This window comes from Suncus etruscus, chromosome 12 (assembly GCF_024139225.1).
Source record: "Suncus etruscus isolate mSunEtr1 chromosome 12, mSunEtr1.pri.cur, whole genome shotgun sequence".
Classification (NCBI taxonomy): Eukaryota; Metazoa; Chordata; class Mammalia; order Eulipotyphla; family Soricidae; genus Suncus; species Suncus etruscus.
The window spans coordinates 97,462,595-97,523,542 of NC_064859.1; the positions used below are offsets into that span (position 1 = coordinate 97,462,595).

At 41.8% G+C, this 60,948-nt stretch overlaps 1 protein-coding gene and 1 non-coding gene across 2 annotated transcripts; both read right to left on the minus strand.

Moving 5' to 3' along the window:
• Positions 1 to 30,968: 30,968 nt before the first annotated feature.
• On the minus strand, positions 30,969 to 59,003 carry SRD5A2 (steroid 5 alpha-reductase 2). The gene is made up of 5 exons (XM_049784215.1): positions 58,598 to 59,003; positions 40,023 to 40,186; positions 36,614 to 36,715; positions 33,919 to 34,069; positions 30,969 to 31,389 (listed from the first exon to the last, which is right to left on the minus strand). The coding sequence occupies exons 1-5, from the start codon at positions 58,891 to 58,893 to the stop codon at positions 31,323 to 31,325; spliced, it is 780 nt and encodes a 259-aa protein (XP_049640172.1). The 5' UTR covers positions 58,894 to 59,003; the 3' UTR covers positions 30,969 to 31,322.
• Positions 47,038 to 47,201, minus strand: LOC126025439 (U1 spliceosomal RNA). Its single transcript, XR_007501444.1, has one exon. It is a non-coding gene; the product is annotated as a U1 spliceosomal RNA (small nuclear RNA).
• Positions 59,004 to 60,948: the final 1,945 nt, after the last annotated feature.

Sequence of the window (60,948 nt, forward strand, 5' to 3'; positions counted from 1 at the left end):
CTTTTCTAAAGTTAGTATCCTGTCACTAACTTTTTTGCTTTAAGGCCTGTGTATTTTTATGCAGCTGTAAAAAAATAATGAAATCATGCAATTGGCTGCAACCTGGATCGAATGATCATCATGTTGAGTAAAGTCAATCATTAAGGACAAACACAGGATGATCTCACTTATCTATGATATATAGAATAACTGGATGAGGAAATGTAATGTAGTAAGAGTGTAGGGAGGAAAAAGAGAAAGAAAGAAATTGATGGGTGAGAAAATGATATAAAACAAGGAAGAGAAGTAATGGGGAACATTGCTTGAGGGATGTGGGTGCATTGGGAATGTGGGGGGAAGGTATCACTGTAAACCCAAAGCACAGACTCAACAACACAGAAACATGAGATCCAATCTACCATCAACAAGCTGTTTTTGCTTTCGTTTTTTTTTTTTATTGTGTTTTGTGTGAGGGTCACACCCAGTTAGGTCAGAATTTACACCTTGCTCTGTTCTGTACTCAGGAGTTCTGTACTCAGGAGTGATTCCTAGCAGTGAAAAGGGGTCCCCAGGGGATGCTAAGGATTGAACCCAGATCAATCACAGGCCCTACCTACATTACTATCTCTCCAGCCCCCAAACTTTGCAATGTGCCTGTCAAGGTAGCACACTAGTAGGGGTCAGGTTGTAAGGAATGCAAGAATAATGATGGAGGGAAGTTAATACTGCTGATGAGATTGGTGCTAGGACATAATATGCCTAAACTTCAACTAGCAATAGCTTTGCATATCACAGTTCTTTAGTTAAATTTAAAAAAAATTAATTAGGAGCCAGAGCAATAGCACAGTGGTAGGGCATTTGCCTTGCACATGGCCAACACAGGACAAACCCCTGTTTGATTCTTGGAATCCCATATGGTCCCCTGTGACTATCAGGAAAGATTTTTTAAGCACAGAGCCAGGAGTAACCCCTGAATTCCACTGGGTATGATGTCCCCCCAAAAAATTTAATTGGGGCCTGGAGAGATAGCACAGCAGCGTTTGCCTTGCAAGCAACCGATCCAGGACCAAAGGTGGTTGGTTCGAATCCTGGTGTCCCATATGGTCCCCCGTGCCTGCCAGGAGCTATTTCTGAGCAGACAGCCAGGAGTAACCTCTGAGCATCGCCGGGTGTGACCCCCCAAAAAAATTTTTAATTGAAGTATCTGCATATTTTGTCTTTTTCTATTCTTTTAAGTTTCACATCTCTAAGTTTTCAATATATCATTTCAAATGTACATAGCTGAACTTTATGTTATTGTTTTTTAAACCAATCTGTTTTAACTAATACATTTTAGCAATTTATATTTGGATGTTTTAATATTTGGATTTGCTTTTATAATTTTACCTTGCACTTTCTTTTCTAGGATTTTTTAATTCTCTTTTATTTTTTTTTAAATGATGCATCTCTGGCATGTTTGTTTTCTTAGTCTATATCTTTGTTGTTGCTTTTTGTTTTTCTTTTTACTAGAAAATGTCACCACATTCTATTTCAGTCTTATTAGAGCCATTCTAGAATGTTACCTGTTACAGGTAAACTTTGTTGCATTCTTAAATGTTCTCTTCTGAAATTTTAAAACTTCCTTTATTATTTTTATTTTTTTGTTGTTTTTTTGTTTTTGGTCCACACCCGGCGGTGCTCAGGGGTTACTCCTGACTGTCTGCTCAGAAATAGCTCCTGGCAGGCACGGGGGACCATATGGGACACTGGGTTTCGAACCAACCACCTTTGTCCTGGATCGGCTGCTTGCAAGGCAAACACCACTGTGCTATCTCTCTGGGCCCACCTTTATTATTTTTAAATATATATCTGTTGATCCCAAAGAGAGACAGAACAACATACCTATTGAACGAGGGGAAAAGTGTTTTAGGTCTAATATATAAACACTGTGAGCAAATGACAAATATTTACTAAACAGTAAATAATCAAGCCTCCGTGTCTTCATAAAGTAAACACAAAAATGTTGACTTGTTGAAGGAAAAAAAAATATTGTGTCTATTTCAGTTGAAAGGGACTTTGGTAATCAAATCCAAGCCTTTTCCTTTGATTTGTGGGAACATAAACTCCAACAAGTAAAAACACTGTGCTCCAAATGTGAAGCTGATGAGATCGTCTTATATTCTACAACTCTTCCTGGGTTAATAGGTGGGGAAAGTCTGAATAAAAAAATAAAAATATAAACTAAGAACCCTGAAAGTCAAACAATTGCTGACATCAACTTCTGCACCCCAGCCAGTGGAATAAACTCACTAACAGCCATTTGTGTTAAAAGGCCAGACAGAGACAATGGGTGGAGAGAAATGGACACACCAGTGGAGGGTGTGGTACTGGAATGTGTCATACATGAAACACTATTGTTAACACTATTGTAAATCAGGTGGCTAAATTTAAAAAAAAATATTTTCAGAAAGGCAATTAGTTGAGTGTTTTCTATTCACCACTATGTGTCTACACTGCCAGAAGCTGTGACTCTCCATCATCAGCAAAATCCAAACTAGTTTTCAGGGCAGGAAGTGGATCAAAGAGCTTATGTGCACAGTAAGTACTTTTGATTTATGGTACCTTCATGAAACTACCAAATCACAATAAAGGATCCTCTAATTAATCACAAAGTTCACAAGATAGAATTGGAAAGAATTAAACTTCCAAAGTCCATAGAGAAAAAAAAAAAATCAATGACTTTCTCCTTTTCAGGGACACCTTTATAGATGGGAATATGTAAATAGTGCATTCCAGAGTCAGGTTTTGCAGAATACTAGCTCAAAGAAATGCCCAAGGCTCTCTGGGAACTAGCCAAGGACTCTCACAAGTTGTGCTTTATTCAGGCATGCATGTAAATTGCTGGGTCACCCCGAGTGACAGTACTTGGCGTGTTTGTTGTAGCCAGGATTCCCTCGCTCATTCCCACAGAGTCTGTGAGTCCTGTCTCGGAATGCTTGTTGGAAAGCATGACTTAAAGAAATGCATGGTATTAATGTGCAAATAGAATCTCTTTCTTGCTATGTTCTCTGATATGGTAAAATTTACATAACAAGCATATTTCCACTTGCTGTATTTAAAAGCCCAGCTAGATGGCATGAAGACATACCTTTTATGCAGTCAATACCTCTGTCTGTCTCCAGAACCCCCCTTTTTTTTTTCAAATCAAAAATCTGGGCATGAAATTGAAACCTACCCCACCACCACCACATTCTCTGCAACCCACATTCTATCTTCTGCTGTAAGTATGTTATGACTCTTCCCATCTCATATAAATGGAATCATTCTGAATGTGGATGTCTTCACTTGGCATCATATCTTTCAGGCTTGTCTATATCTGAGCAGGTCAGGATCTTCTTCCATTTTTTTTTTCACGTATGACCCTCTTCAGTGCACACAGACCACTGGCTAGAGCCAGGCAATGGTTCAAGGCCACATCTTCCAATTTTAAAGAAGATGTAGGATGTTTGGTAAATGAACCCCCAGATTTTGCTTATTCAAAAATTCATCAAGGGACACTAGGCTACTGTGATTGACACACTAAGCTTTACTTACTGCAAGTGGAATCTGAGTCTATTCATGCATAAAAAAAATAGTTAGTAGAAACTTTTCTTTACCTCAGACATCTTTTCTGATGAATAAGAATTTATAACTCAGACTAAGGTTCTTAAAATCTTTGGACAGGGTACAGAGGGTTAATTACTGTCTTGCATGCAGCAGACCACCGTTCAACACCCCCTGAACCCTACCAGGTATGATTCCTGAGCACAGAAGCAGAAGTAAGCCCTGAGTAATGCCTGGTGTGGCAAAAAAAAATTAAAAAAAAATTAAAAAATAGTGTTTTCATTGTACTCCATTCTATTCAGTGTTACAGCTACAAAGAACCATCAGGAAAGCATAAGTAGCTGTCTGATTTTTCCTTCTTTTCTCCTTTTCTGTAACAAGAAGTTGAACTTAAACTTCTATAGCATGGTGCTCAGTTCAATGGGATGACCTCAGAAACCCTCGTGAGGCACCAGACAAAAAGTGAGGTAACTTGACCTTGAGGATCTGCTTTTTTTTTCTAGCTGGAAGAAAATATTACCCTCTCAAGGGAAAGGGCCTCCATCAAGTATTAAAACCCTGCAATTAGCTTCTTTATTGAAGTGAAATTATTGCTCTCCATCAAAGGTCTTTGCAGGCTTAAGGAACAAAGAAGAGGTGCCATGCGATTTAAAGCCAAAGTTGTATGAATTGGCAGGACCTGTTAGGAAGAATAAGAAGAAAATACAGGAAGGCTTTAAGAAATGAACAGGACACCATAGGGGCCAACCAGACAGCACCATGAGGAAGGAGAAATTTGGAAACCCAAGAGGGAAAGCTTCCCTTTCCAGCTTTCAGAAAATAAAGTCATCCCACTCCAAGAAGACAAGAGAAGATGAAGAAATAGAACCATCTTTCCAGTGCCCAGGTGTATAGGTGGGCATTGCCCTCTTTTGCACTTGACCTCTTTCCTAGGATGAACAGCAGTTCAATCCCCCTTCGTCCCATGTGGTCCACTAAGCCAGGAGCGATTTCTGAGTGCATAGCCAGAAGTAACCCCTAGCATCACTGAGTGTGGCCCAAAAACAAAAAAAAAAAAAAAAAAAAAAAGGAAAGGGAGGGTCATCTGGGTGGGTTGGAGAGGAAGAGGGACCTGGAATCAGTGTAATAAGTGTAGTCAGGAGTTTCAAGGCTGGACTTAAAGGAAAGAGGTCAAGTGCAAATGAGGGCAATTTCTAACTCAGACTAAGGTTCTTACAATCTTTGGACAGGGTATAGAGGGTAAATTACTTGTCTTGCATGCATCAGACCAACGTTCAACATCCCCTGAACCCTTCTGAGCACAGAAGATGAAGTAAGCCCTGAGTAATGCCTAGTGTGGCAAACAAAAACAAAAACAAAACAAAACAAAACAAAAAACCAGCAGCCATATGCAAGGCAAATGCCCTACTGCTGTGCCACTGCTCCAGCCCCTGATTTTTTGTTTTGTTTTGTTTTGGGGGAGGGTAACCTCACACATTTTTCTAAAGATACTCAGAATCAAACTGTATTTAAGACCAAGTTCTGTTGTAGGAATTATTTCTTGAGATTGAGTCTGTTGGCAGATTGTGGCAAGTGCTAAAATCTAGGTTTGCACTGGAATCTCCATGCCCTGTGCCTTCGTCAACACTTCTCAGTCTTCTCATGGGAGCCCAGATAGATCTAGGCATTGCTGATTGAGCACCTACTCTACACCTAAGGCAATATTTCAGAGCATGAAATAGACAAGTCAACTCATATTTTTGACACACATACATAATAGATTGTCTTAGAAGAGGTGTCATGTTAAAACCAAGTATGAAAACTTTCAAAACAAATTATATTCTTTGGTTGTAAATGCAATTAGATAAGTAGCTACACAAACAACTATCATGACAATGATAGAGAAATAAATAGAAATAGAAAGAAATAGAATTGAAGACAGGCAGGGGATGAGGAAAGAAGAAAATGGGGGGCCATGGTGGTAGAAAAGTTGCACTGGTAAGGGAGATGTGAGTTTTATGGTTGAAACCCAACTTCAAACATAATTGTAAACTTGGTGTTTAAATAAAAAAATTATATATAAATATTTGAGCAAAAAATAAAGTCTACTCTTTGGGCAATAGACTATGGGACTAATATCACACATCTCTAAGAGAATTTTCTGAATGATTAACCTGAACAGTCCAATCTTTCATCCTTAAAGTCTGAATCATTGCAAGGAAAATCCACCTTGACTTGCAGGTAATATGGTGAGAGCAAAGAGAAATAAATATTTCTCAGGTGTTACTCAGCCTCCGCACTCAGACTTCCTCAGGGGCCGAAGAGATAGCACAGAGGTGGAGTGTTTGCCTTGCATGCCGCCGACCCAGGATGGGGCAGGTTCGATTTCCAGCATCCCATATGGTTCCCCAGCCTGCCAGGGGTGATTTCTGAGTGCAGAGCCAGGAGTAACCTCTGAGCACTGCTGGGTATTGACCCAAATATAGAAATGAGAGAAAAGAAAGGAAAGAAAGAAAGAAAGAAAGAAAGAAAGAAAGAAAGAAAGAAAGAAAGAAAGAAAGAAAGAAAGAAAGAAAGAAAGAAAGAAAGAAAGAAAGAAAGAAAGAAAGAAAGAAAGAAAGAAAGAAAGAAAGAAAGAAAGAAGAAAGAAAGAAAGAAAGAAAGAAAGAAAGGAGAAGGGAAGGAAAGGAGGAAGAAGAAGGAAGGAAGGAAGGAGGAGGAAGGAAGGAAGGAAGAAGGAAGGAAGGAAGGGAAGGAAGGAGAGGAAGGAAGGAAGGAAGGAAGGAAGGAAGGAAGGAAGGAGAAAGAAAGAAAGAAAGAAAGAAAGAAAGAAAGAAAGAAAGAAAGAAAGAAGAAGAAAGAAAGAAAGAAAGAAAGAAAGAAAGAAGAAAGAAAGAAAGAAGAAAGAAAGAAAGGAAAGAAAGGAAGGAGAAGGAAGGAAGGGAAGGAGGAAGGAAGGAAGGAAGGAAGAAGGAAGGAAGGAAGAAAGAAAGAAAGAAAGAAAGAAAGGAAGGAAGAGGAGGAAGAAAGGGAAGGAGAGAGAGGAAGAAGAGGAAGGAAGAGGAAGGAAGGAAGGAAGAAGGAAGGAAGGAAAGGAAGGAAGGAAGGAAGGAAGGAAAGGAAGGAAGGAAGGAAAAGGAAAGAAAGAAGGAAAGAAAGAAAGAAAGAAAGAAAGAAAGAAAGAAAGAAAGAAAAAGAAAGAAAGAAAGAAAGAAAGAAAGAAAGAAAGAAAGAAAGAAAGAAAGAAAGAAAGGAAAGAAAGAAAGAAGGAAGGAAGGAAGGAAGGAAGGAAGGAAGGAAGGAAGGAAGGAAGGAAGGAAGGAAGGAAGGAAGAAGGAAGGAAGGAAGGAAAGAAGGAAGGAAAGGAAGGAAGGAAGGAAAGAAAGAAAGAAAGAAAGAGAAAGAAAGAAAGAAGAAAAGAAAGAAAGAAAGAAAGAAAGAAAGAAAGAAAGAAAGAAAGAAAGAAAGAAAGAAAGAAAGAAAGAAAGAAAGAAAGAAAGAAAGAAAGAAAGAAAGAAAGAAAGAAAGAAAGAAAGAAAGAAAGAAAGAAAGAAAGAAAGAAAGAAAGAAAGAAAGAAAGAAAGAAAGAGTTCAAAAAAAGAACAGAACAGACTTTCTGGGTGAAGAATCCTTAGGGACTGACCTCTGAACCTGTGTCCTTGTTGGTCAGCCTCCCTGTCTTCATCCCATCTGGTCTCTTCATCTAGTGCTTCTCCATATACATCTACCATCTATGAAATGCCTCCTATCTTCTGGGAGCTTCCATGTAATTCTACTAGATTCAGTTTTTATATTACATGTAATTCCAAGAAGACAGAATACATAATTGTATAATTTACAGTAGACTCAAGTGATTAGATTATAATAAGTATCAATGTAATAAAGACTGGCAGGTTGGCAGAGGCCAGAAATAGCAAAGGGCAAAATGATTCTAAAGGAAAAGACATGAAACTCAAAAAAATAAAGGGATATTTTAAAAACAAATTGAATTCTTTCCAAATGGATCCCAGACAGAAGCTGGAGAGATAGTACAGAGGGTAAGGTATTGGCCTTGTACATGCCCTATTTCTCAGATTCAATCCTTGACACTTGTGTGGTCTCCCAAGACCCACCAGGAGTAATGTTTGAACACAGAGCCAGGAGGAGTAAGCCCTGAGAATCACTAGGTATGGACCAAAAATAAAAATCCAAAAATAATAATAAACAAAAGAAGTATTTGGGGTGTAAAGTCATATTTAAAGTCATTAGCACACTAATGACTGTTTGTACTGATAAGTAAAAGCTATTTAAAATCAAATGGGGCTGGAGAGATAGTACAGCTCTTAGGGCATTTGCCTTGCACTAGGCTGACATATGTTTGATCCTTGGCACTCTATATGTTCCTCCAAGTCTGCCAGAAATAATCATTGGCCACTGCCAGGTGTGATACAAAAAAAAAAAAAAGGAAAGTTAAATATGTACTTTTAAAAGATTTAAATTAAAATATTTAACACCATCAAAGTCATGCTCAACTTTGGGAGAAAATGAATTTAAAGAAAATGGATGTTTATTGAGTATGCAGCTGTATCCTGGAATTATGATGTCTTTTGAATACATGACTTTATTTTACTTAATATAAATAAGTACTCATAAGTACTATTTCAGGTATGCATTTTGGGAAGCTTTTCTCTAATTCCTTTGAAATTGGAGAAGTCTGGCCTTTGAGATGTAAGATGAAGAATCCGCCATTTAGAGGATAGAATTGGGTGAGACAACATAAGGGAAGAAAAAGTTCTAGAAAGTTCAAGCACTGTGCAGGGAATAGCTACTCAGAAGCTTTGCTTAGTCTGGGCCAGGAGGAAAGGCCTTCCTTGTGTGGGTCTTCCTGTACACCTGTCCCCCACATCCTGAATAACTCCTAATCAACTGATTTTTCACTCAACCGTACAACAGTTGGCAAAATAGCTAGTATCTGATCTTTCTGTCAAGCCTTTCTCACTGAAAATTATTAAATGATCATTCATAAATCCTCATCTTGAAAGCTTTGAAGCATTAGTCAGCAGGCAAGCCCCATCAGTCCTAGGATATTGGGTCCTAAGACTATAAACCCAGCCTAGACCTCAGTACATTTAGCCAAGTGAATGCCCTATTATATTTCAGGCTTCTTTATAATGAGTCAACTGGCCTTTCCCAGGCAACACCCCTTCTACCTTCCTAGGGCCCCACTCTTCAGAGTAGCAAATAGACAACTTTGAGGATATGAAGTAAGAAGAGATTTGATTTGGAGAATTAGGTCTTTTCAAAACCCATAGTAAAAGGCTTAAAGATCAGGTCTCATACTGGTCTTGGAGTAATCTTCAAACTCTAGAATTATTGCTCCGTGGAACCACTCCTCTGAAACAGTCAGCTGTGTGCTGGGAAGCAATCACCATTCTAGTACCTGCCTCTTGATCTTGGAACTGAAGCCTGACAACCAAACTCTTGTCAATATTTATGTTATACTATGGACACATGCTTTCTCAAGAGCCCTGATAGAGGCTGGAGCCCAGAACCATCTGTAAGAAAATGCCTATGTTTCTATATTTTTGTTTGTTTGTTTGTTTGTTTGTTTGTTTTCAAAAAATAGCCTCCCTTTCCATCAAGACCAAACAGGTGCAAGACTACTAAGTAGTAGGTTAGATACAGAGGGGACCACATATTCTAGCCGCCCTGGGGGTGAGGGAAGAGGAAATGGGAGGTAGGACAAAAACGGAGGTGTAGGGAGGACAATTTGGTGATGGGAATCCCCCCTGATTTTATGTAAATATGTACCTAAAATATTATTGTCAACAATATGTAAGCCACTATGATCAAAATAAAAATTATATTAAAAAATAGCCTCCCTTTCACCTTTAAAGGTACATCTTTCACCCAAGAGAACAGCATCAATGATAACTGATATTTGAAGTCAGAAATAGACAGCCTAACTACCTGCCCTATTGACCATGATACAAAATTGTTTTTTATTTTTAAAATAGATCATGTATCCACAAACAAAAAATAAAATATAAAATGGAAGACAAGAGGGAAAAAAGAAATATGAAAAAGAAAAAGAAAAAGTACAGTAGCAAAAATCATTTGTGAAAATTATTGTTATACAAATAAAGTCATTAATACAATAAAAATAATAAATAAAATAGATAATGTGTGTGTGTTTAGAACCATACAAACCTGTTTAAGACTTTTTTTTTTTTTTTTGGTTTTTGGGTCACACCTGGCAGTGCTCAGGGGTTACTCCTGGCTGTCTGCTCAGAAATAGCTCCTGGCAGGCACGGGAAACCAATATGGGACGCCGGGATTCAAACCAACCACCTTTGGTCCTGAATCGGCTGCTTGCAAGGCAAATGCCGCTGTGCTATCTCTCCGGGCCATCAATCTCAATAAGAAGTGAAGTGTGATTCCCCAAAAGACAGAGAGAAAGTCTAATCCCTGGAACCTGAATTGTGACTTTATTTGGAAAAGGGATTTTACAGAGTAGGTGGAAGTTAAGGCTCGCAAGATAAATTCTTGAATGCAACACTCATGTGAGGACAAACAACTTCAGGGAGATTGAAGAGAAAATGACAGAGATAGAGGAAGGAGCTATGTTAAAAAGGAAGCAGAAAAGGAGGTGCATCGGCTACCATTCAAAGATGTATAGAAACCTAAAACTGGATGAAGCAAGAAAGAACTGCTCCCCTGAGCTTGCAGAGAATGGAGCTCTGTCCATACTGGGTATCAGACTGCCAGTTTCTGTATATATTAGAAACAAGCATCTGTTGTGTTAAGTCTGGTTTTGTTGGCATTTGTTATGGCCACCCTTGGCAATTCTTCCCTCCCTCTCTCCCTTTCCCTTTCTCTAACGGCCTTATCTTAACAGTTGTGGTCAAGTCTGACTGGCACCTGGCTTTCTTCCCTGCCTCCTCGACCGTCTCATCAACCCAAGACACTCCCTTTCCCCAAAGTGCCTACAATACTACTTTATCAAAACTCCTAAATAGAATAACATATTTCCCAGATCTTACATGGCCACTGTAGTAGTTGTTCATTCGAAATGGCCTCATACACTTAGAAATGTTACAGGGTGATCCACCAAGACAAACTTGTGTAGTATAGATTCTCGGCCACATTCTGAGTAAGACAGAATCCATGTGGGTCTGGAAGAGGTTTATGGTAACAAGTACCTATGTATTGGCTTGAAGAGCTAAGGTGTCTCCTTCCTGAAACCTTCCAGCAGGAAAAATGAGTCAGGCCAAGTGTCTGAGCACTGGGTATTGGAGTCAAAGCTATGCAGCTGTGATTTTGAGTTTTGTCTGGCTCATTGCTCAGGATAGCTACTCGAGGAAAGCACCATTCACCCAAGTCTAAGAAATCAGCTCAAAGGCCTCTACACTGGAAGCATAGAACACCTGAGCACACTGATTTTACATAGCAAGGCCAGACTAATAGCACCATTAGCACTGCATGGAGGATTGATTGCCAGGGGATCCCCAACAATCTATTGGGGAGGTGTTAAGTGTATCTGTGTTAAAGGCTTTAAAAATTCAATTTTACTCCAGCTAAAACTGGTGGTTCAACGTTTGATGAGGAGCCTCAAAAATTTACATAGTCTCAAAAGTATCTTTTCATCAATTGGGGCTGGGCAGTGGACTTTGAGGTTACATGAAACAGTGTTTGGGGGTCAGTCTGAGTAGTGCTTAGGGAACCTGAATGTAAAGCACCTACTCTGGCCCTTGGAGTTATCTCCTCCACGCCTCCACCAAATATTTTTAAGTTGCAAAAGATGACTTTTCAGTGGAGAAACTGCCCAGTGGTGAAATATAGCATAGTGATAAAATAGGGCAAGGCAGGACATTGTGCTGAGTTCTCAGCCCTTGGGTGCTGATTCAAATCGCATTATCTGAAAAGCAAGAGAAAGAAACATCCATCAAGTCCCACATAATATGTCACAGTAGGAGAGGGAGAGAAATAGAGAGATGTAGAAAGAGAAAGAGAGAGAGAGAGAGAGAGAGAGAGAGAGAGAGAGAGAGAGAGAGAGAGAGAGAGAGAGAGAGAAGAAAAATGTCTTCCCCAGAAGCAGGCAGGCAGAGGAGATGGCAGGAAGGGAAATTGAGGACTGAGGCATTGGTGATGGAAAATATGCACTGGTGAATAGTTTTGGACATTGTATGACTAAAACCCAACCATGAACAACTTTGTAACTATTGGGGGAAATTGTATTATGAACAGCCTTGTAACCAGAGTGTTTACATGAAGTATTCTTTAATTGCTCTGTATGGGGACAAAGCAATAGCACAGTAGGTAGTGTCAACCCAGGTTTGATATCCGGCATCCTATATGATCCACTAAACCTGTCAGTAGTAATTTTTGAGCATAGAGCCAGCATTAACCCCAGAGCAATGAATGCAAGATGTGGCCAAAAAAAAAAAAATTGCTCTAAATGCTCCAAAATCAAAATCAAGAAGATTTCAACAAATCAGAAGCTAAGAAATGAATATAAGTCAAATAAATTTGGGAACTGCCTAATCCACATTACTGGACCATTGGGCACAATGAGTAGAACTAAACACTGACAGCATCACCTCCACACTGTATTTTTCCTGGTTATGGTCACTAGACTGTGGTCACAAGATGATCCTTGTTTTTAGAAAACTCATAGTCAACTCTTTAAGGGTAAAAGCCTATGAGATAAACAACTTACTACTTTCAAATGGCCCTGAAATCATAATGTGTGTGTGGAGAGAGGAGTGAACAAGTAGAATAAATATTAAGAAGGAAAAGCAATTTCAGGTGTGATCTTTTCTGTTTGGTTTGGGCTTGAAAGTAGCTTCATGGCCTCTGTCATGGAGTGCTGTAGGTTCACTCTGCCCTTTGACTAATCTCCACCCCTCCCGTCCCCCTTTGCTAATAGCACCTCACCTCCTCTTAACAAGAACACGGTGTCTTTTTGTCAGGACCAGCTGTAGGACAAGGCAAAGAAAGCACCCACATTTTCAGAAGGGTGCTCTCGAGTTCAGTAATTAACATAAGAACTATATATAAAGTTCTATTTTTTAATCAAAAATACTACCAAAAAAATCCATGGTAAACTACATATGAAAAATTTACTTTAATTTTTTAATTTACTTAAAATTAAGTTGTATAAATATAAAATATAGAGTCCTAGTGTTGGGGTAAAGTCTTTCTTGGCACTGCGTCTTTAGCTCGTTGGCCAGCGGGTCTGAAAGTTGCAGGATAATGGTGGAAAGATTCACAAACAGTCAGATGAAGTTTCAGAAGACAGCTAGCTTTATTACATGGCCCTAACCACCATATGCATTTCTCCACATGGCTTCTAAGCTAAGCAGCTTCTTTCCTGCTGTCCTCCATGATCCCTTGCTGCCTTTCTCTTCTCCCCTTTCCCCCAAGCAACACCTTTGTTTCCAACTACAGACTCCTCCCAGCTGTGAGTGGGTCTGACCTCTAGGTGATATAAGAAGATGGAGTTAGGGGGCGGAGAGATAGCATGGAGGTAAGGCATTTGTCTTTCATGCAGATGGTCATCGGTTCAAAGCCTGGCATCCCATATGGTCCCCTGCCTGCCAGGAGCAATTTGGAGCGTGAAGCCAGGAGTAACTCCTGAGCGCTGCTGGGTGTGACCCAAAAAACCAAAAAAATAAAGAAGATGGAGTTAGGGAAGAGTAACAATGACCTTGCTTCCACCAAAACCATGTGTCCATGAGACTCAGTTCTTGGGAATGCTGCAAGGTAAGAGGTATTGGGAGAAGAGCTAGCAAATAATCCACTTAAACTGGAAATAATGTGCATTATTTTGTTTGTTTTTGGGCCACACTCCTGACTCTCTGCTTAGGAATCTCTTCTGGCAGGCTCAGGGGACCTTATGAGATCAAACATGGGTCAGCCATATACAAGGAAAACACCCTCCCCACTGAGCTATTGCTCAGGCCTCAAAATAATGTGTATTTGAATGTGACTCCTCTTTCTCAGTCTTTCAACATTTATTGGTTCCACTTTTTTAATCTCCCAGAAATAAACAGGCATTCATTACAAGATAGATGGGGGAGGTACCTTCTCTGCTCAAATTTGCATAGAGTACATGAAAAAATTATAATCAGTGCATTTGGAACCTGGCTCCATGTGGCACTGCCTTTAGCTAATGAGAAATACAGAATCTCAGCGAGGATCCCCCAGATAGGACAGAGTGAGAAAGTCACTCAGAACCCTCTAGAAACATAGGTCTTTTTTCTTCATCACCACAGCAGCGAACTGCGAGAGACACGGAGCCATCAAAGCATAGCCGGATTACCTGAACACAACAGTGTCCAGGGAACTGAGACAACGTATAAACAGGTCCTGTTGCCCAGATGGTCTTGCAATCTCGCTAGCAACCCACATCCTCGATGAGTTTCCTTGGAAAACTGACACTTACATTGGCTTACCCATTAATCTGAGGCATCATTTTCCATTTCACTGTTCCCACACACAGCCCCTTCCCCTTGGCAAGTCACCATTTTAGTGCTTGCTCAGTAAATAAAAGTTCTTTAGGCCAAGGAGCAGTGGCTTACTCCCAAAAGAGTGTTCTCCCCAGCTACCGGATCTGCTGAAGTCAATGTGTCCTATGTCTGATCTGCAGCAGCAGACTGCATTTGATTGCAAGAGAAAAACCAGTGAAGCTTACAGAGAAGCCAGCACAAAGGCTGGATTCTACATGGCCCCTGTAGCATCCTTCCTGCTAGACAGTCAAAGCAGGTCTCACATCCATGAGATCATCATCTGTTATTCCCCCCCCCCCCCAACTTCCTGCCTATCTCACCTGGAAAGTGAGACTCTCACACAGCTGGGAAGGGTCTGTGGTTGGTAATTTAAGGGGTTGGCGGGGAGGGGTGAAGGAAGATGCAGCAGAGAAAGTGATCAGAGACAGGTTGGATGCAGGAGCAGGAAAAAGGCTGCTTAGTTTAAAGGCCATGTGAGGAATATGCACATGATGGTTAGGGCCTTGTGATAAAGCTGATGTCTCCTGAAACTTTATCTGACTACCTGTGAATTATTTTTTTTGCTGTCACTCTGATACCTACAGACCCACCAGGCTGTAGGAACTGCAGGCATTGGGCCAGGCCAAGAAATGCCTCACCATCCATCCATGCACCACTAGGACTATATAATTAATAATGAGTGCAACAATCGTCTTCCATGGGCCAGAGAACAAACACAATAGGCTGTTGCTGTTGGGGTCTGGTTCACTACCAGATGTAAATGATAATGTCACCCCGAAAACCCTTCCCTTTCCTGCTGAATGACCAGCACTACAGAGATAGAAGGGGAAGGAACTGGACTGGGACTTTCATTCCCCACCCTTTCTCTGTGATTTATCTTCTTCCTATTCCCACCATTCCCTTCCACATCTATTTTTTTTAATATCTTTATTTAAGCACCATGATTGCAAACATGTTGTAGTTGGGTTTTAGTTATAAAAAAAAGAACATCTTCCTTCACCAGTGCCACCTTCTCACCACCATTTCCCATTTCCCTCCTCTTCCACCCCTGCTTGTCTTCCAGACAGGCATTCTATTTGACTCACTACCATTGTCATGATAGTTGTTAGTGTAGTTATTTCTCCAATGGCATTCACCACTCTTTGTGGTAAGCTTCATATCGTGGCCTCTCCTTCCATCCTTCATCTCTATTGTCTCCGGGTATGAGACCTTCCACTTCTTAACAACAGTTTCTGCAGCCTCCAGTCCTCCATCCTTTATTTTATCCCTCATAATCTAGCATGACCAATACAGGATCCAGATCATTAGGGACTTTTAATACGCCACCCAGACATCTGACCTTCCTTTTCATTGCTGAGTGCAGCTTCCCAGATTTTGAGACTAGAAACACATGTGATGGGAATGAAAAAGGAGCACTGCCCTGAAAATATAAAACCTCAGGCTGGGGATTTAAAAACCAGGTGTGTATCTGCCAACATTGCTTTGCAAGAAAGAACAGCTTTGAGTGTTTTTCAACTCAAAGTATGGAATGCCATCCACACCAGAAAGCAATATCTGGTTCTTAAATAAATATGATATAATAAACCTTTGCAAATGTCCTTGAAGCCTTCAGGAGAGGAAGCACCAGCAAGGGAGAAACACCCCGGAATACCCAGTGGAAATGATTTAGTTCCTGAAGGATGCTTTCCAAATGGCTGGTTCAACCCCTGCCCTAGTTCCTACTGATACGTGATCTCTGCCCTGCCTGGCATGACCTCCACCCTCATCCCTGTCCAGTATGACCTCCATCCTGACCCCTTGCTGAGCCATTTTCATTCTTTCACAGTGAAATGAGTTGAGTCATTCAACTCGCTATTTTTTTCTGATTCCACCAATTCCTTCTCATCCCCACCTGCTCAGAGCTGCCTTTAGGAGTAAAGGAATCACATCATCATTCCAGCCTTCCACACACACCAACAAAATGGCCTCTCCTGCTGTAGGTGAGTCAGGTGGTCAATGAGCCTAGTAGTCAATGTTCCTTCTTTTTTGGGGGGAGGAGCACACCAGGTGATGCTCAGGGGTCACTCCTGGCTATATGCTCAGAAATCGCTCCTGGCTTGGGGGACCATATGAGACCCTGGGTATCAAACCTGGGTCAGTCATATGCAAAGCAAATATCCAATCTCTGTGCCATCGTTTCAGTCCCAATGTTCCATCTCCCCTACCATACTTGCTTCAACCTCATATTCCTTTCATCCCTTGTATCATTTTCTCAGCCTGGTCCTAGAAAAATAAGTCACAGTCCTCCCCCTAGCTGGTTCCTTCTCCCTTTTTCTTCTCCAGGTGGCCCAAAGTAACTTGAACATAGACCTGAGTATCAGATATCAGAACCCAGAGCCTTGCATTAATCGCGATTTCCTTAGCAGGATTTTATTGCATTAAATGAGATGAGAGGGGTCAGAGAGAGAATAGTGCAGGTAAGATTCTTACTCTGCCCATGATATTGAACATGTGGTCCCTGGTAAACCCTGAGTACTGCCAAGTGTGGCCCCCAAAATATAAATATAACATAATATAAATATATAAATAATAAGATGAAGTGGTCACAGGGCCTTAAAAAAAAGGCTTAACTGCTTCCTCCCACCCCAGATTTCACCTCCTCCTTTACTTCCCCTTTCTTCTTCTTTTAAATGCCTTTTCTCTCCGAGTCAAGAGTCAATTTTGTGCATATGGTGAAAAGAGACTTTGCTAAAGTAAAATAAAATTGAAAGTATGGGTGTCACTGCTCCCAAACTTTCCTTCAAGGACCAGAAGCCCAACTCTCAAGGTGAAGTACCAGCCAGATCATTTGAGACAAGCTTCTTTGTCTATTTTATGTTTGAGTCCTGAAGACCAGGTCTGATTCCTTCCCATCCCCGAACCACCACCCCCATCCTGCCCGAATGACTGCCAGAGTTTCTTCTAGAACAGAAAATAATAAAATCTTAGGAACACAGTGGTCCAGAATTCATAGCTGGGTTGAAAATTACAGACAAATCACAGTGTCTACAGGGAAACTTTCTGACATTATGAGCCTATTTGATGTTCACACACTTCTGTAATAAAAGCGAAAGGAAAAAATATTATAGACAAATCACTTAAAAGTCACCTGTCCTCGGAGCTACAACCCCATTTCCTAAGAGAAATGTGGAATGTAGTCCACACAGATTTCTTAGACATTGGGGTCTTGGAAATATGTCTATCATAAAGATGCCCAGTGATGGCCAATCAGCACAATGAAGGTAGCCTGGTCCTAGTGGAGCAGAACCTCGGCTCATCCTGCACAATATTATCAGGGAATATTATCAGGGAATCAAAAAGGACTGAGCAGTCCAGCCCCAAGCAATAGAAGTTTTCTCCAGTTACAACTGGCATCAGTGTGTCGTGTATCCCTAGAGAGATAGCATAGTTGGCAGGGCACTTGCCTTGTATGCAACTCACCCAGTTGGGATTCCCTAAAATGATATATAGTCCCCTGAGCCCACCAAGTATAATTCCTGAGTGCAGAGCCTAGAGTCAACCCTGTGCTCTGCCCAAGTGTGCCCATCTAACCCTCCAAGAAAATAGTAGAATTAAAGTGTTTGGGGGTTTTCAAAGAAGCATTTTCAGTTTTATTTATAAAGAAGTGACAGCTTTGAGAACTAGATTTGTACCCTTGTCATTGCTGTAACTGAGACTCAGCCTTAAAAACCTCTCAGCCAAATATAAATAAATAAATAAATAAATAAATAAATAAATAAATAAATAAATAAATAAATAAAAATTTAAAAAGAAAGAAAATTTCTGGGGGCAGTGAGGTGGCTAGCGCTAGAGGTAAGCCAAGGAAGGACCGAGGTTGGATCCCCCGGCATCCCATATGGTCCCCCCAAGCCAGGGGCAATTTCTGAGCGCTTAGCCAGGAATAACCCCTGAGCATCAAACGGGTGTGCCCCCCCCCCAAAAAAAAAAAGAAAGAAAGAAAATTTCTCACCCAATGTCTCTAAAGTCTGTGTCTAAAGTCCAACACTTCATAGCCAATGTCTTTTTTTTTTAGTTTTTAGTTTTTGGTTTTTGGGTCACACACAGCAGTGTTCAGGGATTATTTCTGGCTCTGGGCTCAGAAATCGCTCCTGGCTTGCTTGGGGGGGGGGTCATATGGGATGCTGGGAATCGAACCACTTTCTGTCCTGGGTCTACCGTGTGCAAGGTAAACGCCCTACCACTGTGCTATCTCTCCGGTTTTCTTTTTTTTTTTGGGCGGTGGGGCCACACCTGGTGGCACTCAGGGGTTACTCCTGACTCTGCACTCAGAAATCTCTCCTGGCAGGCACGGGGAATCATAGGGGATGCCAGAAATAGAACCCAAGTCCTTCCAAGGTTGGCGGTGTGCAAGGCAAAACAAACCTCTGTGCTATCTCTCATGCCCCCCATAACCAACATCTTCATACTCCCTCCCCCCTGGAAAAGAAGCATAGCTCAGGAAGTAGCTGAGCCTCCTAGAAAAGTGGGCACAATCCCAGCTTGTTGGAGGTTGGAACTTGGGCTCAGCAATCACCTAACTAATACCAATAAACAGGTCTGATGGAGAAAACCACATTCAATGGGCAAGTGTGTTGGGATAGGAACTTGATCACTTAGCTCGAGACAAACTTTTCTCTGGTTCCTTGAACTGAACCTGCCCCACAAGTTCTCTTTATACCTGCTGCCTAATCACAAGCCAGTTGGCAGGCAGATTCTGTGCCACGTTAATCATTAACAGGAGAGCCAAGGGCAGCAACAGTCAGAATCGAAAATTCCTCTGTTGACGTACAGGAATCTTAACTTCCTTTGCACCCAGCAGTTAGGCTGGAGCAACATAAATGCCACATTTCCTATACCCTTGCATAGGCACTGTATTTTTTTAGTACTTGCAATAAATAATTCTGCAATCATTTTCTTCCCCCAAACTACCAGAATTTTCCAAGTAAATCTGTGACGCATCTTACTGCTCTATTGTTCACGCAGGTAACAGGAAAAGTTAAGCATGCCAAGTATATTTTTAAGGGTCAACTAACAGTAGGGACCATGGCCAACTTAATGACCAACTGGATGGCGCAAGCTGAGGAAAAAGGGGTAGTTGTGCTGCCATGACTACTATGTCCTTATGAAAGTTCAGATTGCAAGAGCAGATGAACATTACTGATTTTATATTTTTTTACTTTTTTTAATGCTACTGACTCTAACCAAGCATAACATTTCTCAGACACTATAGTTGCTGCCTCTTGATTCTGCTTGTCTCTCTGAATGCAGAGAGATCCCTGATGTTAGAGAGAGGCTGTAGGTCTCAGACTAGGTCTAGGCATAGAAGAAAAGGCACAAAAAGAGGATTATAAATTTGACTGGAAGCCACAAAATTTGGGAGAGAAAATTGGGGACCAGATCAATCCTTGGAGGCAGAGTGAGAAGGAGCAGAAAGTGAGGATTACCAGCATAAGGAAGAGGAGATTGGCGAGTAAAGACAGCACCAAGATAGATAGATAGATAGATAGATAGAGAGAGAGAGAGAGAGAGAGAGAGAGAGAGAGAGAGAGAGAGAGAGAGAGAGAGAGTCCATCTGGGAAAAATGGTCTCCCTTCCTGGGTGTCTCAGGAACAAAACACCACAATTCTTGTGGTTTAAACACAGAAATTCCCACAAATCTGGAGACTAGGAGTCCAAGATCCAAGTGTCAGTTGATTCAGTTACTAGTGAGAAATCCCTTTCCTGATTATGCTCACACATGTGGCAAAGCAAAGAGAGAAGGGACCAAAAAAAGATCAGAAAGTGGAGAGAGAGATAGAGAAAGAGAAAAGAGACAGAGAGAGCAGAATTTGGTGAGAGAGAAGAGATTAGAAAAGAGGGAAAGAGCAGGAGGAGCACAATTCTTTTTTTGTTTTGTTTTGTTTTGTTTTTTTTTGTTCACACTCAGCAGTGCTCAGGGGTTACTCCTGGCTCTAAGCTCAGAAATCACTCCTGGCAAGCTCAGGGCTCGAACCATCGTTCTTCTATATACAAGGCAAATGCTCTACCTCCATACTATCTCTCCGGCCCCGAGGAGTACATTTGTGCCTTGAATTTTATATGTCCTTAGCAGGCTGCACACAGCTCAGGCTAACCAGAGTGGTCTGCTACCCAGGTGAATCCTGGGTAGGGACAGTAGGAAGTCACTCCATTGGACAGTCAACCCAAAATGACCTCCTGCTCACTGACTCAACACAGGCACCTTAAGGACAGAGACAGCCAGGGAAGTGCCTTCCTCTTTCCCTGAGGGAGCTCTTTCCCTCTGCCCCTTTTAGGAATAGGAAAGCCTCCTGCCTGTTCAGAAAATCCTAAACTGCCCTTCTGAGGAGGCTCCCTCATCAAATATGCACAGATTATTCTCTTTTATTCTTGGACTCAGAGGGTGAGGAATTAAATGTCTATTCATAAACATGAGTGGGTCAAGTTCATTATCCATTCATAGTCTAGAGTCTAAATTAATAGTCCATTTATGAATGGAATCCAGTTAACTGGCCATTTAGAAACAATGTCCATTTAAGTGTTCATTCATAGAAAGGAGAGGGTTATTCATAAAATAAAAGGGAATAAAAGGCTTAGATGGCTAATTCGCTGGCCTAATAATGATTTTCTTTGCACAGACTGTAGGTTCTACTTCAGACACTGATGATGACTTTACAGAACAAAGCTGAGAAGATGGTATGACATTTCATTCCTTCAAACTCAAGTATGGGAGCTTTTTGTTTTGTATGGAAGCTACAGGGGATTGTTTGCCGGACAAAAACTGAGGGAGCAGGAAGAGTCTTCTTCATATCCATGGAAGTGTCCTCTACACATCAACATAACTGTCTTTTGCTCATTTAGCCTCACCCAGGGTGACATAAAGAGCAGAGAATTAGCAAGTCCCTTGATACTGAGATAGTAGCGGACATATAAAAGGCTTGTCTAGGCGAGGGGCAATGGTTGATGGTGGTGTTGGACCATACTGTGCATCCTCCACTCCTGAAGCCAATGCCTCATTCCCAGGAAGCAAGGGAAGTCTGCTATCTCCCACACTCACATACGTAAGTACACATGTATACATGCAAGCGTACTCTCTCTCTCTCTCACACATACACACACACACACACACCACCTCTACTAGCATAGGATGATGGGTGAGTGTTTGGACATGGGGTGTCTACAAAGCTAACAGGGAGAAGCCACATGAATGAGCATTACTTTGAGGAAACTTCTTCATCAAGTTGCTTTAGATTGTCACCTAGAATTTAGAGCTGCTGTGCAAATGGTTAGTCTGAATCCAACAAAATCCAAGATGATCTTGACTTTAGAAAAGAAAGAAAGAAAGAAAGAAAGAAAGAAAGAAAGAAAGAAAGAAAGAAAGAAAGAAAGAAAGAAAGAAAGAAAGAAAGAAAGAAAGAAAGAAAGAAAGAAAGAAAGAAAGAAAGAAAGAAAGAAAGAAAGAAAGAAAGAAAGAAAGAAAGAAAGAAAGAAAGAAAGAAAGAAAGAAAGAAAGAAAGAAAGAAAGAAAGAAAGAAAGAAAGAAGAAAGAAAGAAAGAAAGAAAGAAAGAAAGAAAGAAAGAAAGAAAGAAAGAAAGAAAGAAAGAAAGAAAGAAAGAAAGAAAGAAAGAAAGAAAGAAAGAAAGAAAGAAAGAAAGAAAGAAAGAAAGAAAGAAAGAAAGAAAGAAAGAAAGAGAAAGAAAGAAAGAAAGAAAGAAAGAAAGAAAGAAAGAAAGAAAGAAAGAAAGAAAGAAAGAAAGAAAGAAGAAAGGAAGGAAGGAAGGAAGGAAGGAAGGAAGGAAGGAAGGAAGGAAGGAAGGAAGGAAGGAAGGAAGGAAGGAACTTAGAAAGAACATCAATTGGGCCACCAGCCAGTGCAGCTTCCTGTTTCTAACGGCTGCTGTCACCCCCAGAAGTAGATCTGCTTGAGCTATTAAAGGAGCTGAAAAAATAGAACAACTATGAGGCCCAAGCCATCTTGTTCTGTCTTGCTAATCTTACACACTGCCTATGAGAACTCCAAAGTTAGTCCATATCCGGTGTAGAATGGACAGCTCTCACTGAGCCCACTGGGGCTTCCCACCCTGATTTGCACTAAGAACAAGTGGGAGCTGTAGAAAGGACAAGATGAGGCATCAACAGTCTGATCAAGAACCCAACTTGGGCAGCCTAAAATTACAGACCAAGCGATCAGGTCAGAGTGGAAAGGTGTAGCCCACAAAAAAGCAAAAGTAAATCTGACCTCCTTGAAGAGTAGGTGGGACTTGGAGAACTGTGGTGAACTGGATTGCAGAGAAGAAATAGTTAGAAGAGACATTCCCGGTGTGGGTGGAGAAGCCCATGCTAGAGAGATGATGAGATCAGAAGAATCATGCGAAATAACAAGTATTTGGTCAGATAAGAGACAGGCCACAGAAGGTCATGTATGCTGGTGAGTGGGTCTGATTTCAGGTTTCAGGAATCCAAAGCCTTCTTAGGGCATCAGCAGTTGTCGGTACAGCGCATCAATCTGGACAGTGGGCCAAGGGGACTCTGCCTCTTGTGGAAATTAATGGTCACAGTTATCATGACCCAGAATCATGGGGCCAGAGTGATAGCACAGCAGTAGAGCATTTGCCTTGCAAGCCGCCAATCCAAGTCAGACCTTGGTTCGACCCCTGGCGTTCCATATGGTTCCCCGAACCAGGAGCAATTTCTGAGTGCATAGTAACTCCTGAGCATCACCAGGTGTGGCCCCAAAACAAAACAAAATAGGACAATGTGTTTAAGATCTACTGTTTTACAGATTAAGATTTAGGAGTATAGACAGGACTGATCTGTAGCAGTTGCATGTTAAGCCACATGAAAACCTGAAACTAAAAAAAAAAATAAGGGGCCTGAGGAATAGTACTACAGGTAGGGCATCCCATATGGTCCCTGGGAATAATTCCTGAGCACAAATTCTGGAGTAACCCCTGAGCACTGCCAGTTGTGGCCCAAAAACAAAAAATAAAAATAAAAGAGGAAAACCTTGCCCTTCAACATATGAATGGCTAAAGAAACTGTGGTACATATACACAATGGAATATTATGCAGCCGTCAGGAGAGATGAAATTTTCCTATACACGGATGTACATGGAATCTATTATGCTGAGTGAAATAAGTCAGAGGGAGAGAGATAGACGCAGAATAGTCTCACTCATCTATGGGTTTTAAGAAAAATAAAAGACATGTATGCAATAATTCTCAGAGACAAAAGAGAGGAGGGCTGGAAGGTCCAGCTCACGACAAAAAGCTTACTACAGAGTGATGAGTGCAGTTAGAGAAATAACTACATTCAGAACTATCCTAACAAAGTGAATGAATGAGTGAAGTAGAAACCCTATCCAGAGTACAGGTGGGAGTAGGGTGGAGAGGAGGAAGATTTGGGACATTGGTGATGGGAATGTTGCACTGGTAAAGTGGGGTGTTCTTTATATGACTGAAACCCAACTACAATCATATTTGTAATCAAGGTGTTTAAATGAAGATATTAATTTAAAAAGATCAATCAAAAAGAGGAAAACCAATAAATATTAGCCTCGTCCTTAACAAAAACAAAACATATGATGCTGTCCTTTAAAAAGCATAGCAGCTTATTAAATAAATGTCTTGAAGACACTCTGTGACTTTGTCCTTCCTAATAGATCCCAAATACTTTGAACCACATCATCTCCCCATGGCAATATCTCATGTAGCTGAAGTATTTTTCTGAACAAGCTAACACAATTAAACTTCCTTTTTTACCTCTAGAGAAACCTTAACAATGAAAGCCAGCAAGATCTTTGGCATTAACTAGATGAACTATCTGGAAGCTAATGCAAACATTGAAAAGCTTCTCACCAATATGAGTAGCAGAATGAGTTTTTAAGCTTTTCAAATTTATTTTTATAGGTTTTGGGAGAAGATGGGGGTTGGGGCCACACCTGCTGGTTCTCAGGGTTTAGTTCTGGCCCTGTGGCTGTGCTGGGGGGGACCCTCACTGGTGCCTGCTGGCCACTATTGACTCTCTGGTCCCTATTCTTAGGCTTTTAAGTGATGATTAGTAATGCACAGAGTATTACCTATAAATCCTAGTATATAGATTTTTTTTAAGAAATTGGTTTGCTCTGTGCTGGTTTCAAGGTGGAAAAAAACAATGATCTTATTGTCTCCTTACTGTAAGCAAAAATAAATACCTAAAATCCCAATTTCCTGCAAAGTAAGAAGAATAAAATCTGGAAAAAATACAAAAGGAACCACCATGATAGCATAACAAATAAGGTGCTTGTTTTACCAGCCAGAGACCCAAGTTCGATGCCTGGTATCCCATATGGTAAGTAAGTAAGTAAGTAAGTAAGTAAGTAAGTAAGTAAGTAAGTAAGTAAGTAAGTAAGTAAGTAAGTAAGTAAGTAAGTAAGTAAGTAAGTAATTCCTGAGACAGAGCCAGAAATCAGGTCTGAACATTGCAAGGTGTGGCCCAAAAATGAAAAGAAAAAAAAAATGAAAGACCTGCCAGAGTTTCTGGACATAGAAGTATTGCAGGTGGGAGAGGTGACTCTCATGAGAAGTGGAGTTCCCCAAGTGGCTCGTGAATACTCTCCTTCTGCCCCCTCCCCACTCCCAATAATCTTGCCAAGTAATGCAGGTGCTTTGAGTGGAATGAGAGAAGTAGCTTCAAGGAAAAATGTGCATCTACCCTGGTCACCCAAGAAAGTCTGAATATGAGTCAGGACCAGTAGAATCTGCTCTGAGCATCTACATGGAGTCAATGCTCCTGTCCCACAAGCCTTCTGAGACAGCTGTTCAAGGTTCCTGAAGTTGTCTCTTGTTGTGCATGGCACAAGGGCTGGTCCCATCTCTGAAAACTCAGGAACCACACACTCTGGCTGGAGCAAGAATTGGCTCTTGGCAGGGGAAGGAATGTCGGCCCCAAAAGCAACACAGGTTTTCCATGCAGGTCACCTCCCCTCTCAGAAAAGAAAAACTTTCAGGAGGAGGAAAACAGGTAAATGAATTTGCCTTATTTGAAGAACTATTCGAAAGAACTGTGAGAAGAGAAAAAGAGAGAGAGAATAAAAGGTATTTGAGAGAGGAGTTCTCCGGAAGGAGGAAATAGGCCTAGGATGGCTTTTGGAGAAAGAAAGGTTTCTCCAACTTGTCTTAGCCTAATGTTCTCTGTACCCATGAAAGTTAATCTGGAAATGTCACCATTGAAGCCTCAATAGTCCTCTTATTTCTTTTCTTTTTCTCTTTTTTTTTTTTTTTTTTTTTTTTTTTTTTTTACCACACCGAATTGGGCTCAGGGCTTACTCCTGGCTCTATACTGAGAAAATCACTCCTGGTGGCCTTGGGGGAACATATGAGGTAACCAGGTTAGCCATCCCCAAGGCAAATGCCCAACCCACTATACTATCTTTCCAGCCTTTTTCTATTCTTCTCGTAGCCTGTAGATTCTCCTATAGATTCTTCTGTAGGTTCACCCTTCTCTGTGTGGTACTTCAAAATGCTACATATGTGGGTAGTGCCTCAGTTTCTCCATTTCCAAAGAGCTGAGTATTTGCATCTCCAGGAGATGCAATCTTAGTGCTTTTGGGCTATTTCAGAATGAGGCAATTTCTTCATAGTCTTATTCTTCCACACACACTCATAATCAAACAAATAAATAACCACTTATTACCACTGTCCCCCCATCTATTTACCTGCAACAGAACTAGGCTGGCAGACAAGAGGCATGTGGGGACCTGCAGCAAAGAACTCCAGGAATTTTCCTTGCCCTAGTGGATCAAATTCACACATAATGTAAACAGCAATAAAAGCAGCTGCTGTTTCTTGGATGTAAAGAGTCATTTCCCAGGTCTAAGGTCCATAGGCAGCTAAAGGAGAAAATAGAGAGACAAAAAAAAATACTTGAAGAAATAATGGCCAGGAACTTCCGCTGTCAAGTAATAATTTAAATATATGCTCTGTCCCCTGTCATATCATGAGCCTCAAATATGAAATATTTGAAATGAGCCTTAGCTCGGATGTCACATTCTTGTTTAAAGAGCTGACAAACCAAAGAGAAAGTGGAAAGCAAGTAGCTAATTGTGGCCAGTCAAATGATAAAGGGAAAGAAGCCTGGTTGGAGTTTTTGGTGAAATCATTGCATTTCAAGAAGAAATGGCCCAGCCCAAAGCCATGAAGATCACATCCTTTGATCTTTCTGCAAGGAGGATGGAGAAACTGAAACCAAGACACCGCTCAAGAAAAGGGCAGAGCCCTCAGACAGAAAGGAGCCGCCACAGGAGAATTTAAAGGTCCTGATAAGAATATCGAAAGATCATCAGAATCTAAAGCTTTCTTTCCCTGCAACAACGCCCAGATTAACTTGGGTAGAGGTGAAGTGCAAGCCAAGACAGTTTGGAAATGGTATATAGCCTTCTCCCAAAAACCAATCTCTCTGGAGAAGAAACCTGTGTTTGCTCTTGAATGTATTCTCTCTCTCTCTCTGTCTCTCTCTCTCCATCAATTTCTTTCAATAAAACTATTTCATTTCACTAATTTACTCCTGAAATTCTTTTCTTCAAGGGAAATAGATGAACCTGAGATGCCTTTGCTAACTTTTTCAGACTGAATTTCCTTTCCTACAAAGAGCAGCCCTCACTCCACCCTGAGTCCACGGATCCCCCACAAGAACAAGAGTGGTGGAGACCATGCAAAGTAAGTGTTCAAGCACTGCTCAACAGCTTCTTCATAGGTTTGGTGGTGTTACAGTCAGAAAGGTAGGGGGTGCCCTGGAAATGAATTTGTGAGAAATAAGAAAAATTAGTAAGAGAAAGATACTTACAAATTATGAAATTTTAACTGGGGCTGGCAAGATAATACAGAGACTAAGTGATCTGTCCAGCGTGTGGCTGCTATATGGCCCGTTGCACCATTCCCAGCACAGCGAGTATTGAAAGGAATAATTCAGTGCTGGAGTAAGTCCTCCACATAGCTAGGTGTAATTCAAAAGCAAACACAAAAATATATTCAATTTTGTCCAATGCTAGCACATTTTCACTAAAAGAAATTACTTGAAGTTCATCGGGTTTAAAGGAAATGATAATATAAAAATTATTTTCATACATTTCATTTTATTTGGGGGGTCATACCCAGCGGCGCTCCTGGCTCTGCACTCAGAAATCTCTCCTGGCAAGCTCAGGGGACCATATGGGATACCAGGGCTCGAACCACCATCTGTCCTGGATCAGCTGCATGCAAAGCAAATGCCCTACCTCTGTGCTATCTCTCCAGCCCATAAGTTTTATTTTAAACTCAGGAAAGTGTTCAAAATACATATATACACACGCAAACACACACATGACAATTTCCTTACATTCATTCAAAAGCCAAATTTATATTCTTTCCAAAGTTCACTATGCATATTCTAATGTCTGTACTTAAAGATTAGTCATATATGTGACAGCTATGTGATAAAGTAGGGTAATGTCTTCAGAGGATTTTATACAAGTGTGTGAAGTGGCAGCTATGTGCAATGTTCTATAAACTGTTTATGAGGATTTTATATGTGTGTGTCTAAAGTGATAATAGTGCAAAATTATTTGAACAACTCTAAAGACCAGGATGAACTAAAGTTGTATATTATAATTGACAAATATTTTACAACTATCATACATAAAACATAGTCAAAACTTGGGAGACAGGCGATAAGGGGTCTCAGTGGCAATGGTAGTGTTAAGAAAGGACAGAACTAAATATACAAGTCAGAGTCAACAACCATGAAATCATGAGACCCAAACTTGAACTACCAAACTTTAAAAGGTGCCTGTTATCATGGCCAGCTAGGGACGTCATAATAGGGGGTGGTAACATGGAATGGACTATGGGAGTGCTGGTAAAGGGAACTTGACACTGGGGATGGGATTGGTCTGAAACATTGTATGTCTAAAGCTCAACTCTGAAGAACTTGGTAAATCACAATGGTTTGAATATTTTTCTAATAATATCTTTATTTAAGCACCATGGTTTCAGCAATAAAATGTAAATTTAAAAAAAGTTAAATATATAGTCAAAAGTTAAACCTAGAGCATTCAAATGGAGTTTGAAACTCCAGGTAACTACAATCATGTATGTAATCATGGTGCTTAAATAGAGAAAAAAACATTTTTAAAAAAAGCAATGCAAAACAAGGAGGGAAGAACAGAAGAAAAATGAAGAGCTGGGGCAATGCAAGGTCATCATGACTTCTGGAAGAGGTACAAAGCAGGTCAATTGAGCAGTGTGTATCTTTTTGATACACACTTCTTTAGTGACCGGATGGTCATATGCAAAAATGAATTAAGCCTGATCATATCAAAAATTGAAATCCCGTTGGCCCAACATCTCGAGCGCGCCCTCTAGTGGCACAAGTTCTGCAATTGCTGGAAAGCAATTCCATCCCTCTATTGTCATTACCGGGAGAAATTGGGAGAATCTATTTTCAATGTCATGGAAACTACAGGAAGTGTTTGGATTTGGGGGGGGGGGGGAGTGGAAGCCACACCCAGAGGTGCTCAGGGGTTACTCCTGACTCTACACTCAGGAATTACACCTGGCAATGCTCAGGGGACCCTATGGGATGCCTAAGATAGATCCAGGTTGGTAGTACGCAAGGTTAACTCCCTCCCCACTGTGCTATCTCTCTGGCCCCTCAGTTTTCCCTTTTAAGAAGAAAAAAACCGGAGAGTTGGGATGCTGTGGAATTAGGTCACATGACATTCAATCTAGGAAGCTCCCTCTGGATGGAAGGGAGGAGGCCACACTTGGCTGGGAAGAGAAAAATCATGCAGGAGGGTGACCAGAGGTGGCTGACACAATTAGCTGTTAAGTCAGAGGGTCACAGCCTCATATCATTGCCAAGTAAAGGGGGAACCCCAGAAGACTGGTCCTAATCTAGGGCCTTCGATCTGAGGCCTCTCTCTGGTCTAAACCAGACACTGAGAAGGAGAGCTGGGAGGGAGGGAAATGAAGCCCGGCCTAGTGCTTGCTATCCTGTGCTCCTGGGAACTGTAACTACTGTGTTACTTTGTACTAAGCACTGGGTTTGTGGCAAGGTCTCAGACACACACAAACCGCCCCAACACCACAACCTCCACAAGTGGTAATGGCCTCTCCAGTGAAGTCTTAGGGTCCTCTTCTATAACCACCCCCTTGACAAACTCAGTTCTAGAATTTACAAGGATTCTCTCTGTCCCTTTGTCTCTTTCTGCCTCCTTCTCTATCTCTCTATGTCTCTCTGTGCCTGTGTCTCTCTGTCTCTGCAGGGGAGATGTGGGGGTCACACCTAGATGTGCTCAGGTATTACTCCTGGCTCTGCACTCAGGAATCACATCTGGCAGTGCTCAGGGACCCTATGGGATGCCAAAGATCAAACCCAGGTCAGCAGTGTGCAAGGCATTTAAATACCTTCCCCACTATACAATTGCCCCAGCTCCAGAAAGTGTTATTTCGCAGAGCCCAAACCACACCTTCAGGTTTATTTCCCAGAGTATGATCCTTCCAAATCCTCCATTTCCCCAAGCCCTAGAGTCAGTTTCCAGAGAGGGCAGCTGATGGGGTGAAGGTAGTGTTTTTTCTTCATCTTGATTTTACCTGCTTGGGGTTCTAAACTCTGAGGAAGACACTCTACTATCTCACTCTTTCATTTTCATGAGGAACCTTTAACTTGAAGTCGGCAACAGGAGGAAAGGAGCCAGTCCTGCAGAGCCAGGTGGAAACTCAAACCATCACAGGTAACTTTCAACTCCAACAAAATCACGGAGCCTACATGTTTTAAGAGGCGTTTAATGGACAGCGCGAGCACAGATGAATGCAATTACCACGTATGATTTCCTGTTATCCTCCGTTCTTCCAAGGAGCAAAGAATTACACTGCACAGTACCCCCAGACAAAGCTGTGTTCCTTTCCCGAAAGTACATGTGCAGTATCTCCAGCTCTCATGTACACCCAGACCCTTGGGGACAAATAGTTTGTGAGAGTCTAAAGTCGGTGAGTTGGTGTCTGGTACCCACCTATAGCCCTGAGTCTTAACTCTCTGCTGAGGTTGCAAATGCTAATAATGATTTTCTGCTAACCAATCCCAACTCTGTGGGCCTCAATTCTTTGAACCCCTCCAGGAAACGACCATAAAGAAATCTCACTGGTACGTTTTGGAGAAATTGAAAGTTAAAGAAATGAAGAAAATTGAATGAACCGTGAAATGTGATCTGTGTCCAACAGTCAGATTTTTTTCTTTTATTTCTGCCTCTGAGACCTGGATGGGGGGGTGGGGGGGAGTCTTTCTCCACAGAAAAAAACACCTAAGAATTTAGACTGTGATCCTAGGAACTGTGATCCTAGGAACTGCAATGAAGAAACTCCCACAGGGGGGAGCCAGGACTTTCTGTATATATCCACTGAGATGAACAGCCTATGATATGAATTTTGTCATCAGTTCACTTGCTACTGTCTCCTCAGCATCTGTATTTCCACCACTTCTGAGCAGGCAGGCATGGGTAGAGTCCATTATGAAAGACTCTGGTCACTCTGTAGGTCGCGTGTTCTTTTGGCTTTGAGAATATTGACACCTGGATTTCCACTGAACACCCACTTGCCAACTCTGCCCAAGGTCCTGCTCTAACAGGAGCCATAGAAACCAAGGAATAGGAAGAAAGGAAGAAAGCACCAGGACTTCAAGTGGGCCCAGAACCAATCATAGATCAGTTAGTCTATCCATATCTCCCATAACCACCATCTTTCTTTGGGAATATGCATGCAAGGATTTCTGAGTTTAAATCTACTCTTTTGCATGCATGAAAGATATATATCTTTTATAAAGCTGATGAGCATTCTCTTTCACCGCCATTCCCCTCCTCAAAAAATGAACCAACTTCTTAACTACAGGGCTGTTTTGTTGATGGGTTGATGGTATCAAATATTGAAAGCAGGATCAAAAACCAAGGAGTTAAAGTCCCTAAGGGAAAAATAATTAAAATGCATAGGGATATGTTTTTGCACTTTCTAGGAAAGAACTAAGGGACAAACACCTCTGTGTGAAGAAATAGAGCTTTGCAGAGGCTCAGGTGAAAGCCAGGGGAGCCACTAAGTTCCTGGTGAGCAGCAGCATTAGACACAGGGGAAACTAGTCAGCATCCTGAGCTGTCAAAGTTGCAAGAAGCCCTCTGCTTTGTGTCCACATGGGTGTAAGGAAGCTCTGGGAGTTTTGCATTCAGCAGCGTGGTGATGGTGCAAACTCTCTTCCCTCCTTTTGTTGGGTTTCCTTAAAAGATAAATGGAATGAGAGCTTTCCGAGATTTGGGGTAATCCTCAAATGTCTTGAGGTAGAACCTAAAAGACAAGGAAGAACTCATTATAAAAAAGAGTATAAAGACCATCAAATGATGTTTGCTACCTGAAACCATGTTGTCAAACCACCACCCCAAGAACTGGGGTTCTCCCACCTCATCTACCATCACCACCCCCACACCCCTGCATCCCAGCTCTTATAAACAAGAAGCTTCTGGAATTGATAAAGGAAAGGTAACCCCAGAGAACATGGCAGATACACCCCACCATGAATGCAGCTAATAATGCTCAGTGACAACGTGTCAATGGACAAAGATGGCCATTTTATGCATATTTTTTAAAATGTAATGGAAAATATTGGCAATGGATCAAATGATTGTTTTGTGCATTTTTCAGTGTGGTACAGAAAAAAAACGATAATTTGAAAAATGTAATCAACAAAAAGCTCTCGATTGTTTTAACTAAGAAATCCAGAGTACCGGGGCCGGAGAGATAGCATGGAGGTAAGGCGTTTGCCTTTCATGCAGGAGGTCATCGGTTCGAATCCCGGCGCCCCATATGGTCCCCTGTGCCTGCCAGGAGCAATTTCTGAGCCTGGAGCCAGGAATAACCCCTGAGCACTGCCAGGTGTGACCCAAAAACCAAAAAAAAAAAAAAAAAAAAAAGAAATCCAGAGTACCAAATACCCCAAAGGCCATAAGCCAGGTTAACTCTGGAGTTACTTTTCTATTTTTCTTTCTATTTTTTATTTTCCTTCAAGAAAATCCCCCTTTGGGGGCCAGGCGGTGGCGCTGGAGGTAAGGTGCCTGCCTTGCCTGCACTAGCCTAGGACGGACCTCGGTTCGATCCCCCGGCGTCCCATATGGTCCCCCAAGAAGCCAGGAGCAACTTCTGAGCGCATAGCCAGGAGTAACCCCTGAGCGTCACAGGGTGTGGCCCAAAAACCAAAAAAAAAAAAAAAAAAAAAAAGAAAATCCCCCTTCAGGAGGCTTAGGAATGTCACCTAACCCTATACCACAATATACCACCTTGTTTATAGGTTGAGTTATGTTCCTTCAAAAATACCTGCTGAGGTTAATGGGCTCTCCAGGATAATAGCATGGACATACGGTCATTGTAGATGCAATTTACAACACAGGCAGTCAGGCCCCCCAACTCAACATGTCTTAGAAGGAGGGAGAGGCAGAGGTGTCTGGGAGCAGTAGCTGGAAACTAGAGAGCACCCCTATTACTGGTCACACCAGATGTGATTGTCTGGCTCCTGAATTCAGTTATGGCCTTTTTCCTTCTTCCAGCCCCAAAGCCATTTTATACCTGCTTAGAGTATTATGTAACTTAGAGTTACTGTATCCCTCCTGGTTACTTCTGTTGACCTTTTAGTCCCTTCCCCCCCCTCCCCCATACCAGAATGGGTGAAAAAACTGTGAGGGAGATTAAGGTCAGGAAAGTATTTGGCTAGAGCCCAGGGGTCCTCAAATTTTTTAAACAGAGGACCAGTTTACTGTTGGCCAGAACATTGAAGGGCTAAACTATAGTTTAAAAAAACATTATAAACAATAGTGACCCGGAGGCTATAGTCTCAGAATCCCTGTTTGAGACTGAAAAGAGGAGTCAAGAGACAGAAAGAAGGTGAGGAGTCTGAGAATGTGACAAACATCCCACACATGAGTACTATGGCCCAAGATAAGTCAGCCACTAAGCAGGACAGGCAGCAGTGGCAAAAGCACCCTGTGGGCTGAATAAAGGTCCTCAGCAGGCTGCATGCAACTTGCAGGCCATAGTTTGAGGACCCCTGGGCTAGATCAACAGGTAACTGTTCTCTGTAGTTCCCAGCATGCTCTTGGTTCAAGGCAAATCCTGAAATAGCGCCCCACCACCAATTGCTAGTCCCACTTTTCTAGAAAGTCAGCAGGGTGTAGCGAGGGGAAATTTTAGGAGAATATCCAAATAAGCCTTCGAGTTACACAGATTCAAGGGTCGTACTCCTGGACATTTTTGGGCTCCCTCGGCATGGAATTTCTAGAATTAGAGATGAAAGCTAAGTAGAACAGCCTTGCCGAGCAAGGCTAGTAGTTGTCTATCTAACACCCTAGTGGTTGTCATTCCTGGTTGTTTCTCAGCATTGACTGCCCAGACTCCCACCCAATGGGCACACTTGAAAAAATAGAGGTGGGGACTGAGTTGAAGTACTAAATGTACCTTTACTCCTCCAGTCAGCTCAAACCAACCAGAAACAGTTGCCTGGTGCTCTGATGAGAGGGCACAAACTCTGGGCCAACTAATCCTTGTAGACCAAGGTGCAACTTGGTGGGGAAGCCTTCTTCAAGAGAATGCCATCACCAGAGATGACTTTGTCTACAAGGATTTATTTTGCTGCTGCTACTACCCATTGGTCAGCTAAATTCCAACTCCAATGCAAGCCCAGAAACTGAAAATTTGCCCAGTCTGGATGACAGTGGCAACCTTATTTACCTGCCAAAAATTTAAGGTCTTAAGTTTCTAACTCTCCATGCCAACAGCTTTTTTGAAAGATAAATGGTGTCGCTGGTGCACCTTAACTCAAATATTTACCTGTGGTGGCTTAAAGCTCGTGTCCCAAGGTAACAAAATGAGAAAAATGCAAAGGCAAATGCTGGAGGGGACCAGGAGGCCAGGGCAAAGCCGATCCATTCCACAATCTCTCCAAAGAAATTGGCGCCAGAAACATATGTAAACAAGCCACCTGCATACAGAAGAATCAGAAAGTCAGTGAGAAATTCAGTGCTTCAGTGGGATCAATGAGACAGCCAAGCACTCTTCCATTTAATTCCAGAATAAATAAGGACAGCTGGAAGAAGTGTGGATCTGGCGGGGGCCAGCAGAGCTGTGGAAGTCTCTTGAGGAGCAAGAGAAGACAGTACCATAGCAGCTTGTTTCCTTGCGAAAATGCTAGAAGACAAGCAGGGACATCAACCATGCGTTGGGCTCCAGCCCTGTCCCTGACAACTGCTGGTCCACCTGCTCAGGACAGAAGATGGTCAATGCACAGCTAACATTTCATTCCTACAAATTACCTCTCAGCATCCCCACCATTCCTGGACACTCACACTTTTGGAAAACTCCATAGAGAGAAACTCTGCTGCCTGATAGAACACAATCTTCAACTGATGAGATAGGCAATTAATTTCATTCTCCTCTGACAACTGTTCTCTGACTTCTGCAAAGTGGTTCCCTCAGGTTTCAACTCAGAATAGGATCCAGGGTCTTGAACTTGCAGGAGGCTCATGGGACCAGACTCTGTTAATTTTCAAGGTTTATTTAACTAACCAAACATGCTTCTGAACTTATATATGTGATATAATCATAATTATATCAAGGAATAAATCCCTTTCTCATACTGGTTAAAAAAATTTATGTTGAAAATTCTGACCCCTTATGAAATTGAGAAAGCTTCACCCAAAATAATCTTTCTTTCCATAGTCATATAAATATTGCTTTGTCTTTAAGTTATTCTAAAAACACAATAAATAGTTGGGAACTAACTTTCTTGGCCAAGCCTTTGAGAGTTTTCTCAACTCTTCTTTATCTAATTATCTAGTAGAAACCAAAAATCAAATTCTTACAATTAGATTGCTGGAAAATGATGTTACTTTAGTGGTTCCTAACTGGAGACTCCCCAAGCACACAGAGAAGCCATTAATCTACCTATTGTAAAGGTTTTTTAAATGACCAATAAAAGCAATAAAAGAGTGTCAGTCAACCTATGGTATTTTCTTCTTCTTTGAGATTAGTTAATGCTAGGATATCATAAACACTAGCTGTATTCTAGGATTCATAGTAGCTTTCATTATTTTCTTAATCCATGGATATTAATCTTCACTAACACCTACTCAGTGTTGTGTTCTTTTGTGTGTGTGGTTTGTTTTTTTTCTTGGTTGTTGTTGTTTTTGGGGGGGTCACACCCAGAAGCACTCAGGGGTTACTCCTGGCTCTCTGCTCAGAAATAGCTCCTGGCAGGCACGGGGTACCATATGGGATGCCAGGATTCGAACCACCCTTGTTTCCTGGTTGGCCACTTGCAAGGCAAATGCCCTACTGCTGTGCTATCTCTTCGACCCCAAGTCAGTGTTAATCAAGAACTTTTTCATAAAAGAATTCTATTTCCTTAAAGAGAAGGAAACCCACACAAGCACCCAATAAAAAGTATTGAAGAGTTACTTTCATTAACTCACTCCCACCACTTTTGTCAACCCACACCATGGTTTCTTGGGAACCAATAGATTTTAGATTGCTTGTGTCTTTATCTCAAAAAAATACACTTACACTTGCATAAAATTTATTCTAATTTTTGATTGAGAAAATAAGGCTCTCCCTGCCCCTAAGAATATATATATATCAGGAATTATACACAAAAGACTTTGACTACACACCAGATTGATCTAGATCTTCTGATGAGGCCAAATTTGTTGACAAGCACGTGTCAGCTTTCTTCAATAATCTCAGAAACATAAATATTTTGTGCCATTGCTTGAGCTAATTTTTTGTGTCAAGTTAACTGAACCATGTGTGTCCAGATATTGGGTTCATCCTGCCTTCTGAGTGTGTTCATGAGGGTATCTCTGGAATGGGTGAGTTAATTAAAGCAAATTATTCTAACCCAGTGTGGGTGGGAACCCTCCAATCCTCTGGGGGCCTGAATAGGACAAAAGGTAGGTGAAGGTAAGAGAAATTTCTCTCTTCCAGGTGCCTTCTCAACATGCACCATGCTCTCTCAGTTTGGGAATCTTTGAACTCAGACAGGAAACAATGACCACTTGCTTTTTTGAATCTCTAGTTTGCAAATGGTAGATTGGGGCCTTTTCAAACTCTATAATCAAGCAAGTCAATTGCCCATAATAAATCTCTATATATGCCTATACATTATATATTATATAAATGCCTATCTTATTGGCTATTTCTCAGGAAAACCTTAGTAAAGTCTATCATTATCTCACCTTCTAGAACTAGGTGGCAGCCTATGTCTACCTCAAATCTCACACTATTTCTGTTTTCCAGGGATTTGGATCTTGCACCTTTCTGAGAGTTCCTTTGTACTTCTCCTAAATTTCTGTATCCTTCTCCTATATAATGGGTTGAAACTGGGAGGGGATGTAGAGGAGAAGTCAAGGAAAAATAGGGAGAACTGCATCAGTCAGATCCCATTGTCTACCTCTAGGTGCCACTCAAAGTAACCCCCAGGACTAGGGCCCAAGGACCAACAGGATTCTGCAGGGAGGAGAGACATTACCTTGTGGAATCCTATAGATGATTTCTCCAGGCTTCCTGAGCTGCCGCAGTAGATGGTCACTATGAATATTGATCCCCATTCCCAAAAGAAATAAGAAGATGCCTTGGCAAAGAAGAGAGAGGGAAGAAAGTTTAAAAAAATGTTAAATCTAAGGTTGGTGCTTTTTCTCTCAAGGGAAGGTTTGTTTTTGTTTTGTTTTGTTTTCTCTAAAAATGAAGGACAGGACATTTAGCTTCTTAGGAATGGTCCTAAGTTACAACATTAAAGTGGCAGTGAAGGAGCATAATTAACTATGATGCCAAGTTTGAGTGGAGGACTATGCTGTTTTATCGATCAAAAGGCTAAAAGTACATAACTTGAGTGATGGGGAGTAGTGGGGGGGGGGCAGGAGATATCACAGTCCAATAGCTATGTAAGTAAATACTGAAAGGATGGATGGGTGGGTGGGTGGGTGGATGGATGGATAGTAAATTTTGACTCATTTACTAATAATACTCAAACTGTGGTTGGCAAACTGAATATAGCCAACCACAATTCCAACCCACTTTTCTTTGTCTTTAAAGCTAAAAGGTAGCCATGTGGCCCAGTTCTGCCTTGAGAATGTACTGAAAAGTCCTCTAAAAGTCTTTTCTGCCAAGGAACTGAGAGCAATGACCATATTTTCTCATTCCTTTTTCATCACCATGCAATACTTTGAGCTATAATCACTGCCTTGCAATCATGACGTGGCTCCCCAAGGGCCAGAGACAAGGCTGCTAATAAGAAAGGAGCAGGAAGAGAGGAGTGAGCCCCCAGGAGACCCAGGCCTCATTGGCACAGTTCTTGGGATAGGTAGCAGACTATGGGAGATTTGGTCCCTGGTTAACTTGTTTCCATTCTCCCCAATTCACCCATTTGTGTGTGTGTGTGTGTGTGTGTGTGTGTGTTTGTGTTTGTGTTGAGTGAAGCAGGAAGGATCTCTCCAAGTGGTGTTCAGGAAGCCAAGAGAGTCCCTTTCTGCAATTCTCAATCAACTGGGCTGGAGGTTCAATATAAAGGTCTGAGTATGCAATGGGAAAGACCATATGGTGCCAGGAATCAAATCAGGATCTGCCACATGCCATGCTTGCACCTTAGCTCCTGTACTCTCTCTCCAGTCCAGGAGTTTGCATTTTTGAGTGCATTAAGAAAGCAGGGACAGAGCATAAGAAGGGAAGAATTGGAACTGATGTCTGTTTGTTTTTGTAAAAGAAGTTACTAGGTGATGCAAAAGACTAAACCTTGACTGGCAAAACTACAATTTAGACCCCCTTCTTCCTTCCACTCAGACATTACTATTTTTGCACTCTCTTTTCCAATTTTTCTTTTTGTATAGATGTGTTTGTGTGAGATTCAGTCCTTATTTTAAATCCTCTGGTGTCCCCAAAGACCCTTCAGATAGTTTGTGCAGGCTGAGGCCATACCTGGCACCTTTGAAAAGACCATCTCACTGTGGCTTCTCCATCTTTCATTCTAGGACACTGATTCTTGAAAAACCCGGAATTCATCCTTCAAAGTCCCTTTCTATTTTTTATTGAGACCATTGTGATTTACAAAGTCCTTTATTCATACAATGAATCAAGGCCAATCCCACCACCAGTATTGACCTCCCTCCACCCACCTTACCCCTCAGCCTACCAGTATAACAGGCTCATTTTAAGTTTAGATTGTTAAATTTGGGGTTTCTTTGTTCCATTGTTGTTGCCTTTGGCTCAGGTGTTTAGTTCTGCCTTTTTAACACAACAAATGCACCTGAGACTTTGTTGGCCCTCTGGTCCCCATCCTTTCATATTTGTGCTTCTTCTCTTCCTCTGTTTCTTTCCATCTACTCACTATATTCTGGGTCCAACGGTGTTTGACAGAACTCCCATTGTGTTTCTTTACGCAGTTATACTTTATTAATACTACATATAAATGATATTCTGTATGAAGGTCCCTTTCTAGAAAAATTGCTCACTTCTGCTTGATGACATTACATATCCGTCTGTGTGTGTGTGTGTGTGTGTGTGTGTGTGTGTTTTCCTTGTGCTATGAGTTGACATAGATTCTGCTCCAACATGGTCATAGTATGAGTTTAAAGCACACTTTGGTACTTACGAAGTTTGCTTGTTAGTTCTCAATTTTGGGAAATTTGGAGCTGGAAGGATAGTACAGTAGGGAGGGCCTTGCATGTTACCAACCAGGGTTCAATCCTCAGCATCCCATATGGTCCCTGAGCCTGCCAGAAGTAACTCCTGAGCACTGCCAGATGTGCCCCCCCAAAAAAAAGATATTCTAAATAAATTTTCTTTCATTTAAATTTTTAAAGCCCAAATTCAATGAAGTATCCTAAGTTCAAGGTCAGACTTGTATTTAAAAAAAAAAAAAAAAACAGCTTTGCCCAACCAAGCTAGTTCCTTTACTCTCAGCCTATGGGCAACATTTTGTATTTTATTTAAATGATCCAGAATCTCTTTTCTAATTGTGCACAAATATTTCCCTTCTATAACAGTAAGTGCTGCCATTTCACCATGTTTGCTGACTACTGTCAAAAGAGTAAATCAAGGTCCTCTGCATACCAAAACAAGGTCCTCCTGAGCAAAACAAGATTAGTATGTTTTGTTTGCTATAATTCAGATTGCACTCCTTATCGTCCATATGACAAGACTGTGATCTTGTGGCAAAAAGGCATTACTTACTGTACAACTCAGAAGGACCCAAGGCCAGTCTTCAGTGAGATAGTCACTGTGACATTCGGGCAAAGGTGGCTGTGGAGCAGGGTCATGTATTGGGCAAGAAGGGACCCCAGAGCAGGTCTTCTTGAAAACTTGAGGCTGTTGGTAGCAAGCTAATGGAGATACTATGGTGTGTAAAATAAAAGAACAGAGTTTAAAATCAGCCCTTGGATTATTTGCTTAAGTCCAAATGAAGAACAAACCATGGACCTTCCTATACTTGAATTCTTCTTATGGCCAGTGGCAAAATTCAATGATTAGCATTTTAGGCTGTGTGGGACACACATAGTGGTGCTCAGGACTTACTCTTGGTTCTGTGCCCAGGAATCTCCTTGTTGGGGCTCAAGAGACTGTGTGTGGTACCAGGGATTGAACCTGGGTCAGATATATGCAAGGTGAACACCCTTCCCAACTGTACTATGGCTCTGGCCATTCTTGGTTATTAGAGAAGTGGTCAGGAAAAGTCCCTTTGAAGGTGAGTGACTTTATAGTCCCAGATTAAAAGAGGGACTGCACTTCATGAAGGTATAGGTTGGACATACGAGGCAGAGCAGTCTCTGAAGGAGAAGCAGAGAGTGCAATGAGAATCCATTCAGTTGGGTGGTGAAGGGTTGGAGAGAGAGATTGTGGGAGAGGTACTGCCTGAGGCCTGGAAGAAAGAGGCAGAATGGACTTACCCAGGCTAAAGCGAATGTCCATGTACCACTCAGCTGGATAATCAGCACAGTATGCTAGATAGTAGCCTTGAAGAAGTCCATTTCCCATGCAGAAAAAAAAGCCCTCAATAACGATGAAAACTGGACAAGGTCTTCCTCTACTGAACAAAGAATAAATAAATGTCCTGGAATAGCAAAGGGCAGAAAGGATGGGAAGAACTGTTAACAGAAAATTCAACAATGAGAAGAACATTTTCAAACAATCACATTGAGTTCCCTCTTGAAAATAATTGTCCCTAAACTTTGTGCAATAAGAACAACAAAAATTATCTGATCCCAGAGCAGTCACTGTGCTATTGTTTTCTTCCTTTAAAATCTAAAGTATGGGACTGGGTAGGGCATTTGCCTTGTGTATGGTTGACCCAGATTTGGTTCCTGGCATCCCATATGATCCCCTGAGTGATTGCTGAGCACAGAGCCAGGAGTAACCCCGGAGCATAACGGATGTGGCCCAAAAACCAAAAAAAAAATCAATAAAATCTAACATAATTAATATTTATTATCGTTTTTTGTTTTCTCAATAGAAAAGTCATGAAAGGAATGATCCGATCCTCATAAACTCAGTTCTATGAGCCAAGGATAAGCTTTAGGGATCTTTTGTCAGGAATTCAAATTATACCAGAAAGAAAATATAATGTCTGATTGCCCTGTGTGGCAGGGAATGAATGCTGTTTTGATAGCTATCACGATCAAATGCCATCCATGTGTCTCTAATATACTGTTTTCTTCTGAGAGTGAGGCATTCACCAAAAAGTAGACTACAAAGTCCCTCAAGAAAAAACTTCCAAAGACCAAAGAGATGGTACAAGGGTTAACTTAAGACTCATGCTCTGTAAGCTGTAGATTCTCCTTCACAACCAAATTGGATGATCTCATAGATTATTACCAATCAGATAGCAGAAACAGCTAAGAGAATTACATAATTCCTGGTCACTGAATAGAAAGACCCTCTTTTCTCTTTTCTCCACCTGCTTAAGACTTTGTTCCCTATCTTTCTTTTTATGTTTCATTCTTAATTTTATTATAGCAAATTCTTTGAATCATAAATAGCCAGTTCTAGAGAAAATTATTCATCTGCAACTTGTTTGCACAGTTCAAATGGTGTATGCATACATTTGAGAATTTGCATAAGCATCTACATTTGATCAGAAAAGCTTTTAATCTAACTTGCCATGTTTTTGATTGACACTCAAAGTCACCAGATAGTATTTTTAACAATATTATCCTTCGGAGGCTCTCTGAGTAAAACCTATATAGCCTGAGTGTTGAAATCTCAAAGCCATTTGGTATTTCTAGAAGTTATAGATATTCTTGGTAAACCATGGATATTTGTCCTACAGTTGCTCCCTATCTTCAGGCCTTCCTTGTCTGTACCAACTTGAGCTGGTAAGAGTACAGAATATTTATGAGTCTGGCATGCTAATCTTACATGCAGTTCACAAGAGCCCTGAACAGATTTTTATCTGCTGTAGCAAAATAAACTCCAAGGTTCTAAACCCCCACAATTAAGACCTGGCAATATATATATATATATTAAAATTAACTTTTTCAGAATGAAAAGGCTTGCAACAAATTGGGAGTTGGGTTCACCTAGAGGGGAAAGTGCTCTCAGGAAGTATAATAAACTTTGGGACATTTTAAGTTACCCTAGTACCCTTTTCCACTTTTCAGTTCTGCATAGCCTTGAATAGTAATAGCCCATATTCCTCAGGCTGAAAGGAGGGGAGTTTCACCCCTCATTCCCAAAGAGAAGTCATTATTTAGTTAGTAAACTCCATCCAAAGAACTTGTATTTATTCTACCTCACTCAAAATTATTCTCAAGCTAAAATCTAAATGAGAATAGTTTTTAAAGTTCTGGTGTTTTATTTATTTGTTTTAATGTTTATTTTATTTATTTTTATATCTCAGTTATTAATTTTGATGTTTATTTATTTTAACATTTTGCTTACTTATTCCATCTCGCTCAAAAATTATTCTCCAGCTGAAAGCTAAATAAGAATAGTTTTTAATTGTTTTTTTTGTTTTTGTTGTTGATGTTGTTTTGGTTTGGTTTTTGGTTTGGGGGCCACACCCACTGGCACCTAGGGTGACTCCTGGCTCTGTGTTCAGAAATCAGTCCTGGCAAGCTGGGGGACCATAGGGTATGCGAGAATCAAACCGAGGTTCAGTCCTGGGTTGGCTGCATGCAAGGCTAACACCCTACCGCTGTGCTATCTCTCTGGCCCAGTTTTTACTGTTTTAATGCCACAGTAGCTTGAGATAATATAAAATTTTAAGTGGGGAAAATAGAAAAGACAAGAAGGAAAACCTTAGAAGCGAGTAGGACTTTAGTTGTTGGCATGCCAATCTTACATGTGGTCCACAAGGACCCAGAGCACATTTCTATCTGCCCAAAAATATTCCTGGGACTCTAAAGAGCCGAGAAGATAAATGTAATGTGTGATGTTTTTCAGAAGGGATGCTCTGCCTTACATTCATTCAATTGTTTGCAACCCAAGATCTTCCAGGTTGGGGGTGGTGGGAGATGACAACATATAAAGAAGGTTTGCCATAAGGACTGGATTACAGACTAGATGTGGTGTCTCTTTCTCTCACACTTGTCCTGCCACCTCATCCAACTGCAAACAAGACTGGGAAGTATAGCCCAACTGGGTGTCCCAGCAGGAAAAGAAAAAGAGATTTCAGCCAGGACAATAGTCCAGTGGGGAGGCGCTTGCCTTTATGTGGCTTCCCTGGGTTCAATTCCCACCACCCCATATGGGCCCCTGAGCACTACCAGGAGTGATCCCAGAGTGCAGAGTCAGGCAGGAGTAAGCTCTGAGCACTTCCAAGTATGGCTTCCCTCCCCGCCAACCTCCAAAATTTGAGGTTTGGTACATATACACCAGAGCACAAGTCCTGCTGACCCAGAAGTCCTAAATAAATAAATAAAAGTATTTATTGTATAATAATGTTATTATATATTATATAATATTAACTATATTATATAAATATAAATAAATAAAACTATTTTGACCTAAATGACTTTGCTCATGATAATCTGGAAGCTGTAAAAAAAAATAAAACGTTGCATGAAGATAACAAAAACAATGAAGAGGGGTGAAGGGGGAAAAAAAGCAATGAAGAATAAATGAAGGGAGAAAAATTCTATAGTCCTATAAGCTGAGAACTTTGTGGGGTTACATATGAGTTTCACCTTCCTATGCTCCACCAAAGGCCTGAGACTCAGTTTCCCTGGTCGGGACTACCTTTCTTTAATTCCCTCCTCCTGTATCATAAGTTTCCCTTCTTTTGTGTTTGTTTTGATACTGAGACTGCTAAGTTCTCTAAGAGTAGAATCTTCTCTCACTTGCTAAGTAAATATCCACTTGGGGGGACTCTTATTGGAAAGCGTTAACTGAAATTGCAAGCGCAAATTAAACCAAAGAAATTATATAGTTTGCATAGTTTTCATATTTGACTAAGTCTTCTTCAAATATAAAGCTATTGCTATGATTATCAAGTCTATTGATGACTTTTCACTATATGAAATTTCACACTTCATTGTCAATCAAAGTTAATTTAAATTCTACCTCTAAATACAAGACTCCCAGGTATATATTGACTTGTTTTATGTAGTAATAATTCCTTTTTCTAGTCCATCTTCCTTTCATGTGCTCTCCTTTTTCTGTCTTCCTTTGTTATAAAATTCTCCAAAGAGTCATATATATTTGTCATCACCCTATGCCTCTCTTCCACCTCTCCCACCCAACTATATATGCTTATTTGCCAACCCACTAAAGACTTCCACATTTTCACATCCCAAAGAACACTTGAGATCCATTCTTATCTGATGGGTCAATCCATTAAAAGTGATCTTTCAAACTCTAGCACACCATTCGTTCCCTTGGTCCTTTCCCCTACTTTTTCCATATACTTCACTGTTTTCTCTTTATCCCAGTAACCTTAAAATATTGGTGTGCCCTAGGGCTCTTTATTTAGAGTCCCTGTTTCTGTCCTAGGTGAGCACGTGCAAGGCAAATGCCCTACCGCTTGCGCCACAGCTCCAGTCCCTAGAGCCACTGTTTCTGCGATAACAACCATTCTCCAGATATCATCTGTAGAAGAATAACTTTCAAATGTATGTCTACAGACAGAATCCTGCAGACCTTGGCTTCAGACTCAAAGAGCTAACTCCCTACTCAACATCCAGCTAAAAGGACCTCTCAGCTTTAATACATCTTAAGTCAAACCCCCTAATGCCTGATGCCAACCCCTCCCAAAAGCCAGAGTGTGGTCCAAGTTAAGACATTAAACTTGAAAAAAGCAGCCACTTCTTTTCCTTTTCCTTTTTTCTTTTCCTCAACACAGAGCCCAAGGAACTGGTACGTACTCAGGGCCAACATGCACAGACCAGAAACTTCTAAAGAAACTGACTCTCTCTCTCTCTAGGCTCACTGCCAGGACAAGGAAACTTGCAAGACAAAAATTTGTAGAAAAAAATATTTTCTCTACTACAGTCCCACATTAGAAAGACTAAAGAAAGTCCCCTCACCAGCAACTACACTCCTTGACTTGCAAAGGTATCCCAATCCTCTCTCTGGGTTTTGTACAGGAAAGGTGGGAAGATTCTAGGCTTTCATCCCCCAGACAAATAAGTTCATTCTTTTCCCAGATCCACAGAGACCCATTTACTCCTGTCACCTCCTTATTGAGGTGGCAACAAGGAGACCTGTGAGCAGGCAGTGAGAAGTCTCCACTTCTGTAGGAGATAAGGGACTGGCCTTTTAGGAACATCTCCCACTCCTATAACCATATCCTAAAGATAGGCTCAGTTATGGCCCCATTTGAGGATAGAAGAACTAGGTATCAAACCTGAGCAGTGAGTGGGTGGGGGGTGATGGCTCAGTGGCACAACCCCCGACTTTCAAGTTTAAGACCACAAGTTCCATCCACCAGCACTACCCCAGAAGACAAGTGCCTGGAGTCCCCATTGATCAAGGTTCCCCACACCACAACCAAGTATGTGTGAGCCCCACAGCCAGGTATGTGAGAAGAGAACAACGGGCAATTATGTGATTACCAGTCATCACAACAATAACAAAACAGTAACAACAAAAGGAAAGGAAAAGGGTGAGGAGAAAAGTGAACATCTTCTTTAAAATAATTCCATTACTGTGGCAACTTACTAACTCTAGACATCAGTTTTCCACTGATAAAGAAGAAAAATGGTCCTGTCTTCTGAAGCCTGCTAAAAAAGCTCAAGGAATTCAACTACTGTCTATTAAAACTAATGACTATTTCTCTGTCCAAGCAAGAAAAAAGATTGCATTTTCTCTGCATAAAACTTGGAGCCAGTCTAAGACCTTTTTTGGAGCTGGTCTTTATGCCCATTTAAATCAATCTTGTAGCATCTCATAGGAGCCCCACTCTTTCTCTAAGATGTCTAGGCATTCCTGATAGGCCTCATTTGTGCATGTAAGATCACACCCAAAGAGGGATGCCTTTTCTAGAAATTTATCAGTCTTCCCACCTTTCCAGTTTTCTTACTGAAACAACTCTTCCTTTGTCCTCATATTTTAAGACATTCTGTCACTATTGTCCTATAAATACTAATCAATATCTCTGCACAAGTGTCTCTGAAATGGAATTTTCAAAGCTGCAATTTCAAATCTTTAAGTGATTTTTCATATCTGCAAGTGATCTTAGGAGACTAATAGGAAGATCCATATATGCTTTTGAAAATTTTATACCAAAGTAAAACACTAAAATAAACACAATCCCCTAAAAAAAATAGTATAGAATGGGGTTGGAATGATAGTTCAGTGAAATGAGCACATACTCTGTATGTCTGAGCCCAGATTCAATCCCCAGCACCATATGCTCCTCTGAACACTTATAGAAGCAACATCTGAGCATCAGGTGAGAGGGAAGGAGAGAAGGAAGGAAGGAAGGAAGGAAGGAAGGAAGGAAGGAAGGAAGGAAGGAAGGAAGGAAGGAAGGAAGGAAGGAAGGAAGGAAGGAGGGAGGGAGGGAGGGAGGGAGGGAGGGAGGGAGGGAGGGAGGGAGGGAGGGAGGGAGGGAGGGAGGGAAGGAGGGAAGGAGGGAGGGAGGAGGAAGGAAGGAGGGGAGGGGGGAGGAAGGAGGGAAGGAAGGAAGAAAGGAAGGAAGGAAGGAAGGGACGGAGGGAGGGAGGGAAAGGGATGAAAAGGAAGAAAGAAAGGGGAAAGGGAGAAAGGAAGGGAAAAGGAGAGCAAGGGAGGGAGTGAAGGAGGGGGAAAGAGAGAGGGAGGGAGGGAGGGAAAGAGTTGTGGGCAAAATGAATCTTGAATACCAATCAAATTATATTGAGACAGGATGTTTCTGTTTGTGAGGATGACTGGCTCTCAAATGGATCTGAAACTCACAAAGATATGGCAACTTTCCAGATCTCTAAACTAAACGAAATGGGGGAAGAAAACTTCTTGAAATGAAAACCACAATATCTAAGGTGTAAATACCTGGCATGAGGTAACAATAGATAAGATACCAGAGAAAAGAAATATTATTAATTCAAAGTCAATGCAATTGATGCTTTCCAAAAATGAAATACAAAGGAAAGAAGAATCCAAGAGTAATATTTTTTCAAATATCCAGTAAGATACTCCAGAGGTTAAGGCATTTGCCTCATATGTAACTACAGTTGTGACAGTGGTTCAAACTTCAGGACAAGGTGTAACTTGACCAGAGAGCCAGGAATGGCCTCTGAGCACAGAGCCAGGAGTGATCCCACTGCACAGAGAGGCAGGTGAGATCCCTGAGTACAGTTATGTGGGAATACCTCCCCCCAAATGAGAAAAGAGTCCATGTGAATTGTGTGACAGTTTCATATACACACGACCTCATATATTTTCAACTGAAATGCTTGAGCAAAAAGAAAGAGAAATCGGGAGGTGAATACTAATATATGTAAGTTGCCCAAGTTTTTTGTTTTTGTTTTTGTTTTTTTTTCTTTTCAGGGGAGAGCACGAATGCAGTCCCCCACTACCACAAATTATGCAGTCGAGTTTCCCACATTTGGGGAAATCTCAGGGGTCAGCACATCCGGAGTGCAATGGATAAGCCTCGCCCTAGGGAAACCACCTTCGTGATCATGTTATCTTCCCTGCCAGGTCCATATAAGTTGCCCACGTTTAATGGAAACTTTAAACTTTAAAATTCAAGAAGTTTGGGGCCAGAGTGGTGGCGCAGCTGTAGGGCATTTTCCTTGCACGTGGCTGACCTAGGAAAGACCGAGGCTCCATCCCATATGGTCCCCCAAGCCAGGAATAATTTCTGAGTGCAGAGCCAGGAATAACCCCTGAGTGTCACCTGATGTGACACTTAGCTTCACTAAGACACATTATAATCTAGCTTCTCAGAACTAAGTGATAAGAAGAAAATATGAAAAACTGCCATAAAAACAATACATGTAGAATATAATACATTCTACATGTAGAATGGGACAGTCATCTCAGTCAGGTAATAGTGGGACAATCTTTTTAAAGCACTAAAAAATTACAATTCTCTCTAGAATACTATATCCTAGTATTATACATCTTCAAAAACGTAAGAGGCACTTAACAGCATCTGCAAGGATACACAATGTGAAAGAAATGTTCTGAAAGAATAAATTCAAGGCAAAAAACAAATTCTAGATAGAAATTTGGAACAAGAACGAAGAGCATCAGGAGTCAAAGAAATAATTTAGAGGGTCGGAGAGATAGCATGGAGGTAAGGCATTTGCCTTTCATGCAGGAGGTCATCGGTTCGAATCCCGGCGCCCCATATGGTCCCCCGTGCCTGCCAGGAGCAATTTCTGAGCCTGGAGCCAGGAATAACCCCTGAGCACTGCCGGGTGTGACCCAAAAACCACAAAAAAAAAAAAAAAAAGAAATAATTTAGAGGGTAAAGCTCTTGCCTTGCATGCAGCCGACCCAGGTTCATTCTCCCAGCATTGCAAGGTTACCTGAGCACTGCTACCATGAGCACAGAGCCCTCAAGTATGGCTCAACTTTCAAAAAAAAAAAAAAAGTAAGAAAAAAACAAACAAAAAAACAGAAATAAACTAAATAAATAAATAAAAACAAAAAATAAACAAATAAACTGAGTAACATCAGAAATGGTAACGACATGGATTTGGTCAAATTATTTCAATGCCTTTTAAAAATAATCAACTTAAAAATAAATAAGTAAATAAATAAAAACAATCATCTATTCAAACCAGAGATTCCCAAACTTGTTTACCCCTTTTCAGAAAAAAAAAAAATTACTCTGTGCGCCCATGTTTTAAGCAAACAAATAAAACAAAATCACCCCATCTTCAGGCTACTCTCATTTCCACGATATTATCAGCCATGACACCCCACCCAACCTTCAGCACCAAGCAGGGAGGATGACCCCATTGATTTAAGTTAAAACAATAGTTAGATTTTAATGGTTTTTAACTTCGAAGTTTTTATTGTTTTGGTTTGTGTTTGGGGGCCACACCTGGCAGTGCTCAGGGCTTACTCCTGGCTCTGTGCTCAGGAATCACCCCCAGCAGGCTTGTGGAACCATATGGGATACCGGGATCAAATCCGGGTCAGTGGTGTGCAAGGCAAACGCCCTCCCCACTGTGCTATCACTCTGGCCCATCTTTGAAGCATTTTGTAGTAGAAATAAAGTGATAATGTTGAAGCTGATCTTGAGGAAAAAGAGGGGATGTGGAGGGGAAGGACATTGGGGAAATGCTGGAAGAAAGCGAACACACTGATTAAGAGTGTGATGCTGTGGGGCCGGAGAGATCACATGGAGGTAAGGCATTTGCCTCACATGCAGAAGGACGGTGGTTTGAATCCCGGCATCCCAAATGGTCCCCCAGCCTGCCAGGAGTGATTTCTGAGCATGGAGCCAGGAGTAACCCCTAAGCACTGCAGGGTGTGACCCAGAGACCCAAAAAAAAAAAAAAAAAGAGTGTGGTGCTGAGATGTTTTCTGCATGAAACTCTACCATTGACAATATTGTAAAACCTAGTACATAACATTTAAAAATATATATTATTAAAAGCAAAACAAAAATTAAGGTTAAGCATAGAGAAAAAAAAGCAGTCATTTTATATTCTCATACTACTTGCAGGCAGACTTGATTAACCTAAGATAAATGCCATAAAACTTAAAACAAACTAACAAAAGAAAAAAGTTATAAATAATGAACTAATAAAAAAATACAAAATGGAATAAAACAGCACCCAATCCTATAGGTGAAAGCTAAAGAGAAAATGAAAACGAGTAACAGGAGATAAATAAAAACAAATCCTTGTAGGATAGATTTCAGCAAAACTATGCAAATAACTTCATTGGCTATAAATATTGTAGTGCTCACAAATGAAAAACAAATTGTCAGAGTTGAGCATAAAACAACCAGAAACATATTAAAAGTTTAATGGGGAAAGTAAATGTATGTGTTAACTAGTAAAAAGAAAACCATAGTGATTACATTAATATCAGCCAAAACATCTTTTTATGAACATGTGCTTTTACTTTTCAGGGCGATATAGCTAGCAATGTAATGGTTCAGTCATATGATGCGTTTGTGTTTGTATTAAAATTTTTAAAGACTAATTAAATATTTTCCAAAGTGGTTGTCATTTTATAATGCATAAGAGTTCTACAGGGCTAGAGTGATAGCACTGTGGTAGGGCATTTGCTTTGCAAACCGCCAACCAGAGACAGACAGGGTTCGATTTCCTGCATCCTGAGCCTGTCCAAAGTGATTTCTGAGAGCAGAACCAGGAGCCACTCCTAAGCAACGTAGGTGGGGCCCTAAAACAAAACAAAACAAAACAAATGGGGGCCAGAGCAGTGGCACAGCAGTAGGGCATTTGCTTTGCAGACGGCTGACCCAAGACGGATCTTGATTTGGTCCCCCAGCGTCCCATATGGTGCCTCAAGCCAGGAGCAATTTCTGAGCTCATAGCCAGAAGTAACCCCTGAGCATCACCAGGTGTGGCCTAAAAACCAAAAAAAAAAAAAAAAAAAAAAAAAAAAAAAGAGTTCTAGGCTCTATAGTATAGGGCCTCTACTCAGACGAACACTTGGTATGTCCAGGTTTTTTTCTTTTTAGTTCTTCTAGATGGTGCATAGTAATAGCCCTTGTAGTTTAACTAGCATTTTCCTAATAACTAGTGATTAGGAAATTATTAGCATCTTTTGGTATTATTTGCCATTTTCTAGTTAAGTATCTGCTCATATGAGAGGTATAGGAACAGAAATAAAATAAAATAAAATCACAGAAATAAAAGTATTTTTCAACAATTGGTACTGGATTAGAAATTATTTGATTTATTTTGACTCCTAATATTATAGAAATCAATGTAATTAGATCAAAACAAAATCTGAAGCTATGAATGTTACACACACACACACAAAGAAACCATAAAAGATAATCCTTGCAGTCTTCACTTGGGCAAAGATTTCTTAGATTTGACACCATAAATATAAACACAATAAAAAAATTGGACTTTGTCAAAAATGTATACTTACAAGCCATCCAAACTAGAGGAAAATATTTGCAAAGCATATACTTATGTCCAGATTACATATCGAATTTTGAAATTCAACCATAAGGAAGCAAAAAACTGAGTACACTAGGGTTTTGGTTTGTTTTTGTTTTCTTTTTTATTTAGGAACAATGATTTCCAAAGTACACTGGATTTTTTATTTGTTTATTAGATTTGTAACTTTTGACCAGCAAAGAATATCACCAAAACACGAATATTTTTATTGCTGTTTTAAAAGAGCAGAGAGAGGCGGAAAGAAGCAAAAAGGAGACTCAATACAGGAAAGAATTTGAGAGATATTCATTGGTCAGAAAAAATAAAAAAAGAAACTTGCCTTATTTTTCTCCATGATATTTTTACATCAACCTTGACAACATGAAACAAGTATAATTGAAGAAATTTGAAAATGTCCTAGAGTCTATCATATTAGGTACTGATATTAAGGCATAGACATAAAGTTACTTGGGATTAAGAAGAGGAAAATTAAGAAGAGCAATAGCACAGCAGGGAGGGAGTTTGCCTTGCAAGAAGCCAATTTGGTTCAATCCCTGGGATCCCATATGGTTTCCAGAAGAGATTCCTGAGCACAAAGCCAGAAATAACCCCTGAGCATCTTCAGGGATAGCCCATAGAAGGAGGAGAAGGAGGAGGAAGAGGAGGAGGAGGAAGAGAAGAAAGAGTTGGGGGGGAGGAGGTGGGGAAGGAGGAGGAGGAAGAGGAAAGGAGGAGGAGGAGGAAGAGAAAAGTACTAGAAAGTGGAACACCTGGAGCATAGGACAATTTTAATTATCAGTCACTAAAAATGACTTCCTTGCTGGATTGCACATCATAATTCCCCCCAGCACATCTGGATAGAGAGTATCATTTGTAGACAAGCACAGGTGATTGCCCATCATCACTCCACTCTCTCCTCAATTACTGCAGCAAATAAAGCACAGTCACTTGGGAAATGACATAAATGATCATGTCAACAACAAATAAGAGAGAAAGCCCGATGTAAAACATGTAACTTAATTCCTAGAACACCCAGACCTCGATAGTTAAGACTTTTGCATTTCCCTTTCTCCCCTGCCATAACCCAATGTAAGGCAAATTGCATTTTTGGCTTCAGTTGAGAGGGTTTAAAATGTTAGAGCTCCTATGGCGAGCTGAGTCTTGTTAAGGGATCCTGAGCTGGGCACAGAAACAATTTCTAACCATTTGAGCTCAGACTTTGATGTCCCTGTTGCCACACACGGCAAGGAATCAAAAAGCCAAGTGGGAAGTACACCAGGTTCCAGAATCAAATGCCAGGCTTGGGCAGAAATCAGTATGTGACTTTTATATTCTACCTAGTCACCAAAACCACCCCAACTCCCACTCCTGCCTGGTGAATGTCCTTCTCTAGAGCAGGGGTGGGGAAAGGGTGTGCAGTTCTCAGACTCCCTCAAAGACGCCCATCCAATTGCTTTCAGTCCTGCAAACCCAGACATCAGAATGACTTGCAAGTTTAGGAGCATCACTCTGTCTCCTAGTAGATCTCTATGTCCCTCTCTTCTGTCCCACCTTTCTGAGCCTCTCAAATTGGTGTAGTGACCCCGCCAACTTTAAAACCAAAAGAGTAACAGGCACTCTTTAACAGAAAATTCTTTCCCGCCTTTACTCTAGGGAGCAAGCACCTGGTATGATACTTCTTTCGTGTCCCCATTGTGTACTGGCTTAGTTATGAGCATATGGAATTCTGGTAAAGAATCAAGGCTGGAGAGGTAAATATCACAGACACAATGCCTGCCTTGCATACAGCTGGCCTGAGTTTGGTCGGAAATACCACAGGAAATAGAAGAAAGTAAGAGGGGGAGAAAAGAAAGAAGGAGGAAATGGAAGGAAGGAAGGAAGGAAGGAAGGAAGGAAGGAAGGAAGGAAGGAAGGAAGGAAGGAAGGAAGGAAGGAAGGAAGGAAGGAAGGAAGGAAGGAAGGAAGGAAGGAGGGAGGGAGGGAGGGAGGGAGGAGGGAGGAAGGGAGGAAGGGAGGGAGGGAGGGAGGGAGGAAGGAAGGAAGGAAGGAAGGAAGGAAGGAAGGAAGGAAGGAAGGAAGGAAGGAAGGAAGGAAGGGAGGGAGGGAGGGAGGGAGGGAGGGAGGAAGGAAGGAAGGAAGGAAGGAAGGAAGGGAGGGAGGGAGGGAGGGAGGGAGGGAGGGAGGGAGGGAGGGAGGGAGGGAGGAAGGAAGGAAGGAAGGAAGGAAGGAAGGAAGGAAGGAAGGAAGGAAGGAAGGAAGGAAGGAAGGAAGGAAGGAAGGAAGGAAGGAAGGAAGAGAAAGAAAGGGGAAGGGAGGAAAGAAGGAAGGAAGGAAGCTGAACAGAGAGATAGAAGAAAGCTTTGAATGTAGCCTGTTGGTCCAGAAAAACAAAACAAAACAAATACAAGCACAAATTTGGTTCTTCTTCCATGCAATCATCGTCTATATCTAAAAAGTCTGTTTTAATTTGTTGGCAAATATCACTCTATTGATTTCAAAGTCCCTATAAGGTCGTCCCACCTATAGCATAAAATAAGAATCTTCTTCCTATTTCCCACAAGATATTGATAAGAAAAAAAAAAAAAAGACTTACAATACGAGACTCTCAAAAAAAAAGGCAATACGGAACTCTCAGAAAATATTCATTTGCAAATTTCTGCTTAAAGGTAGAGGAAATTTTCTGGCATATGACCACAGTTCACTCTCTAATAAAATTTTATTACAAAATTATCACATTCATACATTTCTTGAGGAGAGGCTAGAAAAGTATGGCCCAGAGCCAAAGGCAGGTCCTTGCCTAGTTTTGTAAATAACTTTATTTGGACCACAACCACCTTCTTCTATGTACATTTTATCTGTGGCCTCTTTTATGCTACACCAAGAGAGTTCAGAAAAAGCCTAAAATAATTTATCCAGCTTTTTACAGAAAAAGTTTTCTGACTCCCAGGCTCAAGAATAGTTTAGATCATCCTAATTGATCCCTATTATGCCTCGTAAATGTTCTGACTATCTTGTTAAATGACCATAAAATGTACTTCATCTTGAGCTGGTCTTTCTTCCCAATCTGTAAGAAGAGATATCTGTTTAGATTATTCTCAATAGAGTGTATTAATCATCCTTAGGATCTCCGCCAAAGAACAGTTTCCTTCATGGAATTTAATTGTTTCTAAGTATTTGAGACATGGAACCCTCAGACCTGAGAGAGGGTCAGCAGAGATGAATTTTTGGGAGACTGGAGGTCCACATGGTTCTTGCCCCTAAAGTACTCACATTTCTGCTGTTTTGTTTCTGTATACTGAGGAGAATGAAGAAAATGAAGTTTCCTTAAACCAGAACATGGTACTTCCTATCCAGTGTGTGAGTGAAGGCAATACTGGCCACTGTGAAAGTCTTAAAGATAGCATCAGGCCTGGATTTTCAAGAAAGCTTCTCAGAGGAGAATGGGCTACCCTGAATCTTGAGGATATGGGAGAAAGTCAAGCTGATTCAGAATACACTGGTCAGGAAAAGCAAGATGGCAACTTCCGGGAGCCATGTTTTCATGTGCCCATTAGAAAACCCGTTTCCTTTAGTCAGTTAAACCTTGAGAGAGAGGTCCCTGAAATCAAATAGATCCTGGCACATAGATTGCTCTTTGCTTCTGGGTATGCATAGATGAGTCCACCTGCAATTTTTACAATAGAGACAGCTTTTTCTGAAAGAGATTTTTTTATGCAAATGCCAAGGTCGAGTTCACAGCTTCAACAAAACATGGCTGCCACTAGCAAGGAGGTGAGGACACCAAGTCTTGACAAAATGAAAAGGGTGGCAAAGGGCCAGTGGGCAAAGGGTCATTCCTGGGCATTCCTCGTTGACTTGGACTAGAGTTTTTGGACTATATATACATATATATACATATATATATATATATTGGCTTTTTTGGGTCACATCCGGCATGCTCAGGGGTTACTCCTGGTTCTATGCTCAGAAATCGCTCCTGGCAGGCTAGGGGACCATATGGGATGCCGGAATTCGAACCACCATCCTTCTGCATGTAAGGCAAACACCTTACCTCCATGCTATCTCTCCAGCCCCTATGGACTATATTTTTTGAACTAGGTTTTCAATTACGTGAACTATAGGCAAAGTCAGCGAGGGGAGAAAGATCTCAAACTCCAACAAGTCTGACAATGGGATGAGGCATAATACTTGCACAGCTATCATTTATACATCACTAACCCACTCCAAGGTCTACAACAATCCATTCTAAAGAGAGAAGAGTGATCTAACTGATAAGTCTAAAAGGATTTCCGAATGAGTGAGTGTTTCTCTCCCCAAGCCCTAACTGCCTATCTTCCTGTCAGAAATCATATTCATTCCCACATTGACTCATTTGGGAGTGAACCAGCTATGAACTGGCACATTTCTGTACATTCGGGCACAGTTCTGAAAACTGAGACAAAAATCCTTGCCTTTTTAAAAGTCATTACTATGTCACTTTTGTATATCTAGGAAAAGCACAGTTTTGATTCCATTCATGGGACACCTTGTTCTCAACAGTCCCTAAGGGATCATTTTCAAGGGTCTGAATCACACCTAACCTGGCCTTTTTCCTAAGACTTCTTTGTACCACCTTCTTAATCTTTATTGTATAGAGTAACAGGTCTAGGAGTAAGGGGAAATAATACAAATTTAGGCTTTTACCTTACTCTATCTTCATTACCAACCAAAGAACTCCTAAAACCTAAATATTGTAAAAAGCCTATGTATTGCTCCTGGGGAAATCTAATCTAAGGAAACAGCCTTATCTTCTCAAAAAGAATTCGGATGCAAAAAGTTCACCCTGTACTTCCCCCGGGGCAAATTATGTGTTTGTACCTGAGATGAAACAGCAAGAAGTCATTAAGTGGTAGTTACCAAAATGTTTAGCAAAATGACAATGTGAGACAATACTTACAAAATGTTAGAGAGCTAAGCAGAACTATAACCACTATAACCACTGGAAACCTCTACTAAGAAAAATAAGTCTTGATAGAAATGCTTCGCCTGAACTATTAAACCTAAGTGCTGAAATTTTGAACTACTTGTATTTTCTCTTTCTTTAGGATTTAGTTTTCTTTAGTGAGGACTCATTTTTTAGAAAGTAATCATTACAAGTTTTTTATAAAGGAAAAAGACAATAAAAATGCTTTAAAAAGCAATTTAAAAAAATGCTTTAAAAGCTGATGGTGATTGCTAAGTAGTCTAGAAGTGGATTAAATGTCCTAGGATTTGAATGAAGCTTGCTTTCCCACCTGATTGCATGACCTCGAGTGAATTTTGAAACCTTTTCTTGTTCCAATCTTTTCTTTTTTCTGCAAGGTGGATGTGATACATGAGAACACAGTCTACCTAGGTGAGGTGGCTTGAGAATCATCCATGTCATTTGGCTCAAAGAAAGGAGCATTGGGTGGAGAGTGACTTTCCCATCTTCCTGCCTCTGACATGGTTTGCAGGTGAGCAGTTTACCCTTAGTCAGAACCAACTCCACAACCCTTTGCTGAAATTGTCTATTTTCCACCGAAGAGGGCCAGATGAACAGTGTGACCGTGCTGCTTTTAATAAGGTCATTAGTCCCTTGGTTTGGAAGAATATTGTCATAATTGTACCGAGTGCCTTTTAGTTTTAAAAGCGAGTCTAAATGTTTTTGTTACTAGGACTGCCAGAAAACACAAATCACTCGCACAAAATGACCTCATTAAAGAACTGGTGTTCACGGACAGTAGTTAACCTGGAGATTAAAAGAAATCCGAAATTGAGTAGGGGCTGGAGAGATAGCACAGTGGTAGGGCACCTGTTCCCCCAGCCTGCCAGGTGCCATTTCTGAGTACAGAGCCAGGAGTAACTCCTGAGTGTCGCTGGGTGTGGCCCAACAACCAATCACTCAATAAATAAAGTTTTTAAAAAAAGAAAAATAAAGAAATTGAGTAGAACCCTATTCTGTCACATTTCTAGTCCAAGCATCCTAAGAACAAAAGTCGCTGCACCAGGTAACAGTAACTTTCTTCCTCAGCAAATGAAGTTGCTCACATCTGGAAAAACTACAGTGATGGAGAAGTAGCTCTGAGCGTGTCCACATCAGGCTTGCAATAAAGTTTTAGGATAAGGACACTCATTTTCTTTTTTTTTTTTTCTTCTTTTTCTTTTCTCCATTTTTTTTTATTTAAACACCTTGATTACATACATGATTGTGTTTGGGTTTCAGTCATAAATGGAACACCACCCATCACCAGTGCAACATTCCCATCACCCAAGTCCCAAATCTCCCTCCTCCCCACCCAACCCCCGCCTGTACCCTAAACAGGCTCTACATTTCCCTCATACATTCTCAATATTAGGACAGTTCAAAATGTAGTTATTTCTCTAACTAAACTCATCACTCTTTGTGGTGAGCTTCCTGAGGTGAGCTGGAACTTCCAGCTCTTTTCTCTTTTGTGTCTGAAAATTATTATTACAAGGGAGGACACTCATTTTCAACTCTTCATCTTAATTGTTTGCGCATGCTTATCCTTCCTCCACCCTCATCCCCATTCCCAGAGGTGCTCAGGGGTTACTCCTGGCTCTGGGCTCACGAATCACTGCTCCTGGCAGATTCTGGGGACCATCCGGGATGCCAGGGATGAAACCCTGGTCTACCTCTTGCTAGGCAAGTGCCCAATTCGCTGTCTTATCATCTCTCCTCACCCCCTCACCCCAAGTGAGTTGCCTGAGAGCAATAATATCAAAACGTGAACGTTTAAACAAACCAACTAAAACCATCCCAAAACTGAGAGGCTTAGGCAAAAGATGGGTGCCTTCACTTTCCCCCTCCCCATCCCTACTCTTACCCCTAACCCTTTTGCTCCCGGGGTATTACTCTTGCTCCTCATTTCTTATCCGAAGCGCTTTCGTATTTTAACTCTAGAAATTCTTTACCCAAATGTTGCTATATTTGCTTTGGCAAGTGTCCTCCACAGCGTACGCGCTGTTCTCTCCTGGCTTTAGAAGTCTGTCTACTTAATATGGTGAAAGGGCCTCGAACTGCTGAGTCTCACGGGTAGGGTTCAGAATCCAATTGGGGTGGGGGAGTTAGGGGGCCACACCAAGTGTCGCTCAGAGATTACTTCTGGCTCTGCGCTCAGGAATTACTCCAGTCAGATTCGCTTGGGGGGACCCTATGGGATGCCGGGGATGGAACCCTGATTGCCGCCTTCAAGGCAAACACTCTCCCCGCTGTGCTGTCGCTCCATCCCCCCAATCATCTTTTTATTTTTCAGTCTTTTCCTGTTGAGTTTCTTTTGCTATGAGGTAGCCTAAGCGCAGACCTGACTGCTAGAAGACAGCGGCCACTGAGCGCGCATTCTTCCCTTCATCCCCCCCAGGGAGTTTATTTTGTATTTATAAGTTTGGGGTCTTGGGGGTGCAATGGTGGGAGAGTGAGGAGTAGGGTATCCATTCTCCCAGTGCTGCACCCCAATGTCCAGGTCCAATCCAAAGGCACACTTTTTAGAAACCATGTGGGGCGCAGATTTAATCTGGTCCTGGGCGCGCACCCGCCTTCTTGCGTGGAGCCTAGATGCGTGGCGGTGGGAATGCTCTGGGCCAGATTTTAGGGGTCTCCGAGCCAGCAACCACAACACAGAGAAAACTAAAAGGACCCACTTTCCACTTTGCCACCCCGAGCCCCCTGCAATGAAGCATCATCCAAAAAGGACTTGGAACCCGCTGTCCTGCCCAGTGCCACCCAAATTCCCAGCTGGGCTCAGGTGGGCACAAAAAAAAAAACGCAAAAAAAATAAAATAAAATAAAATAAAATAAAACATTTTAAACCTCCTGGCATAGACTACTTTGGAGCTCAGACCTAGAGCGGTCCCCAGATGCCGGGGTGGGAGGGAGCAAAAGTCAGGGTGTCTGGGTTGCAGCTCGCTGCACCCCGTCCCGCCCAGGAGGGAATCCAGGTGTGCTCCGGCCAAGGGGATGGATGCTCGGGGGCATCCAACACTACCTGTGGAAGTAATGCGCGCAGAAGAGCCCCAGCAGCAGCCCGGCAGGCGGCCCGGAGAGGGTTCGGGGTTCCCTGGCCAGCATCCCCGCGGGTACCACGAACGCTGGCAGCTCCTGCAGGAACCAAGCGGTGCGGGCGGGCAGGAGCGCGGTGGCCGACGCGGGGCTCCTGGAGTGCTTGCCGTAAGCCTGGGGCGTCACCTGGTACAATGCCAGGGGCCCCAGGAGGGCCAGCAGGGCGCTGCCCGCCACCATCGGGGTCTGCTGGCAGCCGTCGGGCATCGCGCCGCTGACCATGGCTCGGCAGGAGAGCGCGCCCCTTTATGGAGGGAGAGCCAGACGCCACCCCGAGTCCGCCCCTTCGGCTGGGGCTCCCGCCTCTCCATTCCTCCAGTCTCTCTGTCTCTCTCTCTCTGTCTCTCTCTCTCTGTGTCTCTCTCTGTCTCTCTCTCTGTCTCTCTCTCACTCTTTCTCTCCCTCCCTCCCTCCTTCCCTTCCTCCACTCTCCTTTCTCCCTCTTCTCTCCCCTCTTTCTTTCTCCTTTCTCCTCTTTCTCTCCTCTCCCCTGTCTCTCACCGCTCTCCTCTCTCCACTCTTCTTTCCTCTTTCTCTTTCTCTCTTCTCTTTCTCCTCTCTCCCCTCTTTCTTTCTCCTTTCTCCTCTTTCTCTCCTCTCCCCTTTCTCTCACCGCTCTCCTCTCTCCACTCTTCTTTCCTCTTTCTCTTTCTCTCTTCTCTTTCTCCTCTCTCCCCTCTTTCTTTCTCCTTTCTCCTCTTTCTCTCCTCTCCCCTTTCTCTCACCGCTCTCCTCTCTCCATTCTTCTTTCCTCTTTCTCTTTCTCTCTTCTCTTTCTCCTCTCTCCCCTTTCTTTCTCCTTTCTCCTCTCTTTCTCTCCTCTCCCCTTTCTCTCTCCGCTCTCCTCTCTCCACTCTTCTTTCCTCTTTCTCTTTCTCTCTCCTCTTTCTCCCTCTCTCCCCTCTTCTTTCTCCTTTCTCCTCTTTCTCTCCTCTCCCCTTTCTCTCTCCGCTCTCCTCTCTCCACTCTTCTTTCCTCTTTCTCTTTCTCTCTCCTCTTTCTCCTCTCTCCCCTCTCTTTCTCTCTCCTCTCTCCTGTCTTTCTCCTCTCTCTCTCTTTCTTCCTCTCTCCTCTCTCTTCCTCTCTCCTCTTTCTCCCCTCTTTTTCTCTCTCCCCTCTTCCCTCCCCCCCCCCTCTCTCCTCTCAGTCTCTCTCTGTCTCTCTGTCTCTCCCCCCTCCCCCATCCAGCCCCAGAGCCAGAAGGGCACTTCCCCTTGGAGGAGGTGGAGGGCGAACGGAGGACGACGAGGACTTTTGGGGGAGGGGGACACGAGACTTAGGGGTGGAAGGTGGATAGGGCAGCCCAGACGCACTTCCGCGGTTACGCACGCCTTCTTGGATCCAAGCGTTCTTGGATGCCTTGTTAGAAAACGGATCTGGGGGCCCGGAGAGATAGCACAGCGGTGTTTGCCTTGCAAGCAGCCGATCTAGAACCTAAAGGTGGTTGGTTCGATTCCCGGTGTCCCATAGGGTCCCCCGTGCCTGCCAGGAGCTATTTCTGAGCAGACAGCCAGGAGTAACCCCTGAGCAACGCTGGGTGTGGCCCAAAAACCAAAAAAAGAAAAAGAAAAGAAAAGAAAAGAAAAGAAAAGAAAAGAAAAGAAAAGAAAAGAAAAGAAAAGAAAAGAAAAGAAAAGAAAAGAAAGAAAGAAAACGGATCTGGGAAAAAAAACCCAGAGTTGGGAGGCGGCTGAAGATTGGGTTCTATCTAACCCACATCACTTGGGCGTTCCTATGGTTCCCCCCCCCCCCCATGACACTTCCTCACCTGTGCGCCCCGCGCCCCAGCTCTAAGACATAGACCTGAGTCTCTGATAACTGCAAGGCGGTCTGGGGAAGGGGGGGGTCTCTGCTCCTCATTATCAAGCTCTCCTCAAATATTGAATCGGGGTCCTTTAACTTTAACTCCACCAATCCCCTCCTCTGTTTCCCACCCCTTTCTCTTCTTCTCTTGTTTTTAAGTTGGTTGGTTGGTTGGTTGGTTATTGGGCCACCTCCAGCGGGGCTCAGGAGTCACTCCTGGCTCTGCACTCAGAAATAAGCCCTGGCAGGCTAGGGGATCTTATGGAATGCTGGGAATCGAACAAGGTCCCTTCCGGGTTGGCCGCATGCAAGGCAAACACCCTATCGCTCTGCTATCTATCTCTCCGGCCCCTGCTCTTTGGACCTGGCTTCTTCCTCGAAGCTGACTTTCCTCTTGCCGAGCCCTGGTCGACCTCCCTGGCCCACCTTCTCCCCACTGGGTTCTTTTGCTCACTACCAAGTGTCTTCTCTTCC

Excerpts from the sequence above, each read along its gene's own strand:
- SRD5A2 (XM_049784215.1), bottom strand. The coding sequence starts at position 58,893 with ATGGTCAGCGGCGCGATGCCCGACGGCTGCCAGCAGACCCCGATGGTG. Across the intron at positions 34,070-36,613 it reads CATCTATAGGATTCCACAAG|GTGGCTTGTTTACATATGTT; the intron begins GTAATGTCTCTC and ends TTCTGTATGCAG. Across the intron at positions 31,390-33,918 it reads CGAGCTTTAAGCCACCACAG|GTTCTACCTCAAGACATTTG; the intron begins GTAAATATTTGA and ends CTTGTCTTTTAG.